At 41.2% G+C, this 72089-nt stretch overlaps 1 protein-coding gene across 1 annotated transcript; it reads right to left on the bottom strand.

Moving 5' to 3' along the window:
* Window positions 1-16091: 16091 nt before the first annotated feature.
* NNMT (nicotinamide N-methyltransferase) lies at window positions 16092-39905 on the bottom strand. Its single transcript, XM_090265963.1, has 3 exons — window positions 39627-39905; window positions 38632-38839; window positions 16092-20835 (listed from the first exon to the last, which is right to left on the bottom strand). The coding sequence occupies exons 1-3, from the start codon at window positions 39778-39780 to the stop codon at window positions 20403-20405; spliced, it is 795 nt and encodes a 264-aa protein (XP_090122089.1). The 5' UTR covers window positions 39781-39905; the 3' UTR covers window positions 16092-20402.
* Between the last annotated feature and the right edge of the window lie 32184 nt (window positions 39906-72089).

Genomic DNA, 72089 nt, shown 5'->3' with positions numbered 1-72089 from the left:
AAGAAATACCATACTCAAAATGACAACAGGTTATTAAATTGGAAAAAGCATATATAAAAAAAGAAATAAAAGTTTCAAAAATACAAAATTGAGTAAAAATCTTAGTAGATGTGATAAGTAGTAGACTAGGTAAGGTAAAATAGAATCAATATTTAGGAAAAGAGAACTAAATACATGTGGTAGAGATTTACCTCATATTCACCAACTCCATTTCCTCTTCTTGGGCACGTAAGAAAACCATATTTTCTGGAGGTCCTTGCAGTAAGATAAGGGTCATGTGATTGGAATGTGAGTTAAGGTAAAGTTTATCACTTTTAGGCCTGGTCACAGCACTATCTGAATGATCATTTTTCTCCCTGGAGATTATGAAGACCACATGATGATGGCCGTATTGCAAGATAAAGTCACACCTTGGAAGCGATCTGTTCAAAGAGCCTCCCAATCAGCCTCAAATTGTGACATAGGTAAGAAAGGAAGTTTTTCTTTTTGCTTTATGAGTTTATTTGCTGTGCCGCATAGCATAGCATAGCATAGCATAGCATAGCATAGTTTATCATGAATATATTGGGTTGGCCAAATTTTCATTTGTTTTTTTCTGTATGATGGTTCTAGTAGCATTTAGTTGTCTTTAACTTCATTCAAAACAACTTTGTTAGATTGTATTGTGACAGCTGTTATATTAGCGTGTGTTAAAAAAAAACCTTATCAAAATTGGTGAGTTTTTTGTGTAGCCATTTTAATATTGAAAATGGAAGAAAATATGCAAGATTTTCGGCGTATTATGCTTCATTATTTCAAGGAAGGTAAAAAAGCAACTGAAACACAAAAAAAGATTTGTGCAGTATATGAAGAAGGTGCTGTGACTGATGGAACAAGTCAAAGTGGTTTGTGAAGTTTTGTGCTGAAGATTTCTCACTGGACGATGATCCACGGTCAGGTAGACCAATAAAGTTGATAGCAATCAAATCGAGACATTAATTGAGAACAATCAAAGTTATACCACGTGGGAGATACCTAACATATCAAAATATCCAAATCAATAAGGTTATTGGTAAAAATGTAAAATGTGTCTTTTATTTTATGAAAAAAGCTAAACAGACTTTTTTGCCAACCCAATATAATAAATCACTCTGAATGCAATAAAACAAGATAGATACATAGAGAAATAAAAATAAAATCATAAACGCTAGACTGAGAAGCTCCAATATGCGAAAAATTGCTGTTCCAAGTGGTGAGAATAGTTAAAATTGAGAAGAGAAAATACTGTAAGAGAAAATAAACTAAGACTCTTTCAGAATTAAAGAAAGAATAAAAATAAGAAGTCATTCAGTGTACTGATTTACTTGCATTAGTAATTTTCACAATAATGATTTTTTAAATATGCTTTATTGATTATGCTCTTACAGTTGTCCCAATTTCCTTTCCCTTTGTTCCCTTCCACCCAGTGACAATCCCCCTCCAAATGCCCCCCACCCTTAGTCCATGCCCGTTGGTTGTGCATATAGTTCTTCTCAACATCTTCCTATTTACTCTACTCCCTCTTACTATGCTTCTTAATTCCTGTACCACCTCCCTCTCTTTCCCCCCTTCCCCCTCCCCACTAACCTCTCCCACAAATGTTCCTCATACCTATAATTCTTTTCCCAATCTCGTTGCCTACTTAGTTTGCTTTTGTTTTGATTCCCTAGCTTCTGTCGTTGGCTGTTGTGATACAGTTTTCATTTTAATGTTCATAGTTTGGTCCTCTTTCTCCTAAACAAGTCCCTTTAACATTTCATATAACAGTGATTTGGATCTGATGAACTCCTTCAGTTTTACTTTGTCCTGGAAGCACTTTCTCTGCCCTTCTATTCTGAATGACAGAATAAAAAGATAAAGTAATCGTGGTTGTAGGTTTTTGCTTTTCATTACTTTGAATATTCCTTGCCAGTCCCTTCTTGTCTGCAGATTCTTTTGAGAAATCAGCTGATAGTCTTATTGAAACCCCTTTGTATGTAATTCTCTCCTTCTCTCTTGCTGCTTTTTAAGATTCTCTCTTTATCCTTAATTTCTGACATTTTTATTATAATGTGTCTTGGTGTGCTTCTCCTTGGGTCCAGTTTTTTTGGAACTCTCTGTGCTTCCTGGACCTGTAAGTCTATTTCCTTCCCCAAGTTAGGGAAGTTCTGTTTCATTATTTTTTCACATGATTTTTCAATTTCTAGTTTTTCTTTGCCTTCTGGCAACCCTATGATTCAGATGTTGGCCCACTTATTGTTGTCCCATAGATTTCTGAGCCTCTCCTCATTTTCCTCACTTTTTGTTTCCTCTTTCTGTACTGGTTGACTGTTTGTTCCTTCCCTATGTTTTGATTTGTTGATTTGATTTGTTGATTTTCTTTCCCTCACCACTAGTTTCATATGTGTTTTTCTTCATTTTAGCAGGACTGGCCTTCATTCCTTCCCTGTCTTGTTTAAGATCTGCTGTTAGGTCTGCAAGCATTTGTATAACCAAAGCTCTGCACTGTGCCTCAGAAAGATTTTCTATCTGCTGAGCCATTCGATTAGATATTTGCTGTCTGGTCAGTTGCATCACCTAGATCTCTATCATGATCAGTGCCATCCTGACAGTTCTGTGTTTACCTTTACTTCCTGGGTGGGGCTGTTACACCTACTACACTATAGGGGGTGGAGCCCTGTGCATTCATCATTACCAGGCGACCCTTCTCACTATGCTGTGGCATTTTGTGTGGAGGCAGTGGTCCAAGATGGATTCCTGCTATTTACTCTCTGCTGAGAGACTGGGAGCTTCTCGCCTCCCCTTAAATATGGGTGTCTGTGCTTACCGCTGTCCTACCACCATTGCCACTGCTCCCACTGCCAGCACAGCTTGATCTCTGCGCCCCGGCTTTGCCCCTCCTATCTGTCTGGACAAGCACCACTTCTTTATAACTTCATACATTGGACTTCCATGTAGCTTTTTTTCCTGGAACTTCTGGTTGTTTCTAGTTTTGAGGTACGTAGTTGTATTCCTTCTTAGTTGTGGAGGGATATGGAGCATGTCAGTCTAGGCCTCCATCTTGGCTGGAAGTCCGGGGAATCTATCTCCACAATAATAATATTGAAAATTTGTGATCAAGGCTTAGAAATACACTATAATGTTTTTATAACTTCCTGTTCATTCATTAATTATTTTATTCATCCATACAAGAAATATTTTTAAGAACCTATATCTGTCAAATTTCTTGTTAGGAACTAGGGGTTTCCAGTCTAGTGGGAAATCAGAGAAGTGCTGGTGATTATGATACAGAGCACAGTAGAGAGAAGGAAGGGGTTGAGGACATTCTGATATGAAATGGCTGGTATATAAAAAAGATGCTGGTAGTCAAGTAAGGTTAGAGTGGAGGAAACACATAAGCAAGTAGCTAGTGGTAATACTGTTAGGAGTCAAATTCTGAACATTGGCAAAATAGGTTGAAGTCTTGGAAGCCACATGCTCACTGGATGATTTTAAGATTAATAAAAGATTTTTCTAAAAATAAACTTCTGTTCCACTCACCTATTTGAAATACTGCATGACTCTAAGGAGCCGTAGATTTTGAGTGGGACAAACCATTTTTCATGTGTCTCACTAACACCCACAAGAAAAAAAGCGTCTTAACCAGGAAACACCATCGCTGGAATCCATTCCTTTATTCATGACATATTGCTTCCTTATTACCTCAGGACGTTCCTTTCTGTTGCTCTACCACCAGGCTCACTGGACGATGCTCCATGGTCAGGTAGACCAATGTGATAAATGGGAAAACTGGTGAAATGCAAAACTGAAGAAGCCTAGAAAGTGGGGATCAGAGGGAAGAATATCCAGGAGGCAGGAAAAGGAGATAACGTGGGTGGCTGTTTCATGAGGCATAAGTGACAACCAGGTGCTTGGGGCAGAAAAGTTTTGGAGAAGAAAAAGAAAGAGAAGGGAGTAAAACCTGCTGTTGTGAGGGATGGGGCTGCAGGAGATTCAAAAAGAGAATTTTTGGAAAGTCTTTCTCTATGTTGTACAATATATAACACACTCTGTTGCTTTTCAATGTTTTTAGAGTCTGATTTTCTAAATTTTCAGTTTGATGTAATGTTGGTGGAGGCTAGCCACAAGTTTTATTTGGGTTACACATTCATACACTGTTTCTTATAGTAAAATATCCAAGGGTAAAATAGCCCAAACAGTAAAGGAACGTGCATAAGAGAATGCAAAGGCAGAGTCAGCAGCAGCTCCAGAGCCGAGGGAGCTAGGGAAGGAAGAGAACTAGCTGATGTGGGGATAATGGAGACAGATTTTATTCACTTCATCATTTTGATCAGATCCATTCTCATTGTATAAATGATCACCAGGCCATAGGCCAAGGCCTTGGAAAAATTACATTAGACCTGAATAAAATAAATTATGTTCAAGGGAGAATTTGTTAAAGGTGAAAGTGTTACCCACAGAGCTGGAGCTGTGCTGAGACTGTCACTGTCCTCAGGTGGCTCCTCAGAGTGATGGCGAAGTAGAACAGTGGCCCCTGGAGAGTGTTAGTTACTTTTGGAACTCTGGTGTGGGGAGATGTTGGTCTTCCCCAAGATGAAAACTGTGTGGAGAGGGCCCTTGATTTAACTTCCGTGGGGGCATTGAGACAAGTGCCAAGCACCCCCTCTGGCAGAAAGAGAACTTGGGCACAGGCAGCAGCTGTCCATTCTCTGGAGATCTTGGCCTTTCTGTTCCTGGAATTGTCTGACAGCTTGCTCTGAAGTATGGGAGCTGCTCTCACTGGAGACATCCTGGAGTCTCCGTCCAGCCATACGCATCTTGGGCTGGCTCCCCTAGTCTCCTTGGACATTGAGGACCTCAGATGAGGACTGCAAGCAGCTTGTGATGTGAATGGCAACAGTGTTTTTTTTTTTAGAACAAAGTGCAGTTATATTCAAAATCAGAGTATCTAGGCCACAAATAGGGCTTTGAGTCTCAGTTCCTCCAGAGAGGGAAAGGAGCTCCTCTCTGGCCAGAGGAGTTATGGATGTCCCTGTACCCGAGGTGACATATCTCTTTATACTCCTTCATTCCCTGAGCCATTTCCTCAAGGGTCACAGCCTGGGCTCACAGTCAGTCAGATGATGGCAGGTGACTCAACAGCTAGAGCTCTGACCTGGTCTGAGTATTCCACTTTGACCCCAGAGTGAGTGGGAATGATTGCTGAGGTGGGTGTTTTCCCTACAGGGGCTTCTCACATGTTGCACATGGCCTTCTAGATCCTCGGTGGTTGAAGCATGGTCTTATCACACCTGACATAACCAGGTGCCCATCTGCTACCTGAAAGACCTTCATATCCCAAGGTCATCTCCCTCTGAGCTCCAACTTTTGCTGTCTTGGTACCAGCCTGTCAAACCCACACATAGGCCCTATAGTGTCCATACCACTGCTTTCAAGCAAATTCACTTGTCACAGCAAAGTGGAGACCTTTCTTGTCTCACCTATAAACAGGAAGTCTTTCTTTCCAGACAGTAACAGCCTAGACCCTTTGCTTTTTCAAACCCATGAGTGAATTCAGTCTTCCAGGGGACTACCCATAAGAGCTCCTCCCATCAACTGCTTCCTCCTAGAGACACTCTCAGAGGCTGACTGGTTAATTATACTTGTATTCCTTTCTAGACTTCTCTCCACAGGGGCTTACATTCACAGGTGGGATAGTCCAGCAATGAGCATGTGGGATTCTGACTCAGCCTGTGTGCAAATCCTTCCTGCCTCCACTGCTTACTTTGTTACCATAGGCAAGTATTACTATCATTGCTAAGTCTTGGTTTCTCCATCTGTAAAGTGGGAATGACAGTACATAATTCAGAGGATTCTTGTGAGCACTGAGTGAGAAAATGCATATGGAAAACCTCGTAGTAAGATCTCAATGTTGTTGTTGTTTCTTGCTGTCTGCTAACTCTTCACAAAGCTCACAGTGTAGTAGTCACCAGACTCTGGAAAAAAGAAACACATAAATTACTGTGATATTGTGATTTATAAGAAATATATATTTGGTCATATTTCTCTCTATATTTGGGCTTTGTCCACAGTTCCTGGCTCACAGCTTCTAAAATCCTAAAAAGGTCCTGTGATAAGAGGTAAAGGTGTCTTTTGTTATGTTGATGATGACATTTACAAAGCCCCTAGGTAACCTCAGGATGGGGGGCTGGTTGCCAGGAGAACCAAACCTGAGATTAGAGTTGGAACTTTCAGTCCTCCTCCCCAACCTCTGGGAAGGAGGGAGGAGAGAGGGGCTAAAGATTGGGTTCAACTGCCAAGGGCCGATGATCTAATCAAGCATGACTATTTAATGAAGCCTTCATTAAAACCCAAGAGGATAGGGTCCTGGAACTTCCAGGTTGGAGAAACACATGGAGATGTGGGAAGAGTGGTGTGCTCAGAAAGGGCATGGACGTTGCACCCTGTTCCCTTACCTTGCCCTATGCATCTCTTCTGTCTGGCTGTTTCTCAGTTATATCCTTTTATAATAAGTTGGTAATCTGGTGAGTAAAATGTTTCTCTGAGTTCTACGAGCTGTTCTAGCAAATTAATCAAATCCGAGGAAGGGTCATGCAAACTTCTGTTTTATAGCCAGTCCTTCAGAAAAAAAGGTAACAACAACCTGGGCTGTTGACTGGCATCTGAAGTGGAATGGGGAGGGGGACAGTTTTGTAGGACTGAGACTTCAGCCTGTGGGATCTGATGCTATCTCTGGGTAATGTCAGGATGACTTCAATTGTAGGATGTGCAGCTGGCATCCAGAGCAGTGCTCGCTGTTGGTGTGGGGGAACCCCCCACAACACAGACACGAACACTTTGGGTTCGGGTCCAGGAACCCAAAAGAATTACTAACTTCAATTCAGAATAACAAATTCTCTAATGAAAGTATAGTTGATTCTCATTATTTATATTTGTGGATTTGCCTGTTCACTGAAATTTATTTGTGAGCCCCAAATCGGTATTTGCAGTGCTTTTGCGGTTGTTCTCAAACACGCAGAGCAGCAAAAACTTGGAGTGGCCTAACATGCTCATGCACATTTCCAGCTGGGGCTGAACAAGATGATGCTCTGCCTTGTTTCAGCCCTCAGACTGTAAATAAGTATCTTTTTCATGGTCTATTTAGTGCCATGTTTTTCACATTTTTGTGTGTTTTGTTGGCGATTTTCTGTTTAAAATGGCCCCAAAGCATAGTGCTGCAGTGCTGCCTGGTGTTCCTAGCAAAAGAAGTCTGTACTGTACCTTACAGGGAAAATACATGTTACATAAGCTCTCTTCAGTCATTAGTTATAAGTGCTATTGGCTGTTTGAGTTCAGTGTTAATGAATCAACAATATATCCTAAATAAGAGGTCTTTAAATAAAATAAGATTATATATTAATCAGTTTGAGGCAGGATAGTAAAAAGCTAGGAAAATGCCTTGGCAATTGGAATAGGGAAACTAAGACAGGTAGCTGAACAAAATGGCTGAGCAGTTTACAGCCAGATACAGAAGGTCACCTCCCTAGAGATAGCATCTAGGCCTCAGTTGTATTTCAGCTCTAGGCCCAGAAAGGACGCAAAACTAGGTGAGTGATGTCAGCACCAACTGCAATGACTAAGGACCCCTGTCCTGGCACTGACCAATCAGTGGAGACCATGACCCTGAAAGGGCACACATGGAAAATTGATGAATATTCTACTGAAACCCGCCCCTAAAATTTCCACCTGCAAGACAGAGATAAAAGCCTCAAGACAAAGGACCCAGTGCTGGAACTCTCTCTCTGGAGGGTAGCCAGAGCCATTTCCTTTCCCCTCTTCTTCCCTCTCTCCTTCCCCCACAGGCACGAATCTCCTAAACTCTAGAGACTTGCAATTGCAGGCAATACGCAGCAGCAGCTCATCCCAGACCAATCCCCTGAACCTGTCTCCAAGGCCTTTTTTCCTCTGACTTCCCAGTAAACTAAGGGAGCCCAGCCTAGGCTCTCCTGTGGCTTCTTCTGTGCTAAGCCCTTACTTATTTCACTGTCCCCAGCTTTAATAAACATACCCTCATAGTCACCCAGACTCATGTTATGAAATATTTACTACGGGAAGTCAAGAACCCACACACTACAGCTGGGCCGATGCAGGCCTTGAAGAAGATGTTGTGACCAGAGGCTCACAAGAAACTAACCCTGTATTTATCCCAGGGCCAATGGTTTATTTGCAGTGGCTTTACATAACATAATTGCTGCAAATAACAAGAATCAACTATGCATAGATAAAGCTCAGTGAACCCAGAGGAGGAGTTATCAGCTAGGCCAAGGGAAGAGGCCTCTCAGAGGAGACAGTCCTGAGTTGACTTAGCAAAGGGAAAGTGAGAGCTTCCTTGTGGATCAGAGAGGGCTAGAGTGATCTGGGGATGTGGGCCAACACATGCAAACGCAAAGGCCTGGAGGCACGTTTGCGAACTACTGAGATAGAAGTCCAAAGGCAGTCTATCATTCTTCCATTCAACAAATATTTAGTGAACACATCCTACACATCAGGGATGTATGGGTGAGGGCTGAGAGTGGGACAGGATTAGGTGGGACCATTGAGAAAGGCCCTGGGCACCATGCTAAAGGGTGTGGAATTAGTCCATGTGTGATGGAGAATCATCAAACACTTTTTAGACAGGACTATGGAGGGACTCAATTGTGGCCAGAGAGGAACGGCTTAGGTAAAACTAAATGTCTTCTTTCAGTTACACAGCAGACTAAACAACTCAAAGAAGCTATGGCTCGGCATTTCCTTCCCTGGGAATAATGAAGGATAGTGGAAGGCCAGGTTTTGTTATTTCCTTACTTAACACTTTCGAGGGTCTCTCGCTGTGCTTAGAATTAAGTACAAATGCCTTCAGCCTTTCTGACTCCGCCGGTTTCTCTTTTTAGTCCATCTCTCACTGCTTCCTCACTTAAACCCTGCACACCAGCCACAGGGAACTTCTTCCAGTTCTTCAATGAGCCGTGTTCTCTGCCTCAGGTCTTTGCTGCATTTTACCTGGAATATGGTGCCCCACTCCGCACTCTCTGCCTGCAAGATATGCTTGGCTTACTCTATTCATCCTTTAGGTCTCAGGGTCAAAGTCACACTCTCTCAGAAACCATACCTGTGCATGTTCCCTACATGACACTTTTCATACTGAATTGTCTTGCTCGACTTATTGTCCATCCTTGCCAAACAGACCATAATATCTGAGAGGGTAGAAACCAAGTATGTCTGATTTCCTGTCCGTATCAGTAGTACCTGGTGCCTGGGAGCCCAAAGGCAGGGCAGAAAACAGGCTCTCCTCAGGGGATTTCGGCATCCAGGTCAGCTAGTCTATGAACTGGAGGGGTTTTGCATTACACTGAAAGTTGAATGTTCCATTCTCCGCTATGGGTGTTTGTGGTCCCTGGGATCCAGGTTTCCTTAAGGCCCACGCACTGCCCAGGATGATTGTAGTTACTGAGGGTGCTGAGTTTGCCCTCCAGCCAGCAGGACCCTCTGTGAACTGTGAAACAACTGATTCTTCTTCAATGTACTAAGTGCATGTAAGTGTCTATAATTACAGCTGCATTTTCTAAAGGACACCAATTATCCTTAATTCATGAATTATACTTATTGACTGGGAGCAAGAAACAAAAAAAGCACATTGCAATTGCTTTGCTTCTCAGTGGGTCTTCGAATTCTTTCTACTCACCTGGCAAGGTCCAGCTCACATTCTGCTCCACTATGGTAGGCCATTCACCCTGATCTCTAGGGGATGAGGGCAGAAAGGAAGACATGAGACTATTTCAGGTTATGTCAGAGAGTGTCTGGTCCTGTAGGTTCAGAAACTTAATTTGGTCACTGATTCACAGTAATCAGATTCATAAGAGACTGAGCCATAATCAGAAAAAAGACTTGTCTCAACCTCGTGGGAGGAGTGGGAATTACCAGAACTCAGAATATTGTTGGTGTGATCCAGGGCATTCCTGTCCTCATACCCCAGAAGGTCAAAGATGTTAGATATATTTTTAAAATTTTTTATTCATTGTTAGAGAGAGAGGAAGGGAGGGAGAAAAAGAGGGAGAGAAACATAGATGCCAGAGAGAAACATCAACTGGTTGCCTCTCGCACACTCCAAACCAGGAACCTGTCCAGCTACAAGGCCTGTGTCTTTGTGGTGGGATAATGCCCAACTCACTGAGCTACACCAGTCAGGGCAAAAATGTTCGATATTTTTGAGGTATGTTTTAGTCTAGCTGTATCCTGGCAAATATCATGCTTTGCTGAGTCTTGGTGTCCTTATTTACAATTTAGATCAGGGCTGTTTTAACTGTGATCCTAGTAATCAGAAATCTAAATAGATATATCACGTAAGAATTTTTATTGAAAACAGGAGTAACAAGTAAATCTACAGATGAATGGGGCTCAATTTGAACCAAGTGCATAAAGAGAATTCAATCTCAACAATTTTCTCTTTGTCACTATCTTAGCTTAGGTTCCTTAGAAGCAGGTCAGGGATTTGGGAACATGTAATTTACTGAGGGAAGGCTCTTCAGTGAAAACTGCTTATGAAGGGAAGAGGAAGCTGCGCAAGGATGTGGTCTCAGGTGAAATCTAGCCTTGGACTGATCCACAGAGGGGGAAGGATCTTGGAGCACAAACTGCACAGCCATGTGTACATCCCCCAATACCCCCATCCAACTTGCAGCAAGAACACCAGCATGTTGAAGCCCAGAATCAGTCAGTCATTGATTGTGGGCTCCCCCTGGGGATGGTGGAGGGGGCAGTGGCTTGTAACTTTTGAGATGAGGGGGCTCCTACCAGGTAAGAGCAATTCTCAAGAGAAGGAGGCAGCTGTGAACCCTTAGCAGTCAACACTCCTAGAAGTTAGGAGCTGGGTGTGCAACCTGGAGAAGAGAACCTGGGTGGGCACTGCAGCATCTGCTGCAGGCACTAATCCTGTGTATTGTCCCCCTCAGCCCCAGGCAGGTGGTACATGCTCTTCTCTCTGCCCGAAACTTGTTTCCTTTGCCAACCCTTCAAAAACAGTCTAGATGTGCCTCTGTTTTCCCATCTATATCACATTAAAATATTATAGCTGACCCCATTTGCTGTGCCCACCTTGACTTGTAAGCTCCAGGAGGTCAGGGACCGTGTTTATCTCATGTTCTTCCCTATCCAATACTTAAAAGTATTCCTGACACTCAATAAATGGTTTTTGTGTATGTGAATTAATGTTTTTCTACAGGTTTCAAGCTTGAAAATCTAATTGTTAATTGAGCTAAACCAGGCATACCCCAGTATAGACAGGTAGTTAGGAGTAAGACCTGCACTATGCACCCATTATCATGAACTTTGGGAGAGTTTTCAAGGGCAGCAGAAATTTAGCAAATGCTGAACGACAACTGTTTTGTTTTGAATTTATAAGTATAGTGAACCTTGTAACTGATATTCCCCCCCACCTTTTTTTTTTTCTTGCTTTGGGTGCCAGGAAGCTCTGAGTCCAAACCCCTGATAAAGCAAAGGGGACTGAACTTCCTAATTAAATACAGGCATGAAAATTTCTATTAAGGTCGACATCCTAAAGACTTGAGGAAAGTGAAACCCCAGGTGTGTGGTCTAGCCTTGAAAAAGCAAGAGAAATGTAGAGTTGGGTACAAGTATTTGGGAGTGGAGCCAAGAAGCCAATGAGGACAGGGCTGGAGGCTGGACAAGAATGGAGACAGCAGAATGGTGTAGTGAGGGGCAAGGGGAGAAGGTGAGTCACTGAGAAATTCCCCAGAAGCTTAAGAACAAGGATACAGTGTACTAAGTATTTTAAATTGCTGTAGTCCTACAGCGTGAACCCCTTCCATTCATTATCTTGAAGCTTCAGTAGAATCTGATACTCATATATGTGAGGGCCATAGGAATTTCATAGAATAAAGGGTCAGTCTGGTCAGGGGTCATGTAATACAGAAAATGTGCTTAAAGTGAGATGATTCACAAACTAGAACACAGTGACAGTGGGAGTTCAGATCCAGGGTTAACTGGAAAAAATATAAGTCACTTCCTGCTCCCAACCCCCTGCTATTCCCTGAAATAGTAGAGGAATGGGTTTCATGAAAGATAGGGTTTTGAGCCAATTTCAACTGAATCTTTAAAATGAGATTAGCTAGCTGGCATGTGTTAGAATTCTATTTTAACAAGTATTGTTCTCTAATTCATAAATTATAAAATATTGGACTTTACAGGTAGCTAATTCTACTTCTCATTTTACAGTAGAGACTGAGGCCTAGAAAGGTAAAGTTCCTTGCCCCTGATTCAGTTTCAAAGTCTTCATCTATAAAACAGAAGATTTTGACCCTTAGTTTTGTGAATCTTAACTTACAAGTAAGATTATAAAAGATTTTATTTATTATTTTTTTAGAGAGAGGGGAAGGGAGGGAGAAAGAGAGGGAGAGAAACATTGATGTGGGATAGAAACATTGATGTGAGAGAGAAACATAGATCGGTTGTCTCTAGTACGCACCCTGACTGGGGACCAAGCCTGCAACATATATGCATGTGCCCTGACCAGGAATCAAACTGACAAACTTTCACTTTGCAGGGTTATGTTCAACCAACTGAGCTATACTGGTCAGGGCCACAAGTAAGATTATAAATTCCATGCAGGCAAGGGTCATATCAAGCAACTGGGATTTCCATAGCATTTAACAAATAGTAGAGGGTGATGAGAAGTGACAGAAATTGACCCTTGAGAAAAAAGGGGACAATAAATTAATAGTTTACTCTCCTTCTAGACACATCTTCTGCCTCTGTTGCACATGGACAGCTTCTGACCAGGCTCTTAAGGAGAATACCAGTCACTTTGGTGGCAGGCTTCAAAGTGAGTTGTTCTTGTGGTTTCTGCTCTTTGTGAAGACCATCCTAACTACTACTTATAGCTTTTTAGACTTCTCTTCTGTTTAAATGTACAAAGGCTTTTTTTCTGAAATTGAGAGACAGTAAACTACCAGGGAAGAAATTATTTCCTGGTCTTCAACACTGAGTCAGAATTAAAACAATATTAACTCCCACTTATTTATTGATGGTTTGAAATTCAACCACAACCCTTTCCCTGAATTTATAAGACTCTATTAAAGTAAAATTTAACATTAAGCATCTTGGTTTGGCCAACAGCCATAGAAAGACTTTATTTTTTAAATAATAAAAAACTGGGTTTTGAAAAAGCACACACGTTTTTTCCCTTCTTTGAATAAACAAGAAATAGAAGATGATGGTGAGTTAACTGCATAATCTAATATGTAACATTTCTTATGCTAATCTGGCTGAGAACCTCTGTATGGTTTATTAAAATTTGCATTTTGGGTATAGTCCTAAAGGGGAAATTTTTAAATGTATGTATCTATAAAACTAATTATAGATATTTTTTGTTAAAAACAGGCCAAATTCCCTTCCCCTTTCCCTAGCAGCCCCATGAGTGGAGTTCACAAAAGGAAATACTGTGACAAGGCTTCTTGTTTTGAAAGGCTTAACTCAGTTTAAATTCCTTGCTGCATAAATGGGCAAATTCAGAAAGGGAAGGCTCTGACAGTAGCCATGTTCGCCCTCTTCTGGTTATCGGCGGGCAGAGGAAAGCTTTTCATTCAGTGCAAAACTGTTGCCAGCAAGGGGGAAGAGAGAAGGGTCCACCTAGAGAGTGGAAGTCACCACCTCCATTAGAAACAAGAGAAAGCTTCCGTGATTCCACTCCTGGTGATGTTTGCCTCTGTGATAATCTTTCTTAAGCACCTTATTAATAGTTTTTTGTTTTGAGCAAAGCTGACCTATAAATGGGAAAGTGAGGCTATCAGGAAGATTTGTCTCATTTTGATGGGCTCTATCAGAAAGGACAAAATTTCCTGACTGTCTGACTTGAGAAGTAAAAAAAAAATCTAGTACTTTTTTTAAGGATCTGTAAGAGTGCATTATGTTCTGGTCTCCTTCACAGGGACATAAGCCCATGAGACTGTGACACCTTCAGTGTAGTATCCTCAACCACCAAGCCCAATGCTTGGCACACAACTGGGGCACAACAGATATTTACTGAATGAATGAATAGCTATAAAGGTGCCTATGGTGCTGCCTACTCATAGCCAGAGCCCTTCCATGCCATGCTTAAGGTTTTCAGGATCTTTAAAAGAGCTTTTGAAGGCCATACTTAGGTCATGAAAGAAATCTTAATGAATGTAGCAACATGTGGCATAGTGGCTGTCCTAGAAAGGGTTAATAATATCAAAGTGATCTAATACCTATATATCACTTCACAGGCTACAAAATGGCCTCACACACAGGTACCTCATCTGGCTTCAGTAGTCCTGAGATATGATTATTAGGGACAGGTTGAACAATGCTTCCATAGCAATGAAATGAGAAGACTAAGATTCACATGTGTTTTCTGTTCGGCAGGCTTGAGCCTTTCACACCTCCTCCTAGACTCCCTCAGATGTAATGATCACCTTGCATTCTCAAGTTGGCTGAGGCTAAAATTAGAGGGGGCAGTCACAGCTTTTAAAGATCAGCCTAGTAAGCCATCCCATGGACATCTACTTATTGCTCTTGACAGCCAGATGATGGGAATTAGGAAGGCTGAGCTGGTCTGGCTGCACAACACCAAATGGGTGAACAGCCTTTTTAATAGCTTTCTCTTTCCAGTCATTGCCCAGGACATTACACATAGACTAGCATCTTCCTGCAACATAAAAGTTTGCTCAGGGTGAGACTGTTGAACATTTTCCCAGAAAGTAGACCAAAAAAAAAAAATACCCTGTGCTGGGTCAGTGGTCAAAGATATTTGTAAGTTAGTACCAGAGTGACCCCTAGTCAGTGTTTGCTAGTGACTTGGTTATTCTGTTTGATTTCAGGGAAAATAAACAAAAGACCAGAAGCCAAATATTTACTTAGATCCCAGCTTCAGTTGGACAACAAACCTAAGAGGAGTGTGGCTGCGCCCCTTTCCCTTCTGCCAAACACACCCCTGAGCAGCTCGAAAGACCAGAGCAAATGCCACTTTTCTTGACAATCCCTTTCTGTAGCACCCTGTGCTTACTCATCTCAGAGCTCATATTGTGCTGAATTTCAACAGTTTGCGTGTCAGTTTCCCCCAGTGACTCGGAGTCCTTTAAGAACAGGGCCATGCCTTTCATCTCTGTTTGAAAGAAAAATATTGCCTGGCAGAGATGAGTCCCAGAAGCCCAGAGTACGGTCCAGTGACTTTCAAACATTTTTTCATCACAACCTACAGTAATAAATATATTGTACATCATGATCTATTAACAAATATATATACATAAATGTAATTTTATAGAACTTAAATTAATAACATACCAAGTGCCATTATCTAGAATGTTGTCTTCTAGTTTATTTTCTATTATTTTTCAAATGTTTATTGTAGTACACTGAATTGATTTTATGATACACTATTAAGCACCAACTTTCAGTTTAAAAAAATATTAGTGTAGTTGGCTTCATCTGCCCCCCCCCCTTTTTCTTATTTCTGATGGAAGTGTGGCTTCCACCATCCACTCTTCGAGTAGACCCTTCTCTCTTCCCCCTTGCTGGCAACAGTTTTGCACTGAATGAAAAGCTTTCCTCTGCCCGCCGATAACCAGAAGAGGGCGAACATGGCTACTGTCGGAGGCTTTCCTTCCTGAATTTGCCCATTTATGCAGCAAGGAATTTAAATTGAGTTAAGCCTTTCAAAACAAGAAGCCTTGCCATCGTATTTCCTTTTGTGAACTCCACTCATGGGGCTGCTAGGGAAAGGGGAAGGGAATTCGGCCTGTTTTTCTTTAACAAGAAGGAAGAGGAAGAAGTTGTGATTGGGAAATGCAGCAGGGAAAAGCATGATGGAACATGGACAAAACATGGAGAAATTAATGAAATCAATGTTCAGCTATTCTCCTGTCAGTTCCTTGGATTGGGTTTGAGCTCTTACATGTAGGACTGAGTGTTAGAAACTAACCAGAATGTCCACAAGAAACCGTATAAATCTTTGAGCACAAACAAGGCTGCTTCAGGGTCTAGATCAGGGATCAGTAAACTACAACCCTTGTACCAAATGCCAAGTCCACTCATCAACCTCTTTTTGTAAATAAGGTTTTATTGAGACACAGCCATGCCCATTTGTTTGCATATTGTCTAGGGCTGCTTTCACTATCACTCAGACTTAAGTAGTTTCAATGAAGACCGTAAGACCTGCAATATTTACTATATGGCCCTTTGCAGAAAAAGTTTACCAACCCTTGGTATAGATGCAAAGTGTTTCCTACCTCCTTGGGAGGTCACCCCCATAACTCTGAGGCAGCAAAAGCAGAACACTGGGCATGCTCAGTATCTTTCTCAAGGTAGCACTTGTCTTCCCGTTCCCAGAATTTTCAGTCTGCGGACACAGACCAGCAGCAGCACAACCTGAGCAGGAGAGGCTGAACAGGGCAGCTCTGCAGTACTGCCTTTAGAAGCCTGGAAACACTTGGGGTGTTACTGTGACCACAAAGATGAGGACCCTTGCGCCTGCTGACACCAGGGTTTTATTTGCCTTTTCAGTGCCTGGTGTGAGAAGCATATGTGAAGGGTGCTAAATAAATGTTTGCTGACTATTTCTTAAGTGAGAAAGGAGTTGGTGGCATGTGGTGCAGAAACGGATTCCCCAAAGCCCCTCTGGAAGGCAACGCTGGTGAAGAACCTGGGTGCCTGCAGCCCAGAACTGAAATCGTCTCTCCCACTTAGAGACCAGGACATCTTTTCTCAGCTGCTTTGACAATGAATACCAAAAGTAAAGATCGTGATAATGATTATAGGTCACAATATATAAATATTATGTACTTATCAAGTGCTAAGCATTACTCTAGGTCCTTTATAGATAGTAATTTATTTTAATTTTTATTCTCTTTCCAAGAAGTTCTGATTTAATTTCATTCTATAGATGAGGAAACCAAGGTGCAGAGAGGCTATATAACTTGCCCAAGGTAAAACAGCTAGTAAGTTGCAGAGACAGAATTTGAAAATAGGATGATCTTTGTAGCTGAAAAAAAAGATGGATTGCTAGAATGACAGAGATGCTGGCTCATTGCTTGGATCCAGTGAGCTTTCTCTTTTCTTTTTGTTGTCATCTAAGAATTTATTCATTCACTTAACAAACCTTAAGGAATGTGCCCTGTGTCTTTCTGTTTTGTCTGTAACTGGTCTAGAAGTGGGCATGTTCCTCAGTTATAGTCAATGGGATGTAAGAAGCCTGCTGGGGCCTTCTGAAAAAATTTCCAACCATGAATGTCCCACTCATGGGCAAAGGCAGAGGAGAAAGACAGCTGTTACCTGGACGTGATGCTTCACGATGCTGTTAAGTATCATTTTCTCCCAGAAGTGCGTACCCCTAAATTTCTTATTAGTGAGATTAATAAACCCCTGCTGTTTAAACCAGTTTTTGTCAGATATCCTGTCACTCAGACATTCTCCATTTCGTTATCCTGTTATATTTCTTTAGTAGATCTTATCACTGTCAGTAAGTATCCTATTTATTGACCTTACTTATCTGCCTATCTCCCCACTCCCTCTTCTAGAACTTAAGTTCCCAAGAACAGTACTCTTACCTCCACTACTCACTGCTTTGTCCCCAGGCCTAGACCATGTCTGGCCAAAGTGTTGGGGAATCTAAATAGAAACCAGAGGCCCACGGTTCAGTGGAGAAACAGAAAAATAAAGTTATAAAATATAGCACATGTCATCCTCGAAGTAAAAATCACAGAAGACGAGGTCTGCTTAGGAACTGTGTAAAGCTGTTGTAGCCAGTCTGCTTTCAGACTCACTCCCTGCCCCACTCCCTGACTCCCACACACTGCGCGCACATGCGTGCGCACGCACACATGTGCACACATGCACGCACACACACACACACACACAGAGCTATCATTTTCAAGCTTGTTTCAGAAAGAGATCACTTGGGGTTTTTTTCTTGCTTATATTACTTCATTTACTTAATCTTATGCCCTCTCTTGTAAAATCTGTCTTCAGTGTAGCTGATTTTACCTGACAGCCTGCTCTGAGTTCTCTGGACCGAAACATAGAGTAGGACTGTATTTAAATTTACCTATAGCCTTTATGTCAGATCACAGCAAATGTGTTATTTGTTCCTAACTTTCAAGGACACTACATTGAATTCAAAATGTTTCGAAGGAAATATTCAATCCAAGGAGCTGTGTTTTCAGTAGTAGAATTAATGATGAAAATCACTTGTTTTTAAAAGAGCTTTAAACCAGGAAATGCTGTTTTAAAGAAATATTTATGTTTTTGTTTGCACTTATGCAAAAATAAAGAAGCAAGGGCTATTGTTTGGGGAGAAGCTGTGGCCTTCACTCTTGAGTTGGTGAGGTCTATGGCACATGTTTGAGAGGATTCTGTTTCTAAAGACTTGGTCACTTCCTGGTGTCCTGGATGACTTTGGTGCTGGCTCCCATGGAGTCAAGTGTGCTCTTCTGAGGACATTTTCTTCCAGAAAGGACATGCAGGCCCAATTATCTCCACCCGATAAAGGAATAGAGCTAGATTCGACTTTCATGATCCAGGACTAACCTGTTATTGTCCTTCAGGACGGAATCTCTAGAACTGAAATCAGATTAGAATATTATGTTGTGTTGTGAATGTCCTATGAGCTTGAACTATTGAAAATATCCTGAAAATGGACCACACTGTGTTATGATACTATTGTCCTAAACAACTATGTAAATAAAAATGTACTGATGTTGGGCCCTTGTGTTCTGATGTGATTGTCCATGAATGCAGGGGGAGTTGGGGGGAAGTACTGTCCTCGGTGGGAAGCAGAAAGGTCCACTGTCAGTAACTCTAGGAAAATGGAAATCTTGGGATATGAAAGGATGAGGAGGGAAACCTCTCTCTCTTGTTTATGGTAGGGGGTCAGCACATTTTTTCTGTAATGACCCAGAGAATAGGAAGTTCAGGCTCTGCTAAATGTCAACTGAGCTCAAAAGAGTGAGGAGTTTTGGCTAGAAATAAATGACAAAGATTTATTCAATGTTCTTAGGGTTTGCAAACCAGAAACAACTAGGCAATATCTAGAGTGTTCCAAGAAGGAAAGAATAGCTGAGGGTTCTTACAGTAAAAAAGTATATTCTTGAGGAAAATCAGTTCTACATTCTTAGCCCCAAGATTGGTTCAAGATGATAATCGTGATATGTGTGGTGCTAATCATCAGATGTCCAGTGGTCTAGACATTGGAACATTTTCTTCTTGAGATCGTTCATGGTTACCTGGAGGTTTGATGTACATCCAGTCATTAACACAACACGCTGATGTGCACCCATCTATTGACACAGAACTGGAAATTTCAAAAGTTTAAGTTCCCAGAGTCACTTAAAACAAAAATAATTGTTTCTCTATGCCTCAGCCCACTTGAAATTAATAATTTAGCAGCTTGACTATAGTGATTCCATTTCATTTCTTCACTCTATTTCTCATGGGCCATTAGTACAGTTGCTGTCACAATTACTCAACCCTGGCATTATAGCACAAAAACAGCCACAGACAATACATAAATACATGGTCATGGCTATGTCTTAGTAACTTTTTACAAAACAGACAGTAGGCTGGATCTGGCACATGGGCCACAGTTTGTCAACCTTTGTTTTATACCATCGTGGGTGTTGGTGCCTGGGAACCAGAGACTGTAGGCATGCCATGGGAGGGATATGTATCTATCCTTACCCTTTCTCATCCCAAGATACTTGGGCAAGGCCTATGCCAATTCTGGATACCTTTCAGGACCCTTTAAGGATGTGGGCTCTAAAGACACTGTTTCTAATAGTAGCTGTAAGATAGTGTCTGTTATCTCTTTTGCTAACTCCTAAACTTCTCTTCAAGTAGAAGTGACAGCTTTGCTTAGGTGTGTCAAGGGAAGTAAGAGTAGGCCCCAACTCATTCTTGGGACCTAGGAGCAAAAGAAACAACTGTTCTCTGACCCCAGAGACAGAGGTGGTTCCAGTGGACCCCAGCAGAGGATGGGGTCCCTAGAGAAGGCAAGAGTTGAAGAGGAGGAGAAGCCTGTTCGTGGGAGAGAAGGAGGCAGCAGGCCCCCAAGGACATGAATACTGAATAACTTCAGACATTTCTCTATAGGGATGTGTGGACATAAGCTATCATAATCAGGATGCTTAAGGAGAATGATATTTTCTTTTATAATTACAGGTAGTGAAGACTAGACACAGAGTAGGTGGTCAACCAATTGCTCCTAAGTTGATTGACGGCTACAACCCTGTCCTAGACAAGCCATCAGGGCCCAAGTGATTAGCCTCTACTCAGCACAATGACCAAAAGTGTTAGAACCAAGGACTGAAGTCAGCTGTGTTAGTTAGATGAATTGCCTTAATTGTGATTACAAAGTGTCATGCAGAACTGCTCAGCTTCTGTCCCACCAAGAAGAAAATTCCTTCATTGTCAGCCACCGTGGGAGAATAGCTTTGAGAGATCACTTCAAACTGCTTGATGGTATAGCCAGCCTCTCTCACAGCAGCCTCTATTGCCTCCCGGCCCAGGCAGAGGCTGGAGAACCTCTGCTCACCAATCATATAGTAATTACTCTTCAGGGCATCCACGATTACCAGGTAGCCCCCTGGCTTCAGCAGGCTGCTGAGGTTCCTGAGGGCTGTGTGGTAGGCAGGGAGGTCTGGGCAGGCAGCATCCAGGCACAGCGTGCTGAGCAGGCAGTCAGCTGGGGGCAGGGAAACAGCACCCAGAGGCTGGCTCTGGGTCACATCACACTTCAGGACCTGCTTGATTGCCTTCCGCAACTTCTCCTCCTTCTCTTGCGTCTTTACTCTGAAACACAAAACCAACACACACTCTGTGCTACCTGTCTCATAGGGACCAAAAATCTCTTTGCTTGGGGCTGAAAAATCACAGTGTTGTCCCAAGTGTAATAACTTTAGGGCCATCCCAGTTGTAAAAGCAGAGAAAGGAGAATTGAGAAACCATTTTTGTATCTGAATGTGATCACATTAGTCTGGGCTGGGTTAAATCTTTTTATATGAAAATGATAATAAAAATACCTGCCCTGGCTGGTTAGAGCATCATCCCTATATGCCAAGGTTGCAGGTTCAATCCCTCTTCAGGGTACATACAAGAATCAACCAATGAATGCATAAATAAGTGGAACAACAGATCCATGTCTCTCTCTCCCCACCCACTCTAGAATCAATTAAAAAATAATATTAAGAAAAATAATATTAAGGCTATCTGACAGGAAAGGGGGTGGGGGGAGATGGAAGAGGGTATAAGGGAAATAAATGGTAATGAAAAAATACAATTGAAAAAAACCCTAGCTGCCTGCTTCTACACTGGACTGCTCCCATGAAATTATTCTTCCTCTGCTGCTTAAAATAGCACCTGGTTCATTTATTATTATTATTTTTAATGTGCCTTATTGATTATGCTATTACAGTTGTCCCAATTTCTTTTCACTTTGTTCCCCTCCACCCAGTGACATCCCTCCCTCCAGTTGCACCCCCACCTTGGTCCGTACCCATTGGTTGTGCATATAGTTCTTCTCAACATCTTCCTGTCTACTCCACTCCCTCCTACTATGCTTCTTAATTCCTGTATCACCACCCTCCCTTTTCCCCCTTCCCCCTCCTTGAGGACCACCCCCCAAAATATTCCCCATACCTATAATTCTTTTCCCAATCTCATTGCCTACTTAGTTTGCCTTTGTTTCAGTTTCCTAGTTTCTGTTGTTGGTAGTTGTGATACAGTTTTCATTTTAATGTTCATAGTTTTGATCCTCTTTCTCCTAAACAAGTCCCTTTAACACTTAATATAACAGTGGTTTGGGTCTGATGAACTCCTTCAGTTTTACTTTGTCCTGGAAGCACTTCCTTTGTAATCATGGTTATAGGTTTTTGCTTTTCATTACTTTGAATATTTCTTGCCAGTCCCTTCTTGTCTGCAGAGTTTCTTTTGAGAAATCAGCTGATAGTCTTATTGGGACCCCTTTGTATGTAATTCTCTCCTTCTCTTTTGCTGCTTTTAAGATTCTCTCTTTATCCTTAATTTTTGACATTTTGATTATAATGTGTCTTGGTGTGGTTCTCCCTGGGTCCAGTTTTTTTGGAACTCCCTGTGCTTCCTGGACCTGTAAGTCTATTTCCTTCCCCAAGTTAGGGAAGTTCTGTTTCATTATTTTTTCACATAATTTTTTAATTTTTAGTTCTTCTTCTTCACCTTCTGGCAACCCTATGATTCAGATGTTGGCCCACTTATAGCTGTCCCATAGGTGTCTGAGCCTCTCCTCATTTTCTTCACTTTTCATTTCCTCTTTCTGCACTGGATGACTGTTTGCTTCTTCCTTATGTTTTGATTTGTTGATTTGATTTGTTGGTTTTCTTTCCCGCACCACTAGTTTCGTATGTGTTTTTCTTCATTTTAGCAGGACTGGCCTTCATTCCTTCCCTGTCTTGTTTAAGATCTGCTGTTAGGTCTGCAAGCATTTGTATAACCAAAGCTCTGCACTGTGCCTCAGAAAGATTTCCTATCTCCTGCTCTGTTAGATTAGATATTTGCTGTCTGGTCAGCTGCGTGATTGGGATCTCTATCATGATCTGTGTCATCCTGACAGTTTTGTGTTTACCTTTGCTTCCTGGGTGGGGCTGTCACACCTCCTATGCTATAGGGGGCGGAGCCCCGTGTACTCGTCACTACTGTGGGGGGGGCGGGGGTACAAGATGGATTCCTGCCATTTACTCTCTGCTAAGAGACAGGGAGCTTCTTCCTCATCCCCATGACCTCTGGCCCTCATAGTCTGAGGCAATGGGGGTTTGCCTTCCCTGGCGTTGGAATCATGAGCTGACCGGTTTGGTCTTTAGCCAGGGGTGCTCCTTAGGCGCTTCTCGCCTCCCCTTAAATATGGGTGTCTGTGCTTACCGCCATCCCGCCACCATCGCTGCAGCTGCTGCTGTCAGCATAGCTTGACCTCTCTGTCCTGACTTCACCCCTCCTACCTGTCCAGATAAGCACCACTTCTTTATAATTTTATACATTGGACTTCCATGTAGCTTTATTTTCTGGAACTTCTGGTTGTCTCTAGTTTTGAGGTAGTTATATTCTTTCTTAGTTGTGGAGGGAGATGGAGCATATCAGTCTAGGCCTCCATCTTGGCCAGAAATTTTCCATTTATTATTATTTAATTATTATTAATTTATTAATTATTTATGATTACATTATTACCCTTGTCCCCTCTACCAAATTGCAAAGTAGTGATCACTTGATGCAAACATACCAGGTAATAGTGGATTTAAAATGCTGGAATGATATTTTTGTTGTAGCTGCTGGTTAATGAGGGGATAGGGTCATCATAGACATTTTTAGAAACTGTTGATCACTATAGCACAACTGTGGCCAGAGTGTCTCTAGAAAGAATAAAACTAATTAATATTCTCAGGCTCAAAAACATGTTACAGTACAGAGTGTGTTTCCTGAAGGAGATCTTTTTTCTTAGTAGCCTTGCTGGGAATCCTGTCCTCTTCCCCACATCAATGGGGTAGTGAGAGGAAATCAGTTAATGGAAGGAACAGAGAAGGCAAGTGCAGGAGATAGAATAGAATGCCTTGGATCCTTTTGAAATTTGTTATGGGAGGAATGAAGGGATGGACCGACAAATTAAACAAACACATAGAATGCACAAGAGAAACTGGAGAAACAGACGAAGGAGAAAGAAGCAGCATCAGATCAGAGAGGTAAAAGAAAGAGGAGAAATAAGTGTGCAAAGTGCCCACAAGGCCTCAGAGCCCAAATAAGAGTAATGACTTTGGCATCGAACCTGTTGAGGAACTTAATCAACAAAGCACCAGGGAGTAAATTGAGGCTTACATTCAGGGAACAGTTCCTTGGCTCCAGGAGAAGACAATCACTTGGGCAACAAGGTTTGATGGAGAGAGCAGAGGATGGCCCAACATCAGAGCAGGTGAGAGGCCTACACTGGCACCATTTCTGGCCATGATGAAAAGTCAATGGTTTAAATAAAACTTGGAGATTTACCTCCAGGTTGGATAATTTGAGATAATAGCAATTCGTTTTGAATATTCTATTTAAATATTTAGTTAAAATATTAAGCCTACAGCATATAATCAGTTTTTACAACATCTTTTATGTTTATTATAATTTTCCATTCAAGAAGCTTAGTAATAAAATATGAAAAGATGCTCAACATTATTGGCCATCAGAAAAATGGAAATCAAACTCTGAGATACCACTGCATACCCACTAGGATGTCTACAATAAAAAAGATAAATAATAACAATTGTTAACAAGGAAGTGGAGAAATTAGAACCCACACACACTGCTGATGAGAATGTAAAATGGTCCGGCTACTTTGGAAAACAGTCTGGAAGTCCTCAAAAAGTTAAACATAGAGTTAGTACATGATTCACGAATTCCACTCACAGGTCTTTACCCAAGAGAAATGAAAACATATGGTCACACAAAAACTTGTACATAAGTATGTATAGCAGCACTATTCACAATAGCCAAAAGATAGAAAAAACCCAAAGGTTCATCAAGTTATAAATTGATAAATAGAATCTGGTATATCTATACAATGGACTATCATTCATTAACAAAAAAGGAATAAACACTTGATGCTTGCTACAATATGGAAGAACCTTAAAAACATGATGCTAAGTGAAAGAATCCAAACACAAAGGGTCACATATGATTTCATTTACAGGAAATGTCCAGAAAAGACAAAGCTCTAGAGACTAAATGCAGGCCAGTCGTTGTCAGGCACTGGGAGGATGAAGGAAATGGGAGTGACTACTAATGGGCACAGAGTTTGTGTGGGAAGTTTTGAAAATGTTCTCAGATTGTGTTAAGAATTGAACAACTCTGTGAATATACTAATAACTATTGAATTGCGTGCTTTAAATGGGTGAATTTTGTGTTATATGAATTTTATCTCAGTAAAGTTATTTTATGAGAGAGAGAGAAAGAGAGCAAGCTTAGCAAGGTATTGGTTTCAGGGACTTCCTACCAACAAATAAACTGGTATATACAAGGAATAATTACTTTTGATTGACTCTACCTGATCTCTTATCAAGGGTAAAAATGGTAGTAGGGTGACCAATCTGTCTTGCTTGGTCTGGACTTTTCTGGTTTTCTCACTGAAAATCCCAGATCCTGGGAACCTCTCTCAGCCATGGGCAAAGTGGGAAAGTTTGTCATTCTAAAAGTAGGGAAATTGGGTACAAATATGCCACCCAGCCTGATAGAACATGGATAATGTATCTGACAGAACATTTTAAGAATAAATAATAATAATTCAACATAATGGAAGTCTGTGTGAAACACAAATTTGAGCAGGCAAATTAATCTAGAATAGGAAATTTTCAAATAACCTATTGTTGCATATGGATAGCTTAAATGTACACAAAAAGCTAAGGAAGTGACAGCACGGTGTTTTTAAATGTACTTAAAGATGACCTTTTATACTGGGAACATTTGGAAATGTGGACATAAGCGATTAAGTCAGAAGCAGGTTGGACCTCTTTGACCTATTGCATATCAAGCTATTTGAAAGACACAAGTTACCACTGAACCAGTGCTAGCCAGTCAGATGATGATGACAATTGCTCCCAAACTATGAGACACACTGTGAAGTCTAGAAATCTCACAGAGAATGTGCCAATTTGAGAGGGAAATTTGTTAGAAACACCCACCGTTGTGGATGTTTGCTTGTTCTTGGGTGGATAGCAAACATTGGTGAACTCAGTTGCTAAGGCAGCTGTGTAAAGATTACACCTCAGGGCTCCTCAGGGCCTGCAGGCTCCCCTGCTGGGAAATGGACTTGCCTGGAGACACAGGCAATTACCACTCAGCCTCACATTTAGCTCAAGAGGTAGGTAATAAACACACACCAGAAAAGTGTTATGCAGTTTCATAGAAAGCTAACATCCGTGTGGCCATTTCTCTTGTACTAAAGATGTACTCTTTCAAATGAATCAATATGCATAAAAGACAGCTATTCCCACCATAAAAATGCTATCTATAAAAGCCTGAGGGAGCAGGGGAAGGAGGGGAGGAATGAACGGATAAAGAGTAGCACTCCTGGGAAGAATACCAAAGAATCTCTTTCCATACCCCGCATAATTATCCTGAGATTTAGAGGACGTTCCTCCTGCCCTGTCTCTACAAAGCAGGTGGTAGATGAGATTCTCTGGGAAAAGCTTTATTCCATTACACTCACCTCCACCAAGCCCTGCCCCAAAGGTTCCAGCTGGACCTCCTGAGGAAGAGCCAGCAAAACATGTAAAGGAGATCAAAAGCTAAATAAGCTTGGATGTCAGTGTAAGGGTTATACGAACATGGAATAATCACTGGTAAACCTTTGATGTGGCCCCAGCTGAGTCAGGTGAAAGCCAGTCTAGGAGAGAGGCCGGAATGCAGAACACATGCACTCATTATTTTACAAGTATCTTTGTACCTCCATTATGTGCCAGAAAGGGTGCTGGGCCATGGGGCCCAAGTTGGAACCAATGGAATACAGGTTTTATCTTCATGGAGATAATGGTCTGGTGGGGGAGAAAGAATTAATCCAATGATGCTCCACAAAAATGAAACATTAAAGCTGTGATAAATGCTAGGAAGGGGAGGGATGTGGCACTAATGAGGAATGCTGGAAGCTTGACTTGGTCTAGAGTTTTAGGCAAAGCTCCTTGACAAAGAGATCGGGTAAGCAGAGACAGGATAAATAAGTAGGAGTTAACTAGACCAAGAGAGTACGGAGGGGAGGAGAATATTTCAGAAAGAGAAAATAGCAAGTGCAAAGGCACACACTTGGAAAGCCTACATGCACAGGCCATGTGGGGGAAACACGGAGAGGACAATGCCAGTGAGGCTGGGTCTCAGAAGGCAAAGCAGAGCAAGGAAGAAAGTGAGGCACACAGGGTTGGCAGGTGCCAGAGGAGGCAAGGCTTTGTGGACCATGTTAGGAATTTTGCTTTTTGTCCTGAAAGCCATGGGAAGTCATTAAGGGATGCTAAAGAAGGGAGCAATGTGAACAGATTTACATTTTCAGTTAATGATGTTGGGATGAGAGTGGAGGTGGGAAGCCAGTTGGGAGGGGGAAGGTAATAGCTTAAACCAGGGAAATAGAAAATATGGAAGAAAGATACTGGTTCAAGTGAAACCCAGGAAGTAAAATAAAACTTGGTGCTGGTCATGGAACATGACTAAGAGGGAGAGGACAAAATTGGCTTCCAGACTTCTGGTTTGTCCAATTATATGATGGTACCACTCAAGGAGATAAGAAAACCAGAAATGGAACAGATTTGGGGAGGATCATAGCTTGATTTGGAGCACATTGAGTTTGAGATGCTTTGAGACATACGAATAGAATGTTGACAACTTGAAGGAAATGGCCAGTTGAAGGTTTCTCAAGCTGCCCCTTTAATTTTCCCCAAGAGATAATGCATGAGAGTACTTATTTAAGAGAAAGGCATTCTTGCAAAAGGGAAAAATTTTTCCTAAGTGTACCTGAAATAATCGTCATGACCATCAAGATCCTGATTTTGAGAAAGAATATCAATCAATCTTCTACAAGACATGAAAACACAGATGCTTTGGAATCGAGCCATTTCACTACTTCATGGAAGAAATAGGGCACAACTGTGTCTGGGGCAATAGTCAAGCATCTTTTTAAAGAGCGTGAATATTTCTGTAGAGAGAACATTCACTTCAGAGAAATGCCACCTCGACAGGTGCTCGAGCTTTCCCTTCTCAAGCACACCATGGTGGGTACCGGAGCTGCTCTCTGCAGAGGCGGCCAGGAGGGGCTCCAGCATCCCCAGCACCCCCGGCTGCCCTGAGGGCTGAGAAGAGCTTGCAGAGCACACCTGCAACTCACTCGCACCCATCAATGGGTCCTGGCACAGCTGCCAGGAAGCTCTGCTCTAGACACCAGTGTTTCTCAAACTCAAATGCATATAGTTCCCTGCAGAGCTTGTTAAAATGCAGATTCTGATTTTGTAGGTAGGGAGTGGGGACCAAGAGTCCACATTTCTAACAAGATTCCAGGTGATGTAGAAGCTGATAAGCTGGGGACCACAAGGCAATGTGTTCCAAGCTCCAGGAGCCAGAGGTTAATTAATGCTGTTTCTAGGATTTCTTAAGGTAAAACCTCATTTTTCTTTGTTCGTGTTAGTATTTGACATTCTGACTTGATAAGTGAATACTGTGAGAAAAGAATTTGGTGCCAGTGTCTTTCAACTTTTAGGATAGTTGTAAAAATGAGTGGCATCTAAATGTACGGGTCACACTCCAAAGGTAGAGAAACAGGAGACAGTTTAAATTGTCTTTGACAGCAGTCAGCACAAGAAATAGCTTCATATAAAGAGAAAATAATCTCAGGGGAAATAGGTTGTGGGTTGATAGAGGTACTTGAAGATTTAAGAAAGACATAAGTTGAATGGGATCACTATCATTCTCAGAATAGTTGAAGCCACAGGATCTAGAACAAGGATAAGGTTGAGAATGCAGAATTTTCCTGCCAAAAATATAGTTCTTTAGTCTACCAGAGCAATTGGGAAGGAACAGTGTCTTAAGAGCCAGTTGTTACATGCTGATAATTCTGGCATGAGATAAGTAATGTATTTAGTATCCTGCCAGATTTTTAGGGTTCATTTCTGAATGAGATGGAAAGGCTTGTGATGTCTAGGGAAATTAAAGTTATAAAAGACTTCTTGATACATGAGTTGGATTTCAGAAAGGTGTGTTGTTTGACAATGACTGAGAACTTTTTTACAATCTTTCTCTGAAATTCTGAGAAATTTTTATTTATTAAGTAATTTTATGTATTATACAAATCCTCATAACTACAGTTATTTTTCTAGTTAATACTAATTTCATTCTGTGGAGTCGTGTGGTTAATAGAAAAGTTTTAAATTACTTTTATTTTGAAGAATATATCTTTAGTTCGAAAGCTATAGCCAGCATAAAATTCTAAGTAAGGGGTTTACAAGTTAAAATGGCAATATGAAAATAGCTTCTTTTAACTTCTCACTAAATTCCGGGGCGTTGGGGGATGAAGCAATATTTAAGCAGTACTAACCAATATTACTATATTGCTCATGTGGAGAGCAGCAAAAATACATTCCTGTATATGAATGGGTTTAGAAAATATGTCACTTATGTGTACTTCTTGAAAAAATTATTGGAAGACTAGCTGACTAAGAGCTGAATCAGAATAAAAACCTCAAACAACTAGAAAAATCATATAAAATGAGCATAAAATATTTCCACATAATTGCAAATATAATTACAAGCAAATGTCCAAACTGATCTTGAAAGAAAATATAATACTTTGAATTATAGTATATGAATTTTAAATATCCAATTTTAACAATGAACATTGGGAAGAGATTTGCCAGAAGTTCTTTGGGTATGAAAAATTGTTAAATTCCTCATAGTACAAGGAAGGAAAATTACTAATTCTTACCTGATATTGATAAACTGAGAGTGTGTGTCCAGCAGCCCTGCATTATAAGAAATACTAAAAGAAGTTCTTCCGGTGAAGTGGAATGATGCCAAATAGAAACCTAGATCTGCAGAAAGGAGTGAAGAATGCTAGACAGGACAGATAAGTACGTAAAAATATATATAAGGATATAACAATCCTTACACACACACACACACACACACACACACATAGTTGTTTAACTGACTTATGTAGATATGCTTAGAAGTACTGGACTGTACACTTAAAGACAATTAGGATAATAAATTTTATGGTATGCATTTTTTAACCACAATTAACAATAAAGCAATAAAAAACAAATAAAGCTACTACTGACTGCTTAAAGCAAAAACAATATGCAATGTAGTTTTATAGTATATCATCGGCAGCCGTCCGTCTCGAGAGATGATGGTGTAGCTTCCTAAGAGTCTATCTGCACCGCCGAGAATGGCTGTGCAGTCCAACTCGGGAGTGACACGGTATCTGTCTCCTCCCATATTGAATCAACATCTTGTGATGACGCTGGAGTGTCCTCTCCAGTGAAGCTGAAGCTACAGAGCCTGGGCAGGGTGATATGGAGGGTCTGCTGTTGCCCATGCAGCAGACGCCCCCTCTCTTCGCAGCTGAAGGGTCCAAGGGAAAGACGGAGTCAATACAGCTTGGCTTCAGGTGCGCCGCAGGAGTTGCCGGTGTTGACTACAACGTCGAACCGCCTTAGGGACTCCGGCTCCGGATTTTCTGTCGGGGTTTACTCCCTTAGCCTTTCCCCTGAAGAGGTATGCCGCAAGGCAGCGGAGGTTTTTTGGAATCAGAGTCTTCCTTCTCTGATTTATAGTATATATACAATAAAATATATGACAACATGTGCACAAGGGGTGGGAGAGTGGGTTAAAGAAATTATAATGTTGTAATATCTTACTTTGTTCGTGAGGTAATAGATATGTTAAAGATATATAATGTCATTTCTAGAAAAATCACATGTGTGGACACACAAACACAAAATAGGTCAACAGAGGAGATAAAAGTCAATAGAAAAGATAAAAAAGGAATATTAAAAATATGTATACTTATACCTAGGAGAGGCAGGAACAAAGGCACAAATGAACAACAAAGAGATGGGTCAAATAGAAAATATATATCAGGATGATAGACTTAGGCTCAACCATGCATTATCAATAATTATATTAAATGTAAATTAACTAAACAATCCAATTAAAAGGCAGAACTTGTCAGATTGGGTTGAAAAACAAGACCTCCAACATGCCATTTTCAAGAAAAACACTTTAAGCATAAAAACACATATTGAAAACAAAAGGGTCGTAAAAGACATACCATGTATGTTATCTGTTGCTGTATCATAAATTATCACCAAATGTAGCAGTTAAAAATGACAAACAATTATCTAACAGTTTCTGTGCAGTGGGTATCTGGGTACAGATTGGTAGAGGGTCTCTGGTGCAAGGTCTCATCTGAATGTCCGCTTGGGAGGACATTTTCTTCCAAGCTCACTCCTCAGGATATGTGATTGAGAGGAAGAGAGAGCACCCACTAGGGAAGCTGTAGTCTTTTTGTAACCTCATCTCAGAATTGATGTCCTATCATTCTGCTGCTTTGACCTGGTTAGAATCAATCACTAAATCCAACAGACACTCAAGTGGAGGAAATTAAATAAGAGTTTAAATACTTGAGGTGAGGATTATTGAGGGCCATCTTGGAGGCTACCTGGTAGCCCTCACAAACATCAAGCATAAGATGGCTGGTATGGCCATATTAATATCTAAGTAGACTTCAAGACGAAGTATATTACTGGAGGAAAAGGGAGATATTTCATAATGATAAAATGGTCAATTCATTAAGAAGATATAACAATCCTGAAAATGTATGCAGTTATAACAAAGCTTCAAAATACAGGAAGCAAATGTTGACTCAGTGATGAGGAGCAAGAGCTAAATCCACAATCATAGTTTGAAATTTTAATACCTCTCAGTAATTGATTAAAAACTCATGCAGAAAATTTGAACAATACTATCATTCTACCTGACTTAATTGATATTTATAGAAAGTAAACTCATAACTGGACAATATACATTATTTTCAATGTAGAAAGCATGTAGATTGTTCACCAGGGTAGGCTATATGCTGACAATAAAATAAATCTCTGACTATAACAAAATTTAATTAGAAACCAAAACCAATAAGATAGCTAGAAAGCTCCCATAATTTTTGGGAATAAAGCAACATAATTCTAAATAATTTATGGTCAAAGAAGAAATCACAAAGGAAGTTTAAAAATATGCTGAATTCAATAATAATAAAAATATGACATATCAAAAATCATGGGATTCAGTTAAAACAATGCTGAAGGAAACTCATAGTTTTAAATGCCTACTTTATAAGAAAAAATGTTTGAACTCAATGATCTAAGCTTCCATTTAAGAAGCTGGGACGCAAAAGCACATTAAAACTAAAGTAAGTGAAAGAAAGAAAATAAGAATAGAAATCAATATCATATAAAATGGACAATCAAGATAATCAACAAAGCCAAAAGTTGGTCATTTGAAAAGATTAATAAAATGTATCAATCTACAGCAAGATTTTCCAAAAAATTTTTTAAATTATCAATTTCAAGAATGAAAGAGAGAATATTACTACAGATTTTACAAACATAAAAGGGTAATAAATGAATATGGTAAGAAAAAAAAAACTTGTGTCAGTAAAGTTGACTACCAGGATGAAGAGAACAAATTTCTTGAAAAATAGTACTTACCAAAACATACAAAAGAAGAAATAGAAACTTCAAATAGCCATTAAAGCAATAGTATTCTTAGTAAAAAATCTTCACATTCATGAAAAAACCTCCAAGTACAGATAGCTTCACTAGTGAATTCCATATATCATTTAAGTAAGAAATAATACTGATAATAAAAACTCTTAAAAAACAGGAGGAAGAAGCACTTTCAACTTGTTATATGAATCTAGAATCATGCTGATACCAAAATCTGCCAAGCATGTTTAAAATCAAGCTCATCTCCCTCATAAATACAGACACAAAAAAGAATACCACTTCATGAGCAAGGGGTTTAGGTCAATTTGGTTTAAACATTCAAAATCATCCAATGTAATTCATATTACCAGAATAAAGGAGAAAAATTATTTGGCTATCTCTCAACAAATGCAAACATTTGACAAAATTCAACATTTGATTAAAAAATCCCAAGAAACTAGGAATTATAAGGGAACTTAGTCTGATAAATAATACTATGAAAAATCCAGAGCTAACTAACATAATTCTTAATGATGAATCATTGAATATGATTTCTTAACATATGGAAAAAGGCATAAATATCTGCTCTCATAATTTTTATTCAATATTGTTTGGAAGTTCTAAACAATGTAATAAGGCCAGAAAAATAAATAAAAGGCATAAAGGTGGAATAGAAGGACATAAAATTTTTATTTGCAGATGATATGAGTGTACATAGAAAACCCTATGGATCTACTTGGAATACAGTGAGCTCCGGCTAATGGCAGGGCAGGGGTGGGGGTGGGGTGGCAGGGGCAGGCGCTGTTGGGAGACCATGCAGAGTAAGCCCAGCCCAGTTGCCCTGGGCCCCTCGCAGCCCACCTGTGCTCTCACATTCAGGAGCTCAAGCCTGAGACAATGGTGTAATGTATATCCTCACTCTGGTTATGCTCTGGGTGTACAAAAAGTTTCTAGAGCCATACATATACCCTGTAATTTCCCGCTTTTGTTAGTCACATGTGGCCTAGAAAAGCTATACAAGAATCCAGTGATAAAAGCAAAGGCAAAATAGACTGTAAGTGTGCAGACATAAGTGGATTACCAACAGAAATCTCTGATAAAAAGAAAGACTAAAGTGATTGTCCCAGAGGACCTCATTGTTTTTGAAATGGACCTGGTAATCTGAAGCACCTCCTTTGTGATTATCTCTTTTTCTCCTAGACCAGAATTTGGGACAGATAGTTTAGATATTTACCTGATACTAATCAGGAAATATATGCTATTTATATTTTAAAATGTACTTAGTTATATTTAATTATCTAATTCCCGAGTTCCTTTTTCATTAAAGTAACTTTTATTTCTGTTATTGCAGTTTTAATAATATGAATAAATAGAAGGTTTGTGTCAGTAAACACTGTTACTAAATCAGCACCTAAACATCCTTGGGCCTCTAGCTTTTGCTCAGGCTCTTCAAATTTGAGTAAAGTATATTTTTACTGTGCAACAGTGTAGTGAAACTGTGAGGTAAAATGAAAGGGAGTTTTTGGAGATGATAATGACTTGAAACATAAAGTTATAATTACTGTCCAACACAATGGAGCAGCTTGTCTGTAAGAATAGTACTTACTGTTTATTGCTAAAGAAGATAGCAAAGACAAGAAATAGAGGAAATTTCTTTGAAAAATGGAACAGCTTTTATATAAATGTCTAATGTATATTATAACATTCTAAAAAAAAAAAGAAAACCCTATTAAATCTACAAAAAAAAAAAGTTGTAAAATTAATTAATGAAGCCAGCAAGATCACAGGACACAAGACCAATATACAAAAATCAATTGTATTTCTATATAGTAGCAAATAAAATAAAAATAAAATTAATAAAAGGAAATAAAAATATAATTTAAAAATATATTTAATAATAACATTAAAAATGTGACACATGGACCTGGCTGCTGTGGCTCAGTGGATTGAGCATCAGCCTGCGAGCCAAGTGTTGCTGGTTTGATTCCCAGTCAGGGCACATGACAAGGGTGCACGTCAGGTCCCCAGTTGGGGGCACATGAGAGGCAACCACACAGTGATGTTTCTTTCCCTCTCTTTCTCCTTTCCCCTCTCTCTAAAAATAAATAAACAAACAAATTAATTAATTAATTATTTTTTAAAAAGAATGTGATATTTTATATCAATGTTTAAAAAAATGCGACATGGGAAAATTTTAACAAAATATATGCAAAATATGAGAACTATAAAACACTGCTGGGAGGAATTAAATGGAGACTTAAACCATGCTTATGGACTAAATGGTCAATATATCCATTCTCATAAACTGATCTATAAACTCAAAGAAAACACAGCCAAAGTTTTTGCATGTTTTTTGAATAAACTGACAAGTTTATTCTAAAATTAATGGCACTAAATTTGCCAAAATAATTTTGAAAAAGATCAAAGTTGGAGGACTTACACTATCTGGCAAAAGGGATAAAATACCAGCATAAATCAAGAGGAAATTTAATCACTCTGCATAATAGCAAAAAAGGTTAATTGGGAACAAAATATAAAACTCCCAGTTTATTCATACTGCTATATTATAAAAGACTGTACTACTGATGACTGCACAGCCATTCTCGGCGGTGCAGATAGACTCTTAAGAAGCTACACCATCGTCTCTCGAGACGGACGGCTGCCGACTACTGATGAGTGACCTTGACTACTTTCATTTCGTAATCCATGTTTACTAACAATAAAACAGTGTAGCAATGATATGAAAATAAATGAAGATAAAGTTTAGAATACATTTTTTAAAAAAATCCTCATCCTAGGACTTTTAATTTTATTTTATTGCTTTTAGACAGAGATTAAGGGGGAAAGAGAAAGAGAAAGAGAAACATTGATGTGCGAGAGAAATGTCCTTTTGTTCTATGGGACAACACTCTAACCAACTGAGCCACACTGGCCAGAGCTAGAATGCTCTTTAGAGAGAGGGGGAGGGAGGGAAAAAGTGAGGGAGAGGAACATCAATGTGTGAGAAAAACATTGATCGCTGCCTTTTGCAGGACCCCGCTCCTGCAACTGGGGACCGGGCCTACAACTCACGGGTGTGCTCTGACTGAGAATTGAACCGGCGACCTTTGAGTCTGCAGGGTAATATCCAACCCACTGAGCTATACCAATCAGGGCTAGAATATTCTTAAAAAGCTCAAAGTTAGCAAACTGCTCAAAAAATATGGGGGGGTTAAAGAAATAGAAGCAGACTTTAGAGTTAGTTTCCAAAGGGAAACCGACTCAGGAATAAACACAGTTGGTGACCAGATGGGACACAAAAGTAAGTGCAAGTACAGGAACATGACCATCACTCCAGAAAAAGAGCACAGAGGCACAGAGGCAGCATATTCCTTAGGGCCATGTTAAGGCCACACAATCTTACATTTTCCCCTGAGATTCAGGAATATTGCCTCAATCCTCCTGTTGTTCAAGTTCAGAAATATGAAAGTCACCCTTGATATGTGATACCAACTCTTTATCCATCCTATTTCAAAAATGCATCTTAAAATCATCTACCTCTCTCCATGACCTAGTCCAAACCACCATCATCTCTTATTTGGATTTAAGTTGCTTCCTTTCTGCATCTCTCATTCTCCTCTAACCCCCTCTAATCCATTCTCCACACAATAGCCAGAGAGATCTTTATAAATGCAAATTGGGTTGCAACATTCTCTTGGTTATACCTCTAATACAGTCCTATTACAGTTGAAGTCCACAATCTTTTACTTGATCTTAAGGACCCAAATGATCTGGCACTTGTCTGTCTTCCCTGAGGTAAGTTCTAGAAGACAGAAACCTCCTCTGTCTTGTTTACCATTCTATCCCAGTAGCTAGCTAGCACTGCAGCACATCACAGGTGATCGATATAGGTTTGCTGAATGAATGCTAGTTTCTTTAACCATGTGCAAAAAATGTTAGCACTTGTTTCTTGAGGGGGGTTGTCTTACCAGGAAATTAGTGCCCTATCCTGATCGTCGTCGGCAGCCATCCGTCTCGAGAGACGATGGTGTAGCTTCTTAAGAGTCTATCTGCACCGCCGAGAATGGTTGTGCAGTCCGACTCGGGAGTGACACGGTATCTGTCTCCTCCCGTGTTGAATCGACATCTTGCGATGAAGCTACAGAACCTGGGCAGGGTGATATGGAGGGTCTGCTGTTGCCCATGCAGCAGACCCCCCCTCTCTTCGCAGCTGAAGGGTCCAAGGGAAAGACGGAGTCAATACAGCTTGGCTTCAGGTGCGCCGCAGGAGTTGCCGGTGTTGACTACAACGTCAAACCGCCTTAGGGACTCCGGCTCCGGATTTTCTGTCGGGGTTTACTCCCTTAGCCTTTCCCCTGAAGAGGTATGCCGCAAGGCAGCGGAGGTTTTTTGGAGTCAGAGTTTTCCTTCTCTGATGTGCCCTGACTGGAAGATCGAACCAGCGACACTTAGCTCGCAGGCCGACGCTCAATCCATTGAGCCAAACCAGCCAGGACCATCCAGAGATGTACTGCCCGGGTTATAGGGTAGGACAGTCATGAGTGTCCTAGACTACCTGTCTATACACTGAAAGGAGAGATTGAGCCTCACATTTCTGCCCTCGAGTAATTTCTCTTTCAGCCTACATCTTCTGTTAATCACACAGATTATACAATACTGCCTGTTATTATACAAGCAAATTGGCAAAGCCATTGTCTAAATATGTAAAATATTCAAAAAGGGAAAGCAAGATTAAAACTTCATAAAAACAAAAAAGGATCTCTACTAAAAGCCTCAATGAACTTTCCTGGACAAAACATTTGGGATTTTCTATTTTGCTGGTATCAGAATTCCTTCTTCATTCTATGGTTACCTTTTTTTGTCCATCGGAGGCAAAGAAACGCTGCTGCTTTTCCACTTCACTTTGACATTCTCCTGGAAAACAGTCCTATTCAGGGCAATGAAATACCGTTCCAAGATGACCAGTCTCTGCTTGAGTCTCAGGGCTGAGAGGCTGGTGGTGGCCGACCGGATGGCCAGAGCTTGCTGCTCCTTGACCAGCACAGAAAGACACTCCTTCAGCTCGTTCACATCTGGTTGCCTGCCCCATACCCAGCTCTCTAGGATTGCCTTGGACTTGTATGCAGGTGCAGGAGTTTCTTCTTCATCCTTTTTTTCTTTATCATTCAGATCTTCTTTCTTTCTATCCTGATCACATCATGAGATATGTTCATTAAAAACATATATGCTTTTCCATTGTGAAAGAAAAGACAGAGGATGTGTGAACACACAAAGTATGCATTATATGACCAAATGGGAGAATATAGGAAAGAGGGGATTGGGGAAGGAAGCGAGAGATTTCATGTAAAAATTAAATCCTGGGTAAGGGAAGTGGGGAAAGACAGAAAAAATGTACAAAATAAATCACCACAGGAGCAGAAAAAAAACTTTTAAGTATAACTGAGCATATAAAATGTAGCAGACAGGGCCAGCAGGAGCCTAGACAATATACTAAAGTAGTCTTTTTATGCAGTTACAAAGGAGTTGGTGGGGTCTTGGCAGTATGCCTAAGGACAAAAACAATATGTTCCAAGACCTGATGGTTGGCTGGGCAGCAGAGTTGGAGGCACATCAGGACAAGAGAACAAGTCAGTGAAATGCAGAACTGGCCACCTATGCCTAATAGATTATTGCCAATTTCTCATGTGGGGAGAAATAGTAATTTAAACTAGATTTGTTTGCGTAAGTTTACTTGTAGATAGGGTAGTTCAGATTTTGGTCATTAATTGAGTTTTGTAAAGTTCTAATTTTATGGGTGGTGAAGTAACAAGTTCCTTTCAAATAATCCTTTTATGCTGCTAATCTCAGTTTTAAAACATAGGCAGTTTTTTGTCGTGTCTGATCGTGTCAACATTAGCTACCCTCACAGCAGAATCCTATGTTCTTGGAAGGCTAGCAGCAGAATGGCACTAGGGGGACAAACTCTGCCACTCAAAAGCTTCTAGTGAGGAGTTGGTTTCGCCTCTTGAAGTTGTCCTAAAACAAGATCCTAACATACCTGGCCAGCACATGGAGCCCACACACAGGCCAGCAAAAGTTCAGTATCTATCTCTTCAGCTCTCTCCCTATATTCTGGTGCACGCGCGCGCGCGCGCGCGCGCGCACACACACACACACACACACACACACACAAGTCTGCCTTGTTCTCATTCCCTCATTCTCCATTTGGATTTCACTTTGATCTCTCTCTTTCTGTCTTCTTTGCTTTTCAACTTGGACTCTTAAGGATAATTGTTTCTGAAAAACAAACTCGTTCAAGTTCCCACTCCTACCTCCCAGAAAGCCCAGAAATATAGGCCAGGTTCCCTACCTGTTACCTTCGAGCTCACACACATAGTTCACTACTGGGGACCAGTCAAAGGCCCCTGGTTCCTTCTTCAGCCATTTCTCCAGCTCCTGCAGGTTCTGGTCAGTATAGTCAGTAGCAATAATTTTCTTGAAGGATTCACAAGCAGAGAGGAGCTGATAGATGGTGGGGCCAGAGCCGATGTCAATCAGGAGGTCTCCCTTTATGCCAGCTGGTGTAGAGGAGGGACCGGGAAGGGGAGTTAGGCTTTACATGGTGGCAGACAGAGCTGACTTGCACTATCTTTAATGGCATTACAATGGAGAGCCCCAGCAAGAGTCCCAAAGACAGACTATCTCTCTCACTGGTAGACCATTGTGACTCACTACTCTAACACCAAAGTCTTTTTTTTAAAACAGCTTTTTATTCTCTATTCCCCACTCCAGAGTGGAGGCATACTGCTAGGATATTTTTAGGTCTAGGAGAAGGACAAAATTAATTAATCTGGTGCTGCTACACAGCAAATGTTAAAACTATTAAGGAATGTGTTTGGGGAAACTTATATTTTTTTAAATCGACTTTACATAATACCTTTACCCAAAAAGCATCCAGTTCTTCATATGTTGGTAGGTCTTCATCTCATGCATATTTATAACATTCTTTTGAGTTAGGAACAGAATAAGTATTAGAATCTCCATTTCTTAAGTGGCCCATCACAAGGTTTAAATGGCCAGCTCTGGTCACATAGCAAATCCATGCAGAATCAAGGGCAGAACTCCTATCCTCTGGTTTTCCTTTCATATGACCGTACAAGGTAATGGATATAAAAACACTTTGTAAAGTGTAAAATGTCCATACCAACATTAGTTTTTATCTTAGCTACATAAGTCGGTGATACCAAAAGGGCTGTCAAATAGCAATGACTAGACAGAAAACCCAGTCATGCCCTGTGAGCCTATCTATATGACTGACGTTTCAGAGGGGGAGGGACAAGAGACATAGACAACAGACAAACTTACCCACACAGAATATATTGAAAAGATTTTTCAGAAGAAGCCTAAGAATCTGGTTTTCCGCAGAGTGTCTGGACCCAAAACTGTAATATTTTTCTAGATAATCTCGAGGGTTAAAATGGCTCAGGTAGGTGTCCTTGGAGGTGAAGCCAGATTCCATTGTATCTCACTGCTAGGCCACTCGTCCACTGCACTACCTCCCTATCCTCCAGAAGCCAGGGAGCCAGCTGCAGAAATTGTCCTCCTGAGTCTCAGGCTTTCAACATTTCTCTGTCAGTTCAGCCCACCCCTTAGAGACAGGGGTTTGGTTAAACACTAACTGAGAGAAATATACCAAAATTGTTTGGCTGTTCTAGAAAGTGATGAAATTCTTGGAGAAGGTGTTCTAGGATAAGGAGGGAGTGGCAGGGGGAAGAACATGAGCTGCATGCAGTGCTGGCCAAGAGGCAAAGTTCAGCGTGTAAGGGATTATAGATAGTAGAGATCGATTGGGTTCATCAGGGAAATGATTGAACTCACAGGAGAACCACTAAGTCCAGAGAGGTCATCTCCCCACAGCAATTTATTCTTCTCTTTTTTACAGTGACTCTCTCAGGAAAGAGAGTCACAAAGAATGATTTAAGTTTAAACATGTTAAAGAAAGAAGAGAGGAGAAGGACAAGAATAGGAAATATGTTCAGGGCTGAGGAATGCTGGCTGAAGAAGGAGTCTCAGATGAAGTCTAGAAAAAGGAAAGGTGAAGGAGCAATTTAAAAATCCTGAATGAGGCTTTCCCTCATATCTAGGCCAGCCATAATCTATAACCCTTTCCTTGTATTCCATCCCTCCATCCCCTCCTTGTAAGTCTGCACCTTCACCCACCACTCCATCTCCCAGCAGCTGACAAGCACTCTTTCCTAAGTCTCCCCCACTCCTTTCTGTCAATCTGACTCCTGACAGCTCTTTCAAAGTGAACTCGAAGCCTTCTACTTCCTATAAGAATTCCTTAGATTCCATTTTCTGAACTTGGTGCCCTTAGAATTAGTCCCACCCATCCAAGCACTTTATTTTGTGGTATCATATATTTGTTCCTTGTTTTGTCTGTGTTAATTTCATTTCCCAGACAAAATTTTACAAGTATAATAGACTAAACCACCAACTTTTTTAGAGCAAAGACCATGGCTCAATTTTCTTTATATTCCCTATTGAATATCACATGTTGGTCTGCCTAGAAGGTGTTCAAAACACTGGTTGAATAGCTGACTGTCATCATATTGCACCAAATGCAATTGCAGTGAGTGCCTGGAATTCCATGGGTGATGACTTAGTAAGGGCTCATTTGGTTACCAGGCACAGAAATTCATTAAAATATCTCAAGTAAAAACTTATTAATAGGAGGATATAATGGAAACAAACTGCAGGGTCTCACAAAGCAAAACATCATTAGACAGCTAATTTCTCTCTGTCTCTCTCTCTGTCTCTGTCTCTCTCCCACTTTCTCTCCTTCCCTCCCTTCTTCCCTCTCTTTCTGTTTCTCTCTATTTATTTTTGCCTCTCTTTGGCAGGCTGAAGGTCTATATTCTCTGCAAACTGGCTTTTTCTTTTGCTCATCTAGTATATTCTGACCATTCCAAATGATGGCCTCTTCACCTGAACTTACAGAAACTTTTAACTCATCTCCTCACACCTGGATGACTAGGTCTGAGTAGTTCAAATCCAGATTCCTTAGAGAGATAATCTGCCTGGTCTGGGCTGGGTCGGTCATTGACCCTTCCCATTAAGTGGTGGTAAGGGGAATACAGAATATTTCTGTGGTATTAAGAGCACTCATTGCAGGAATATAGATGTGACAGGAAATTGTCTCAGATTACTGCAACTGTTGGATCTTCCAAAGTCAAATCACAGACTTGAGGGACGTGGAATCAAAATAGTGTATCGTTGTGAGTGGCCCCGAGGCCCCACTGCTGCAGTGCTGACTCTCCTGCTTCTCCTGACTGCCCTGTACAGCAGGGAGCTCCAGAACTCAAGTCAGAGGACACAAACTACCATCCTGCTTGCCACCAACAATTTCTATGAAAACAGATGGTAGGAAAACTAACTTTTAAGAGTCTTAAGCCTCAGTTTGGTGTGTAAAATGGAGATAATAGTATTGGGGGTGAGGGGGGGAGATTCTCCTCTACCCTGTTAGGGTCTCTGGCTAGGCCTAAGAATTAAACTGGCATAATATCTATTGACTAGGGAAAGGCATACACAGTTTATTTTATTTTTTTACATGTTCTTGGGAATCTTTACCAGAGAATGAAAACCCAAAGATGTGACTAGAGCCAGAAGCTTTTACACCTTTTACATGAAGAAATAGTACATTTGTGAAGAATTAACAAGACAATGAGGTTTGGGCTAGGGATAATTAATGGTGGAGAAGTAACTAGAAAGATAAGGGTTAGTCTAACATCATTTGTACAGATTTGTTCATCTCTAGTGACAAGAATGTCTTTCTTCTTTCTAGTGCAGGGTGGGTACCTTTTATATGGGAGTTTTATCTCCTGCTTTAAGGAAGAAAAAAGAGGAGATGTCAGAGTATGTACTGTTTATTAAGTGCCTTTAATTCAAATTAGTCAGAATGCCAAAGTGACATATTTTGGAGTGCCATAATAGTTTCTGTTCTTGTTCAGTGTTCTCTGTTCCATATATTGAGAAATTCAAATTATAGCTTCCCTCACATTGAATTCTTACCTTGGAAAATATACCCTATCCTCACTCATGGGTCAATTTAACAGGGAACTTCACAAATAGTAGTTATATACTTTACATGTGACCTTGATATTATAATAATCCTTGCCCCCTCCCCCAGCATTAATTTTTTCCCCACTTTTTTTCAGAAGCCATGAAGATTTATGGTCAGAATCAGATTTCACTGTAGATAAGAATCTGCTTCCTCATAATGGCCCTCCACTCTTACATAAATTCTCATTATGATTTTGACTCTATGAATGCTATATCCAAGAAGGAACAAGGAGCAGGAAGGAAAGAGGGAGGGAGGAAGGAAGGGAAGAAAAGAGAACTGAAAAAGGGAAATAAATCATGCTATTCCCATACAGCCTGGGGGTCTGGCTCACTGATGGATGCTCTTCCCATGTGGTCTGCTGGTAAAGCGTTTGGTCCATTATCTCAGGTCATGACTGCATGAGAAAACAGTTCTATAATACTTAGTGCACAAAAGACCAAGGTAGTAGGTCACTCTCTCCCCAAATACCATACTCAACTCCAGAGGCTACTAGATCAACTCAGGTGCTACACTATGCTATGCAAAACGAAAATATAAATATCGCTTACATTTTTTAGAAAAAAAGATACCACATCTAACCCATCAGTTTCTAGTATATGTCTGACTAGCTCTCAAGACATACCCTCTTCCTGAAAATCACTATAAATGTTGATATATAGAGATAGATATGTCATATTATATATATATAACAATTGAAGAGTTTAACAGAATATTAGACATAACTGAAGAGAGAATTTATAAATCAAAAGTAAGTCAAAAGAAATTACCTAGCAGAGAAAGAGAAATAACTGTTAAAGAGAAAGAGTCATGGAGTATTGAGTGAAAAGATCTAACATATATCAAATTGGAGTCCCTTATGGAGAAGAGAGATAGAATGAATCAGAGTAATATTTGACTCCTCCAACACTAATGAATGACACGATATTAGTTAGAGAGTCAAAGGTGTAACAGAGGTGGCAAATGCAGAAAACTGATGGAGCTGTTAGAACAAGGGAACCAGGGAAAAACTTAGAAACTTAGGTTAGGGGCTCATAAAACTGAGAATCATAGCTCTGATGAGAAAGGACAGTTGTGCAGAAATGTTGGCCACCTCAGGAACCCAGAAAATGCCTCTGCAGGGACTATCCATGCATTGGTCACTAGCTTTGTGAAGAAAAGACCACAACCAGACCTCAGGAAAAAAAAATACTCAGGGGGTAACAATTCTTTTCCTCCTCCTCAAGCCTTCCCTGTCCCTCCAGTATCCTCCACTGGCAGGACAAGCCATAGAGGCTGCTGGGAAAGAAGAATTGTGTTTGTAGAGTCCAGCTCTCACTTGAGCCCTTATTTTGTGCAGGTACTAGTCTACATGCTTTACACATTTTAACTAACTCAATCCTTATAACAACTCTATGAAAGACTGCATTTCGAAGTCCAGTGACTCCCAAGCAAGATAGGTGAAATGCAGCCTACTCATGGACATTTTATTGATAAAAGTGCAAAACACCAAAGACTATGAGAAAAATTTTAAAACATCCAAAAAAAACCAAAGACTATTAGAAAATGTTGAATATATCCAGAAAAAAATATACTGATTACTTTAAATAATAACAATTAATGAGAGCTGATTTTGCAAGGGGAAGACAGGAGAACAATATTGTCAATGTACTAAAACAAAAATACTTGTCAACTTAGAATTATATAACCAGAAAAAGTCTTTCAAGAATTGAGGCAGACTTCCGGCCAACATGGAAGTCTAGATGGACCCGCTGTGTCTCCCTCCACAGCTAAGAAGGAATACAACCACCTCAAAGCTAGAGACAACCAGAAGTTCCAGAAAACTGAGCTGCATAGAAGTCCAACAAACAAAGATATAAAGAAGAAATACTCATCCAGACAGGTAGGAGGGGCGGAGGCAAAGCAGAGAGGATGCAGTGTGGTGGCATTGGCAGGCCAGCAAAAAGCACAGTCACATGTTTTAAGAAGTAGGGAGGGACACCTGGAGAGCGCTCCTAGCACCAGACCAGACTGCACAGCTCAAGGTTCCAGCGCTGGGGAAAATAAAGCCTGATTGCTTCTGACTGTGCAAACGAGTGGGGGTTGGAGCGAAGGCAGAAACTGCCAGTCTCTCAGCAGACTCTGCTTGTTTAAAGGGTCCCCACAGTCCTAGAACATCTGAAAACCCACCCACTATGGGAACAATGGCCAGAGCAACAGCAAGAGAGGCGCCAATCCCATACAGAAGTGGGAGAAGTGCCTGGGAAAGGGGCGAGTGCTGAGCAAGTGGCATTGTTATTTCTCAGACCCCTCCCCCACATACAGCGCCACAACATGGTGAAACAGGTTGCCCATACTGACGAATACCTAAGGCTCCGCCCCTTACAATGTAACAGGTGCGACGGCTCTGCCTAAGACACAGAGGCAAACAAACACAGGAGCCTGTCAAGATAAGGAGAAAGAGAAGTATGGCCCAAAAGGGGGAATGGATCAAGGTTCCAGTCAGAGAACTAAGTGATGAGGAGGTAGCCAACCTAATAGATGTAGAGTTCAAAACACTGGTGATAAAGATACAGGCTTGACAGATATGCTTAAGTATGGCAGATTCACAAGGTAAGAAGTGAAGGCTATGCTAAATGAAACCAAGGAAAATCCACACAAAACCAATGGTGAAGGGAAAGACACCGGGGTTCAAATCAATGATTTGGAATATAAGGAAGAAAAAAACAGTCACCCAGTACAGAATGAGGAAACAGGAATTGAAAAAAATGAGGAGAGGCTTAGAAACCCCTGGGACAACTTTAAATGTGCCAACATCTGAATCATAGGGGTGCCATAAGGAGAAGAGGAAGACTAAGAAATCAAAGACTTATGTGAAAAAAAAATGAAGAAAAACTTCCCTAATTTGGTGAAGGAAAGAGACATACAAGTCCAGGAAGCACAGAGAGTCCCAAAGAAGCTAGACCCAAAGAGGCCCACACCAAGACACATCATCATTAAAATGCCAAAGGTTCAAGATAAACAGAAAAATCTTAAAAGCAGCAAGAGAAAAGCAGAGAGTTACTTACAAAGGGGTGCCTGTAAGACTATCAGCTGATTTCTCAAAAGAAACTTTGCAGGCAAGAAGGGACTGGCAAGAAGTATTCAATGTGATGAAAAGCAAGGACCTATAACCAAGATTACTCTATCCAACAAAGCTATCATTTAGAATGTAAGGGCAGATAAAGTGCTTCCCTGACAAAGTAAAGCTGAAGGAGTTCATCATCACCAAGCCATAATTATATGAAATATTAAAGGGACTTATTTAAGAAAAAGAAGATCAAAACTATGAATATTAAAATGACAGCAAACTCACTACTATCAACAACCGAATCTAAAAAATAAAAACAAAATCCAACTAAGCAAACCAGAATAGGAACAGAATCGTAGGTCTGGGGATGATTTGGAGGGTTATCAGCTGGGAGGGGACAGGGGGAAAAATGGGGAAATGGTGCAGAGACTGAGAAGCATAATTTGTTGGTACAAAATAGACAGGGGAAAGTTAAGAGGAGAAACAAGATGGCGGAGGAGTAAGTGGAAGCTACACTAACTCCCTCCTAGAACTAGTCTGGATTTACAATGTAATTTTGGAGAAATCATCTGGAATAACGAACCGAACACCAGCTGGAGAGAAGTCTTATAACCACGGAGAGACAGAAAAGGCCGCTACATCACAACGTGACCGGTAGGGAGTGCGGAGACGTGGAAGGGCTGGCTGGGCTCCCACGGGTGGCAGCTGAAGGGGCTGAGAAACAGCTCAGCAGCCGGGGATTCCCCCTGAGAAGGGCAGGGTCTAAACCCCCAGCTGGGCTTCCCAGCCTACAGCGACAGAGTGGAAAGTAAAATAGTATCAGCTGTGAAAAGCGAAAAGCCACAGGCTTTCTTGCTAGCCGGAGAGAAACAGCAGGAGAAAAAGAGCTCTTAAGTGGATCACATACGATAATATTTTGGCCACCACTTACCCTGGGCTCAAGCAGAGGGAAGGCAGAGAGGACTGGAGACACTTGGGGAGAATTTGGCACGGTGGCTTTGAGGGGAGAACTGGAGGAGCAGCTGACTGGGTCCCAGTGCTGACTCATCCCCAGTACTGCGGGTAGACCATTCCCCTCCAAGTGGCGTCAGCCTGAGGGGAAGCAAAAGCCCTGCCTACAGGAATTAAGCTGCCACACCCACAGTCCTTAAGCCTGACAGCTAATCACAGATTGAATAGATTAACAATCAAAGAAGACAGACAACAGCAGTAGATCCCTGGAAGTCTCCAACAGGCTGCCTAGGGCCAGACTGGTACATGATCTGACGCCACCAGAGGCAGATCCAGGAAGTGCAGGTCATTCCAAGAAGCACCAACAAACAATAGGAGTCAAAAAAATGGGGAGACAGAGAAACAACCTCCCATCAAAAGGAAAGGTAGAATCCCCAGAAAGAGTGCTAAATGAAATAGAGGGGAGCGAACTATCAGATATGGAATTCAAAACATGGATTATGGAGAAGCTGAATGAGCTCAGCGGAAACTTCAAAGAACTCCAGAAAAACTACAAGGAACTCACAGAAAATTACGTGAGCATGAAAAAGGACATAGAAGCTATCAATAAGAGCCAGGAGGAAATGAAAAATACGATCTCTGAATTGAAGAACACAGTAGAAGGAATTAAAAGCAGGCTAGAGGAAGCAGAAGATCGGATCAGCGAGCTGGAGGACAACCTACACAAAAACTCCCAGACAATGCAACAAAATGAAAAAAGACTGAACAAGACTGAAGAGGTTCTAAGACAGCTGCAGGACAACATGAAACGTAATAATATCCGTATCATAGGAATTCCAGAAGGAGAAGAAGAAGAGCAAGGGATAGAAAACCTCTTTGAAAAACTAATGACAGAAAACTTTCCTAACATGACGAGAGAAAGAGTCACGCAAGTCCAGGAAGCACAGAGGGTCCCAATGAAGATGAACCCCAACAGGCCCACTTCAAGACACATCATAATTAAAATGCCAACATTCAAAGACAAAGAGAGAATCCTAAAAGCAGCAAGAGAGAAACAACTAATAACATACAAGGGAGCTCCAATAAGGCTATCCTCAGATTTCTCAGCAGAAACACTACAAGCCAGAAGGGAATGGCAAAAAATATTCCAAGCAATGAAAAACAAAGGCCTACAACCAAGAATACTCTACCCAGCAAGGCTTTCATTCAAAATGGAAGGTGAAATAAGGAGTTTCCAAGACAAAAGAAGGCTAAAAGAATACATCTCCACCAAACCAGCATTGCAAGAGATGCTAAAGGGTCTGCTTTAAGAAGATGAAGAAACAGAGAGACAGAGAGGAACACGAGTACAAAGGGGGAAAATGACAATGAATAAGTACTGAAAGAAAGAAGGAACTTCTACCATTTGCAACAACATGATTGGAACTAGAGAGAATTATGCTTAGCGAAATAAGCCAGGCAACAAAAGAAAATTACCTTATGCTGTCACCTGTTACAGGAAACTAATGAACAACACAAACAAATGAGCAAAATTGAACCAGAGGTATGTAAACAAGGAATAAACTAACAGTAACAAAGGGGGAGATGGGAGGGAGAGAAGGGGTAAGAAGGGGAAGGGTCTAGTCAAAGAACATGTATGAATGACCCATGGACATGGACAACTGGGTGGGGACTGACTGTGGGGGGGGGGCAGGGTGCAGGGAAGCAAGAGGGGGAAAAAAAGTGAGACAACTGTAGTGGAAAAACAAACAAACAGAAAATTTTTTAGTGGGGGGGGAATAAAAATATAAAGAATAGAAATGCAAGTTCAGTGAATATTAGAAGGACAAGGATTTTCCTTCCGATAAGACAGTCCTACAGATTTAGAGACTTGTATGTGGGTTATGTTACATAAATTAACATGTGTTTTCTGTTTTCAAAGGGCATAAGCCTACAATCTCATTACCTGAGTGATTATCTGTATGCATAGGCCTCACTTAATCCTGTCTGCATTGCTGCCTCCTGAGACTCAATGGTTTGGCTGAACTAAGTGGCTGGGTTGGTGAAGAACGGGGTGGTCTGTGGGCTTCACTTTAAAACTGGTTTCTCTTTTCTATCCTAATGGCTTGGACAGAAAAAGCCCAGAGGCCTGAGATGGGGGAAACCTAAAATATTTCCCTCAGTCCAAAATAAGTATAATGGGCAAAAGGGTTTTGGACAGGTGAGATATACCTGGCACACCTTCCTCCAAAGAAGCCCTTCTTTTCCCTAATGTGGGACATTGAAAAATTAATACCTGTCTTTTGTCATCTAGTGGTTACGGATTAAATGATGTCCTTTAACCCTGTTGCCCCCAGAATACAACAAGGATGCCAGCCTGTCAAACCAAGCATGCCGTCGTCCAGAGACAGCCAACCAACCTGGAGTCTGCACGATCCTTCCCCTTGTGGGAAGGCCACCCTCCCCTCCACATCCCCACTCTTATTAGGGATTTCTTGACCCACGGGTAGGTAGGATGACGACCATGTCCAGCTTGAAGCAGCTAGAGGAGCTCGAGACCTTCATCCATTGTCCTTTATAAGATTGTAAAGGGTCTTAAGTCTGAGAGGGAGGAATTGTTATTTTTTATTGTTAAAATATTTAACTAATTAATTAATTAATTTTAAAAAAAGAAGAAGAAGAATATATGAAAGGGTGAGGCGGGAGAGCTTGTATGTACGACCCATGGGCATGGACTTGGAGAGGGGATTGTTGGGGAAGGGGGGTGCTGGGCGGAGGGGAGCAAAGGGGAAAAAAAAATTGGAACTATTGTAACAATATAATCAATAAAATATACTTAAAAAAAAATAAAAAATCTATTTTGTTACTTAAAAAAAAAAAAAAAAAAAAAAAAGAAAGTTAAGAATAATATAGGAAATGGTGAAGCCAAAGAACTTATATGCATGACCTATGGACATGAACTAAGGGGGGTGGGATTGCTGGAGGGAAGGGAGATACTGGACAGAGGGGAGCAAAGGGAAAAGAAATCAGGACAACTGTAACAATATATTCCATAAAATATACTTAAAAAAAGACTTGAGACAACATAAAGGCATTTTCAATCAAAAAGATGAATGTTTGCAACTCTCTAATATAACATATTTCATACAGAAGGAATGTGACCCAAATAGAAGATCTGAGATACAAGAAAGGATGAAGAACAAATAAGCATGGTAAAATGTGGGTAATTCTAATGAACATTTGAAGACTAATGCCATATGTGATTAAAATAAGAAAAAGAAAATTAAAATACACAATAACAATAGTGTATAAATTTCAGGGGATGGTGACTACATGGAGTTGAAGTGTAGTGTAGATCTTTGTAGTGTCCAGGAAGGGTAAAATACTGAACATCTTTAGACTTTGATGTTAGCTATGCATAATGTAATTCTAAGCAAATGATGGTGCCCTGCGCATATTTCCTGGCACTTAGCATGCCTCTACAGGTCAGTGTTTTTCTATAGTAAGCACCTGAGACTCAGCCTGAGGGATTTCCCTGGTTGCAGGAGTATATACTGCTTCCATGTAAGGCAGGCCAGTAAAGCAAGATCCTAGGCCCTCACCCAGTGACAGGCCATAGTCACTGAATAAATATACCAGCTTCCTTGTTCCTGGGAGAGGAATGATGGAACATGTTCTCCATAGTCTCCCAGAGGTCCTCAGCGGGACTGAGCCCCAGTGCCCACAGCAGTAACTGGTTCATTCATGTAGCCTGCACTGGCTTGTTCTCTGTCTCACTTCCTCATTCACTCATTTAGTGCTTCGTGAGATCCAAAGTAAAATGCCTACACTCCAAGTTTAGACACCACAAATATTATATAATCAAACTGCATTAATTTTCGAATTAGTGGAGGAGGGGAAATAGAGTGACCAATTCAGAAGACAAGAACTGAGGGAAAAAGAAACACAGATCTGTCAGAGCAAATACAAAGCATGAAATAAGAGGATTGTAAATGGACAGTTAAAAACCAACAAAAACATCAGTAAAAATGTATAAGAACAAGATTTTTTAAATGAAGGTATACTTGACATACAAGATTATATTCGTTTCAGGTGTACAACATAGTGATACAACGTTTATATTTTTTGTGATGTGATCACGACAATACGTCTAGTAACCATCTGTCACCATACAGTTATTATGAAAATATTGACTAGTTTCCCTATGCTCATAACAGCTGGTTTAATCAACTTGACTTAATGGACATACATAAAATATTGCATCCAAACCTACACATTCATTTCAAGAATAGAGAGGCCGTTAAAAATTACCATACTAGCCCATAAGGCAGGCCTCATCATATTTCAAAGGAATGAATTTATATAGAGTATATTCTTTGACCAGTGCATTTAAGTTCTAGATAACTAGAACACCCATGTTTGTTTGGAAATTAAGGTATGTACCTACAAATAAACCACAAGTCAAAGAAGAAATCATATTGGAAATTATAAAACTTTTGAACTGAGTGATAAAAAATACTACATATCAAAATTTGTGGGTTGACGCTAAAACATTATTTCAAGGGAAATTTATTTCCCAAATGTGTATACTAGTAAAGAGGAAAAGCTGAAAGTTAATGAGCTTATGAAGGAAAAGAACAGCAAATAGACATAAGTATAAATAAAATAATAGTACAGAGCAGAAATAAAAAGCTAAGATACAATAGGGAGAATCAGCAAGGCCTGAAAGTTGGCTCCCTGAAAAGACTAATAAAATTCATGAATTTTTGTTGGAATGATCGAGGAAAAAAAGAGAGAAGGCACATATACCCAATGTCAGGAATGAAAAGGGGAACCTTGTAGCAGGTACTGTAGACATTTAAAAGGTAATAAGATATTATGAATAACTTTATGCCAAAATACTGAAATGTAAGATTTACAAGGTCCTAAGTAAATATGCAACACTTACAAAACGTGAAGAAGCCTGTAACCATTAAAGAATTTAAATTGAAAATTGTCCCCACACAAAACCTCAGGGCAGTTGGTATAATCCACCATATAAATATATACACACACATATACCTGTAAATTGCTTTAGGTTACCCTAACTGTTATAAGGTTTGTGTACCACATCCTGCAACTTGCTGAGAGTTTAACAGAAGGGCTGAGACTTAGTTAAACTTTCTTCCACGTCTATGCCCTTCCAAACAATTGACAATTGCAAGACTTGTTTTTTCAAGGAGAAGCCAGGACGATTTGCAGAACCACAAGGCTAATCCAGCTCAAACCACCTGTGGCTGATCAAAGTAGTCTGGAGGGTTATATATTTACCTTTTCATGAACTATTCTCATTATACCCTCATTATAATACTAAAATATCCTCCCTGGGGTGGAGATGTGCCATCATTATTGAACAAGCCATTTATGTATAGGCATGCTTTTTCACTATGCATGTGCAGGAATGTCCCCATCTCTACATGTGATGATGAAGCTCACCTCTGTGTTCATGCATGATTTCCTTGGCAGACAACTACTGAGTAACTGGACCTGGTTCAGTCCAGTAACGATGGCTTCACAAATGAATTCCACTATATATTCAAGGAATCAGTAATTCTAATTTTACACAAACTCTCAGAAAATAGAAAAAGTGCAAACACCTCTCTATTAATTTTATAAATTTAGTGAAAGTCTACTACCAAGTTTATTTATGAGAAAGAAAAGTTACAAGCTAAGTTATTCATGAACAGAAGTACAAAATTCCTAAATAAAATGAGCAAACACTATTTGGTTCCTGCTATATTCTAGACCCTGGTTTGAGCATTTTGGACATATTACTAAAACTTATAGGAGTTCTGTGAGTTAGGTACCATTATTATCCCTATTGCAACATATGAGGAGACTAAGGCACAGAGAGGTTAAGTAACTTGCCCCAGTCACACTGCTAGATAGTGCCATAGCCAGGTTTCATAGGTCTGACTCAAGCAGTCTAACTCAAGAGCCTATTCTTTTAGTAATTACACTTTGACTAAGGTGGATTTGTCCCAAGAAGATTTAACATGTCATAATCAATTAATGTAAATAATCACATTTACATATTAAAGGAGCTATACTCTCTGATCCATTCAGTAGATATATAGAGAAAAAACTCAAATTCAACATCCATTCATAATAAAAACAATTCTGGCAAACTGATAATAGAATGGAACTTTCTTAATGTGATAAAAATTATCTATAAAAACTTCAACAAACATTATACTTTACAATGATTCGTTTTAAAGCTTTCCTAGACTTGAGAACAGAGACAAGAATGCTAACAACTACCAATTTTATTCAATGTTCTACAATACTATAGGTCTTGGACCACACAGCAGATAAGGAAAATAAATAAAAGGTATAAGGATTGGAAACAAAAAAGATAAAACTATTATAATAAGCAGATAACATAGTGATGGTATATATAGAAAATAAAAATAATCTATAAATAAATTACTAGAATTAATATAAGTTTAGCAAAATTTCTAGATACAAAATCAGTATAAAAATTAAATTCATTTCAAACAAGAGGTTTTTTTTTTATCATTACTCAAGGACATTTTTTTCCATTGATTTTAGAGAGAAAGGAAAAAGGGGAGAGAGAAAAACATCGTGTGAGAGAGAAATATCTACTGGTTGCATTCTCATACTGCCCTGACCAGGGATTGAATCTGCAACCTGGGTATGTGCCCTGACCAGGAATTGAACCTGAAACCTTTTGGTCTACATGATGACACTCCAATCAACTGAGCCACACTGGCCAGAGCCTAAGAGGCAACAGTTATAAAATAAAACTTAAAACAGACTTCACTCAGAATGACATCAGAAAATGTGAAGTACCTAGGAATAAACCCAACAAAATATGTACAAGATGTTAATGGAGAAAATTACAAAATTTTATTGAAAGACTTCAAAGAAGACCTAAATAAATGGGGAAATATGCTACTTCATGGATTAGAGGACTCAGCATTGTAAAGATGCCATATCTCTCCAAATTGATTTATAGACTCAGTAAAATCCCAATTAAAATCCCAATAGGTTTTTGTTGGAACTTGACAAGCCAGCTCTAAAATTTATATGACAGTGCCAAGGGCCAGAAGTAGCTACTCTTGAAGAAGAAAAATAAGGTAGGAGGACTTGCGCTACCAGAAATAATACTTACCATAAAGCTAAAGAAATTAAAACTGTGTGGTATTGGTCCAAAAATTGACAAATAGCCTAATAGAACAGAGTAGAGCCCATAAACAGACTCACACTTTTATGAACATTTGATATATGACAGAGGTGTTATCCCAGCTCAGCGGGGAAAAAAATACTTTTCAATAAGTAGCATTGGAATAATGGAGTATCCATAGGGGAGAAAATGGAATTAGAATGTCTCTTCACACTATACACAAAAATCAATTCAGAAAGATTTAAAAACTATATATGAAGGGTAAAACTCTTAAGATTTAGAAGGTTAAATATAGAAGAATATCGTCATGATCTTGGAGGTAGAAAAAGAATTCTTAAACCAGATACGAAAACCATTCATTGTAAACAAAAGATTTGTAAATTTGAGTATATTACATTTAAGAATATCTGTTCAACCAAAGACACATTAAGAGAGCAAAGAGATAAGCCAGAGTAGGAAAAGATATTACAACACATAAAGCTGACAAAGGACTAGGGTCCAGACTTTATAAAGAAGTTCTGTGAATCCAAATGAAAATAAAGAACAACACAGAAGACCTGAACATACCCTTTATAAGAAAGGAAATTCAAATGCCCTTAACTCTATGGAAAGATGCTTAATCTCATTAGTGAAATGCAAATTAAACCTCAATGAGATATTGTTACACAGCCATCAAATTGGCAAAAATAACATCTGACTGTAACAGGAAATAAAAACTTTATACTACGCTGACTTACTATGAAATAGAATTAGAATAAGATGAATTAACAAACTGATAAAAAGAATTAACATGCTGACAGTTTCTTTGTAAGCATGTTGCAAGCACCAGCAGTTCCAGTTCCTACTTGTACAAGAAATGGCCTTGACCATGACATCAGGGGACACAGATCGCCCAGCTGCAGATTTGGCTGGCACTGACCACCTCAGGGATGCTGACACAAAAGATCCATATCAGGACCTGCAAGGACACTGTTTGCACACCCACAGCCTCTCTCCCAATATCTTTGTTCTCCTCCCCCCTTATACAAAGCCCTACCTACACTGAGATGTTAAGGTGGGCTTTGAGATGAGAGTCCCCCATCTTCTAGGTTGCTGGCACCTGAATAAAACCTCTTGCCTTTCTCACCAGCACCTGTCTCATGAGTTTGGCTTTTTTGTGGCAGGCAGCCAAACCTTAGTTTCAATTACATGACCAGAACCGAGGACCTTGGTCACAGATATTCTCATTTATTTCTAGTGGGCATATAAACTGGTACACCATTCTGGAAAATACATTAACTATAGAGTAGAGTTTGTGTATACACTATGCTCAGCAATTGTACGCCCAGGAACATACCTAGACAAAATTTGGCACATACACATGTGCATGAATGTTCTTAGCATCATTGTTTGGAATAGCCTCCAACTAGAAACAACCTAAATGACTAGCATCAGTAGAATAAATATAATAAATTGGCATATACAGCAATGAAAATGAACCAATTAGCACTATAGACATCAACATACGTGATTCTCCAAGTGATGTAGAGTGAAAGAAGCAAGTCATAAAGAAGACCTATATATTTTTTTTTTTAATTTTTTTATTTTGGTTTTTCAATTACAGTTGTCCCCTTTTCCCCCAATTTCTCTCCCCAAGAAGACCTATATTTTTATTCCACTTATATGAAGTTGAAAACAGGCAAAAGCAAACAATATTATTTAGTGAAACATAAGTGAAGAGTAAACTGTGAAGTAAAACAATGAAATGATTACTTTTGACATCAGCGTAGTGGTTGGGTCTGGAGGGGAGGGGACTGTGCTCTGGTGAGTGAAGCAGTGCTTCTAAGGTTCTGCAGTGTTCTGTTCCTTAACTTGGGGGACACTACCTAGTGTTCATTTTATATTAATCTTTACATGATATGCAAATGTTTTGCGCTCATTTCTACATGTATGTCATATTTCATGGCTTAAAACAACACCTGTACATCTAGATGTTAAGTGGCTTTTGAAACAAGCACAGATTTTGATATCAAGGGTACTTGATCACAGAGGTCTTGCCAAGTTTCCTCTATGAGGCAGGCCCCAGCACAACTTTTTTTACTCAATTTTATCCAATGAGGTCAGGTTAAATAACTTAATGGCGCTAAAGGATAAACGGGTATCCCAACAAAAAGGGGGCAAAGATGGTGGGGAACATTAACGAAACTGCCACTCAACTTTCACTCCAAGCTCCTCTTTCCAATCTTGGAAGAAGACCTTTGCGCTTCAGACATCAAGGCCTGCTTCAGATCCGAGGCCCTGGATGCTCTAGACATGATTCAGACTCCAGTAGGCACTGATCATTCCTTTGACATGATATGGCTTCTGCTTATCTCTTAGAAAGAAATGTTTGCCCAGTATACCACAGCAATTAAGAGCCTGCTCCCATCACCTCTGCCCGCAGCATGGGGGGCAGGGCTTTGCTGGTGTAGCAGAGGGACTCCTCACCTGGCCTGTTCCTGGCTCTCTGCTCAAACCAGACCCGAGGCAGCTGTGAGCCCCCAGGTCAGAATCCAAGGCCAAGCCAAATTAAGCAACTCCTGGTGTCAGAGGAACCAGCACCTAGGGAGACTTTCACGGGCTTGGTAATTAATAATAAATAAACAAAATTACAAGCAAAATGATAACTCATCAAATCTAATCCCACAGGGCCTGCTTTAGATTTTAATGAATACATATGGTAAGCCCTGGTGTAATTAATCTGAGCCTTCAGTACAGGGAGGCAGGGAGCCCTTTCTTGGAGTCCACAACCTCTTGGCTTTCCTCTTTTGTTAATAGTCCTGCCTTCCTCTGGAGAAGAAAGGAGGCTGTCCTACCACACTGCGAGAGGTGCGTGTGTGCAAACATCTGTGCTTCTCATGGTTCTAACAGTGCACACGCTCACAGAGTGCTGTCTGAGAACCACAGCCACACAGGCACTGCTTCGGTCAGAAAGTCTAGTTATTTAGTTATCTGGTTATCTGTGCCCATGTGTGTTCAAATTTTAAGCAGGCCACTGAATCCATTGCCCGGGTTGCAGAAAGGTTGGAGAAGGATTATGAGGCGGGGCTATGGTGGCGAAGTGCTTGGCTTGAGGAAGACGGGTGATGAGGGGGCAGAGGGTGGCGGAGAGATACTGGGGATGGGTGTGGCTGAGAGCTGCTTGGAAAAAAAGCAGCCTGGGCTAATTCCACACTCCAGCCGAGAGGTGTCCATCCCAGCCCACTGCCATCACAGGTTTGTGAACTGCAGGGAGATGGTATCGGGGCCTCAGGCAGAGCAGGGACCAGGGCAGCTGGCCGGCTTGCTGGAGATTTGTGTGTGCCCAGCCGCTGTAATGGCAAAACTCGTGAAGCTGCAAAGCAGCGTGGAGCTTCCACGCGCCCACCTGGCAAAAGCTGAGAACTGAAGTGGCTTCTGTGCTATTGCAATTATTTTGCTTTGTTTCCTTTCCTCCTTGGTGGAGTGTTCCTTTGTCCCGTGCTTACTTACAATACTTATTAAGATATGATTTAGGGCTATTTTCACTGGTCCACTAATTTTTTTTCTTGCTTCCTACTAATTTTTGTGGTGGTGTATTTTATATATATATACAGGACACATCATTAATAATTCTATACAAACATAAGGATAATGCATTTCACTTTTTTCTTCATCTGTTTATTACATATGTAAAAAGCAAATGGTTTTATGTTCTGAGTAAAAGCTGTTTGGACTAAGACTGGATCTTGTAATTCTGCTCCTCTTTTATTGTTACGTTTAGTTGTTGGAAAAGCATGGGGTCAGGCAATGAAAAGAGACTGCTTATAACACTGGAAAAAGAGCAGTGAAGGCTGAATATGGGCTTAAAACAAATTGAAGAGAGATGTAATAACTGCGTGTAAATCAGAGTCCGTAAAGGAAGCCAAGCCTCAGAAGTAAAAAGCTGTAATTGTCAGTCTTTCAGTCTCTTGTCAGAAGCTTTTGAAATCAGTCTGCTTAGTGGAAGGGAAGCCATTCATTCAATTCTGTTGCCTCTTCTCCTATTTTCCACCCTCATTCTCCCCATCGAAGTTATTTAGTGTAGATTCTTTTCTTTATGTGAATTTTTGTAAAATGTATACTGTTGTTTTGTATGCATATATTTTTCTTTAAATCATTTTCACTTTGCCATGGGTATGTGGGGTCCATTACTTCTTGCCACTGCATAGTTCTCCACGGCTTGTGTATCCCATCATTTCCTTACCTACTCCCCCAGTGATAGACCCAGATTGCCTCTAACTTTCCAACACAGTGTTTCTGAAGCTATCTATGTCTCCCCTGTACAGACCTGTGTGAGAATTTCTACGGGTATATTCCCAGTAGAATGAGTGATAAGATATCTGCATGTTTAATTTTAGTAAGAACCATCAGATTGCCCTGAGCAAGGCTACACCCATCTGTATCTCACAGGCCAACCCTTTCCAGAATTCTGGCTTTTTTTTTTTGCCAGTCTATAAAAATAAGTGAAGTTGTACAATGTTTAAATCTTGCCTTTCTCCGATCAGTTTGAGTACACCTAAACATGCATATCAGTGAGATAAGCCCCAGGGTCAGTGGCTTAACAAAATAAATTTTATTTTTGTTCATGTCACAGTCCAGTGTGGTGGAGGCCAGGGCAGGGGTCCTGCTCCAGTAGTCAGACTTCTGTGTGTGGCTCTGTCATCTCCCCAGACCCAAGGACTCAACTAAGTCTCTGCATCCAGCCATCATCAGGGCAGGAAGAGAGATCCTGCAGAGAATGTCATGGGAGATTTGTGGGACCGTCTAAGTAGTGCCGTACATCAATCCATTCACTTTCCTTGGGCCAGAGCTCAGTCACATGGCCTGAAGCAGAGGGGCTGAGAAATGTAGTTTAGCTGTGTGCCAAAGAAAAGAAAATGTGAAAATTGGTGAGGAGTTAGATGATCTTTTGCCACGAAGTATTTGCTAACTTTGGAGTTTCCTCTTCTATAAATTTCCTGATCACACCCTTGTCCTTTTTTCTCTTTGTATGTCCTGCTGTTGTGGTTGCTGATTTCTATATTATTTGAATATGTTCTAGAAGTCATGTTCCCTGTTGGTTTTATTCATTGCAAATATTTCTTCCAATCTGTCTGCCTGATCTCTCAGCTACTGAGGTCTTTAATCAATCAGGAATCTAATTTTTATGTAACTTAGTTAATCAATTTTTAGCCTTATAGTTTTTGTTTCTGAAATTGTGTTTATTTGTTTACAATCTTAACTTCTAGATTCCTCTTGAATGTACGTGTCACTACCTCCTTTGCAATTTTCACACCAGTTCCCAATTTAAATGGGAGTTCCTTGTTAAGGCACAGAGAATAGGAAAGTCCCCAGAGGGAAAGGCCCAACTGAAAACTGATTTTCCAGCCCCCAAGCCTCCCTTCCAGTATCCAATTTCCCCTAATCCCTTAGACCCTAACCTGAGAAAAATCAGTTCCCCAAATCTCCTATGGAAATGTGGAAGTTGCTCAGGAAGCTCTTTGAACTATCTTGAGTGGTAGGCAAGAGCCAGAACGCTGGAGCATGTGCCTATTAAAAGTTGCAACATTAAAGGGTGTTCAGTTAGAACTTTGTCAAACACACTGAAGCTTCTTTTGATCTCCCTCCTGTGTTGCTTCTTAACTTTGACCTCTTGCTCACACTGTTCCCTTGCCTGAAAAGCCCTCTCTACCTTTGCTTGGCTAAACCCTTTTATCCTCAAGACTAAGCCTTGGCATTATTTCTAGGAAGCCTTCTCTGACCTCCCCCAATACCAACCCCAAGTCTAGGTTAACACACCTCTTCTGTGCTCCCCAACGCTCTGGATCTCTCTTTCTCTCTCTCTCTGAACTTACCACACTATACAGCAATGGCTATTTGTCCACCTGACTATGAACTTTTTGGAAGAGCCTAAATCCAGTTCCCCTTTGTACTCCTATTACCAACAGGGGACCTAACACATGCATTGGCCTTAACACCTGCTGAGGGGATCTGACGGACTTACTATGCCCTATCCATTGCACTTGGCTTTCTCGCCCTACTGTCTTGTGCTTTGGGGAGGTTTTCACTACAGCAGACAGGGCCCAGAGGAATTCCCCTCCAGAGACCAGCCAGGGTACCTCTCTCTCGGTCTATCATCCAGGCTACTATGGGCTAGTCTCAAGCCTGGCCCTGGAGCAGGCACATGTGGGTTGGCCTTTCTGGGCCTTAGCTTCCCTTGCAGAGGAGGAGAAGCAGTGTATATTACATATAGTTGAATGAAGGTCAGTGAAAATCAGGGTGCTTTGTGCTGGCAGTGGCCCTTCTCTTCCTGATTGTCCCACTCAGGCTTCAAGTTGAACAGGAGTGCAGGTCTCAGGAAAATGAGCAGGTGGCAGACGAGCAAGGTTGAGGGAGGAGTCCTCTGGCCCCGTTGGCCCTGCAGCCTGCCAAGCTCAAGGCTCGGCTGCCCCCTTGTGTCCATAGAATGAAGTGCAAGGGAAACGTAATTCAAACAGGTCTAGGACTGGTCCGGTGGGGCCATCCAGCTGAGTTCATACCCCTTTCTGAAGGACACACACACACACATACACACACATTTACCAAGATGACCTGCCTTGTCCTCTAGGAGTGTGCCCCACTCACTGCCTGTTATTTCCCTGGAGGTCTGAGTGCTTTGGACCCTCTTGGAATGCAGAAGTGGGGGACTGAACATTTCTGAGGGCTTATCGATGGAGGCAGAGAGCAGCTCTTCCTTGCCTGTAGATTCTGCCTCCAGAGGCAATCTGCAGTCCAATTTTGGAGAGCACTGTTATAGAGAGAGGGAGGCTGTTGGGCTGGGCACCCACTCCCCCAGATGCACCTGCTCTCACACCACTGTCGCTGGGCAGGGTCCCGGTCTAGGTCTGTCCACCTCAGGTACCTGTAAGGAGCCCTGATCTTATGCCCTCCACCCCAGTTACTCTCCAAAATATCAACCTGCTTATTTCCTTCAGAAGGCTGCTTCTCACACTCTGAGAGTGTCCCTATCTTGTATAATCTTGTCAGCCTTCCCTTCTCCCAAGTAGAATGAAGGCAGGCCCTTGTTGGACTCCTCGGCTGTATTCCCAAATTACAGAACAGGGCCTAGCAGGTAGTAGTCACTTAGTATATGTTTTCTGGTAAAGTTTGCCCCAACATGCCTGATGTCCTCCAGTCCTCCACCTTGGCTTTGCCAGTCCTCCACCTGCAATACATTCAACAGCCCAGCCCACCCACCTCCACCTCACTGTCGGCCTGGCAACCTGGTACTTATGGCTAATTCAAGGTGCACTTTAAACATTACCTCCTGTGACGCCTCCCTAATCTCTCCCATTAGGCAATCCCTTCTGTGTGCCCTCACCTTCCGGAACACTGCTGTCATAACTGTTTATGAGCCCAGCAAGGGCATGAATTGAGTCATGTTTTTTTCTCACATTCTCAGTGCCTGGCTAAATAAATATTTATTGATGAACTCTGATTATCCTTGGAGAGGCTTTTGGGGAGCCCAAGGCCCTGAGCTACCTTCCTAACTGTCCCTTCTCCTCTCTCATAGGGAGCACCCTCTAGGCAAAGGGAACACCACTTCATTCACCCAGTATTTGCCTAAGGTCACGTTGGCAGCAACATCATTCCCTGCAGGGAGAATGCCTTTCCACCCATCACCCTGTTTAACACATCTTGGCTGCCACTTACCCCATGAAACCTTCCCCAGTTCCCGAGCAGGAAGTATCCTTCCCTCTCCTGTGACCCCATCATCATTCCTCTCCCAAGCACATTCTGCCTTGTAGTGGAATCCCATGCCTACTCCATGGGTGTTTAACAAAGTGTGTTGCTTATTATAGTGAGTTGCAAACCCTTCCTAGTCATTAGCACATCTTGCCCACATTGATAGCTCTCTGTCTTACATGAAGGCAAACACAATATCCACCTGTACTCATCCATAGAGTGTATATGATAACTTAAATACCATGTTAAGGAGCCAATAGCTCCCTGATGTGAATGCCTGTGTAACTAACATCGAAACCCCAGGAAAACTGATCCCAGGCTGAACACCCACAATTCATGTGGTGAATGGAGCACTGGGCAACCCAGTCCTGTGGAGAGCACCTGTCCTGGACACCCACCCCACTGGCCCACCCATCTTGTCCTTTGCCTTATACTTTCCCAGCTCTTCCTGCTTTCTGACTGCACACTCCAGTGTACACTTCAGTTCTCCTTGGGTGGGGTGTTAACACTCAGCCTCTGAATGCATCTACTGAAAGCTTTTCCTGGTAGTTAACTCCTGATCTGGTCCCAGCCTTTGGGAGTCGACTTCATGCATCACTCATATGGTGGAACTACATATAGATTTGACCCACCCTCTACTGCCATCAGTGCACACACATGCATGTGCACATGCCCACACATACACACAAGAATACACACATGGTGTAGAATGTGACCAAGGGTAACTATGTTTAGTGTGAGGGCCAGAAAGTTCTGACACTTAGTACAGTGCCCCACTTTATTCAGGCACTCAATAAATATTGTTGAATAAATAAATCACATACTTTCCCACCTCCTACCCCCTTTCACCGTCACTGCTTGGACATTTCTCTGTTCACTTAAACTGCTGGCCTTTTACCACACCAAGTGACCTTTAGGAACAGGATCCCAACATTTGTATGCAAATGTCTTCAGTTTTTCTTGAAGTTCACCAAACAGAGTCTGTTATTTCCCCTCTGGGTCTTGGCATATATTACTGGCAATTCCTGCTCCTCACCCCACCCTGTCCCATTCCTTTGACTGGCTTAGTCTGGGTCACCCTGTAGAGTTCACTCATCTGCTGCTGCTTTCATCAACAGATCTTCCTCAAGTTCCCCATTCCTCTCTCAAACTGGGTTAGGTGGGTGGATTGCATGGGACAAAAAAAAAAAAAAAAGCGAAAAGGAAAATAACTTCTCTACCTCTCTTTAGAATTGCTTATTACATGCATATATAAAGTCAGCCAAAACTTATCCATACAATGTTGCATGTGTAGTTATTTATCAAGTGCACTCATGTTATACTTTAGGGTCTCTCAAAACCCTGGGAGAGGTATTATTATTTCCATTTCAGAGTGGGGGGAAACTGAGGCTTTGAGATATTAATGACCCACCTGAAGTCACAAGAGCAAGTAAGCCAGAAAATCAAGTATCAAAATCCTTGTTTTCTGACAACAAAGCCTGTGTTCTTTTCATGTCCTGGTTGTGCCTCCAGGGTGAACAGGGTAAAGATGGAGGTGGTGAGTGAGCACAGATGTTGTGCAGTCTCCAACTGCCTAAAAGAGGAGGCCATGGGGGCTCCACTTTCTTCACTTCATGCAACCCCGAGGAGCCCTCAATGAGGAGTGGCACGGCTTTACTTCTCTGTGCAATTCCTTTCCCCAACCCTGAGCCATTAGTGGAATGTATTATAAACCTTTCTGTTTGAGATAAACATCCCTATTTACCTGGCAATAATATGTAATAAGACTCTAAAAGCATTTGCTGATAAGGGTTCTAAAAAAAAACAAACAACTAAATAACCCAAGAAAGTAACCTTGGTCTGTTATACATTTTACAATATTTGTTCCCAATTAAAGTTGTAATTTAACCTTGAAAATAAAACCAACTAAATAGAAAAGAATCAAATGAGGTGGCAGAATAACAGCTAGAAGTCCTGCCGCTACATCTTTCCAGCTCCTTCGACATCTGCTGCATCTGTCCCTCCTCTGGGCCATGAGAAAGGACATCCCCATGCAGTCTGAGCGGTTGTCTAAGCTGGTCTCAGCTGCAGGCTGTGCCTGCTCCAGCTTCTCAATAGTGAAGCCACCTCCTACAGAAAATTTCTCCTCCAGGGGCAGTATGGGGAGACCCTCTTGTTTCCTACCATGCAGAAGCTGGTCTCAAAGCCCCAAGTCAGCACCAGATGGCTCCTGAGCCCCAGCAGGGCTGTGAGATAACTCCTGGGGCAGTGCAGGCAGCCTCGAGGCACAGAGAGAAAATGAGGCAGTCCTCCAGGGGCTGGACTGCAGGTTCTAGGGGCCACTCTTTCCAAATGTCACACCTGAGTACCCGGAGACAGCTCTCCTTAACCACTCTTTCTCAGCCTACATGTCTCTGGAAGAGTAAAGAGTGGCCAGCTTTGTTATGCTGATCATGTGAGATGCATGTATCACTCCTGGCCACTCTTTGCCTTTCACACAGCCCAAATTAAAGAACAGAACAAAACTCAAAAAAACAAAAAACTAAAAACAAAAACCCCTAGACAAAATGGAGCTAAGTAATCTACCAGATGCAAAGTTCAAAACACTCGTTATAAGGATGCTCAATGAACTTAGTGAGGACCTCAACAGTATAACAAAAGATCCAATCAGCCCTGGCTGGTGTGGCTCAGTGGACTGAGTGCTGGCATGTGAACCAAAGAGTGACCAGTTCAACTCCAAGTCAGGGCACATGCCTGAGTTGCAGGCCAGGTCCCCAGTTGAGGGCATGAGAGAGGCAACCACACATTGATGTTTCTCTCCCTCTTTTTCTCCTTCCCTTCCCCTCTGTCTAAAAAGAAATAAAATCTTTAAAAAAAAATCCAATCTGAAATGAAGGGGTATGCTAACTGAAATGAAGAATAATTAACAAAGAATCAACAGTAAAGTGAATGAAGTCAAGAATCAAATAGTGATTTGGAATATAAGGGAGCAAAAAATACCCAATCAAAACAAGAGAATGGAATTTTTGAAATGAGAAGAGTGTAAGGAGCCTCTGGGCCAACTTCAAGCATACCAACATTCACATCATGGGAATGATAAAACAGAAAAGAGAGAGCAAAAAATTGAAAACCTACTTGAAAAAAATAATGACAGAAAACTTCCCTAACTTCATGAGGGATATAGACAAACAAGTCCTGTATGTGCAGAGTCCCAAACAAGATGAACCAAAGAAGCCTACACCAAGACACATCATGATTAAAATATCAAAGGTTAAAGACAAAGAGAGAATCTTAAAAGCAGCAAGAGAAAAGCAGTTAGTTACCTACAAGGGAGCTCCCATATGACTGTCAACTGATTTCTCAAAAGAAACTTTGCATGTTAGAAGGGACTGGCAAGAAATATTCAAAGAGATGAAAAGCAAGGACCTACAACCAAGATTACTATAACCAGCAAAGTTATCATTTAGAAAAGAAGGACAGATAAAGAGCTTTCTGGGCAAGGAAAAAAACTAAAGGAGTTCATTACCACCAAACCAGTATTATATAAAATGTTAAGAGGTCTTCTTTAAGAAGAAGAAGAAAATAAAAAATATGAACAATAAGATGGCAATAAATACATATCTATCAACAACTGAATCCAAAAAACAAAATAAACAAACAAGAAAAACAGAATCAGAATCACAGACACAGAGAATGTTTTGATGGTGGCCAGATAGGAGGAGGATCAGAGGGATGGGTGAGGAGGTGAGGGAATTAAGAAGTATAATTTGGTAGTTACAGAGTAGTCATGGGGATGTAAAGTACAGCACAGGGAATAGAGTAGCTGAAGAACGTATATGCATGACCCATGGACAATGGTGTAGGGATTGCCTGAGGGAGTGGGAGGTTCTGGGAAGAGGGGGAAAATGGGGAAAAGTTCAGATAACTATAATATTACAAAAATATAATTAAAAAATAATAATTAGGCATGCTTTTTAAATAGTTTGAAAAACTACTGTAGAAGAAAATGCAATGCAGTGGAGCAGAAGAGACTAGAAAACCTTATATACAAGCCAAAGCCATTGAAAAACCTGGAGGCTTCAGTAGAGGTAGAAGGCAGTGACAGTCGCTGGAAGAGGGATCTGGGGAGGCATATGGGAGGAGATGAGTGTGACTGAGGTGAATGGCTGAAGGGAGAAGGGCTCAGGAACCACCTTTCCTTGGCTGATCTTCATCCAAGTGTTTGAAGCAGAGAGATGAGTAAGCCTGAGCTCCATCAAGAAGAACCCAGGGAATCATATTGCTTGCTCCTCTCTGGACAAACCTTCCCACTCTCCATGGCTCTTTAGGAATCCACAGAGCCTGACATCTGTCAGGTGGATCTTGAACCTACCATTTGTAGGGAACTTTTCTGTGTGGTTTTGAGAATTGTAGCCCAAACTGCGAGCCAGGCTCCTGAGAGCTTGTCAGACTTGACCAGAACACCAGGAAGGTTAGAAGCAGACATGACTCGAAGGCCACTCAGGAGGTTCCCATGGGAATTGGATTTAAAGAACGCATATTATAACCCTGGCCTGGCCAGTGTGGCTCAGTGGATTGAGCATTGGCCTGCGAACCAAGTGTCACCGATTTGATTCCCAGTCAGGGCACATAACTAGGTTGCAGGTCAGGTCCCCAGTTGGGGGCGCGAGTGAGAGGCAACCACACAATCATGTTTCTCTCCCTCTCTTTCTCCTTTCCCCTCTCTCTAAAAACAAACAAATAAATTACTTTTTTAAAAAAGAAACGCATATTATGTTTTAGAGCTTGCTCTGTTTTTCATATCTCTTAGTTAACTATAAGCATTGTGTAGCCAAAAATGTGTGAAGCCTTGCACCTGATGTCAGTGTGATGTCAGGATGTTTAATAGACCCTGACACACACTGGTCACTGTGTTCTTTATATTGATATCTGTAATCAGTAACTCATCTGTAACCCAAGCATCTAAAGCTTATTGATGATTCATAAGTCTTGACCTTGTATCTCTCAAATCCCCTACTCAATAAAGGAACCAGGAGAAAGTGTTCAATGCACCTCTCCACTAGAGATTTGCCGCCTCTCCTCCTCCTAGACAAACAACAGAGTCCAGATAATTTTGTCCTCTCTCATCCACAATCCTGAAACCTCTGCTTGACAGGGAGTTTCCCACCAAACTGGGGCATTGGAAGTAGACAGTCTTAACCACCTACCTGGACTACTTCAGGTTGGGCCAGAATCCCTTTGGTGATGAATTCCTCCATTTCCTGCTCAAATACTACAATGTCACTTTTAAATCAAGGGCTAAGCTCCTTTAATTCTGAGGCAGGTTTAGGATGGGGGTGGCAGAGTGTGGCCAGACAACTGTGGAACTCCAGACCTTCAGAGTGTGTGGAACTGCCTAGCAGGAAGATTTCAGATACATTTGATGGATGGTACATGGTGTGACACACTCAAAGTTTCTGAGATCTCTTAGGTTAAGATCCCCCTACTCCCATAAAGTCTAAGACCTGTGGTCTATGGTGGTCCTGCATGGGCCTAGCTTCTCCATGTCACCGGCAAAAAAGTTGCAAGGGCATCACAAATGGAGTAAGCTTTGGTCCAAATTCAGGATGGCCTTTGTTCTTCTGCCTGATTACCACTGTGGCTCACAAAAACACTACAGGCAGTTGGCTCTCAAATTTACCCCAGGGGAAAACTGGTGTCAGGCTGACTGGACCATAAAAATCAAATAATGGGTATTTTCTCATGATTTTCACAGGAGAAGAAAACACAATCCCATGCTAGAACTTTCCCAATTAAAAATTATCTGATACTACATATGAATATTGGAACATTTGAAGTTGTCCCAGAGGCTCCTTACACTATCTTTGATTGTTTGGATTCCTTTTTCTTCCTGCTGTAGTGATTGGATGTCTTTTTCTTCCTTATGTTCCAAATCATTGATTTGATTCTTGGTTTCATCCACTCTGCTGTTGCTCCCCTGTAAATTGTTCTTTGTTTCAGTTAACATATCCTTCATTTCTGCCTGGGTCTTTTTTATGCTGTTGAGGTCCTCACTAAGCTCATTAAGCATCCTTATAACCAGTGTTTTGAACTATGCATCTAGTAGATTGCTTATCTCTATTTTGTTTTATTCTTTTTCTGGAGTTTTGTTCTATTCTTTCAGTTGGGCCATGTTTCTTTGTCTCCTCATTTTGGCAGCTTCCCTATTTGTTCTTGTGTAATAGATAGAGCTGCTACATCTCCCAGGCTTGGTAGCATGGCCTAATGTAGTAGGTGTCCTATAGGGTCCAGTAGCACAGCCTACCCCATCACCCAAGCTGGGTACTCAAGGTGTGCCCACCATGTGGGCTGTGTACACCCTCCTGTTGTAGTTGAGCCTTGTTTGCTGTTGGCATGTCAAGGGTCAGCCACACCGTGTTCAGTCCAGGGTCACACAGCATAAGCTACAGGGCAATCTGAAGATGGCTGCTACTTGTGCTGGGCTTGGAGGTGCCCAGGGGAGGCCAAGCTGTGAATCAAAGCCAGCTACTTCTAGTGCCAGGACAATGGCAACTTAGTGAGAGGTATGGGGCTTACTGAAGCCAGATGCTGTTTATTTGAGAAAATTTAGGAAAATATGAAGCATGGGCCAGGAGAAGCCATTTGTATGGAAAGGTCACTGGAAATAGCTTGGGTTGGCTCAAAAGTTGTGTGCAGCTAGGCCTCAGGGAATCACCAGGTTGGGGAAAACAGTGATAGCCAGGTTGATGGAGTCTCAGATATGGCTCCTGCCTGCCTGCCTGTGGTGCTGTTGGGGAGGGCTCAGAAAAGAAACAATGGCTTCTGTCAGCAATTTTGTCTGGGAGAAAGCTGCCCCACAGCCCTTGCTCTGATGCCAGACAATTCAGTTCCTCCTCATACATCTCTGTTGCCTTTCAATCTGCTGCACCTGCACTGGAGCTCAAAGGGAATGAGTCCAAGCAAGTCTGTGCACAGGCTCTTTAAGAGGAATTGCCTGAGATTCCAGCAGTTTCTGTTTTCCACAGCCCCAATTCCCACTGGTTTTTACAGCCAGAGATTCATGGAGACTTATCTTCCTGGCACTGGAACACTTGGCTTGGAGTCCTGGTGTGGGGCTGGGAGCCATTGCTCCTGAGACATCCCTCCTGACTTTATCTGCCATACACGGGTGTGGGACCAGCCCATTCCACATCTCCGCCCCTCCTACCAGTCTCAAGGTGGTTTCTTCTTTAATTTTGTAGTAGTAGGACTTTCGTTCAGTTTGATTTCTGATGGTTCTGAACGATGGTTGTTCTATAGTTTAGTTGTAATTTTGACATGGTCGTGCAAGAAGACAAGCCATTTTATCTATGTCACTAACCTGACTGGAAGTCGCATACCTAATTTTAAACTAAATTCCCTGTGAACTCCAAGTATGTTTAAGGGATAATAGAATGGAGATGCCTTAGTTGGCTTTTAATCTTCAGTGTTTTTTGAACTATACCCTGCCCTCCCAACACACACACAACATCCTAGAATCTGCCCTAACCAAATGAATGGATGTTGATATTTACTAAAATAGGAAAGGCAAGAAGAACAGGTTTTAGTTAAGGGGTGAGGGGGATGAGAACATGAGAAGAGATGGGTTTAGTTTTAAGCATGTTCAGCTGAAGGCTGAAAAATCTAATCTAAATTGTATACAAGTCTAGAACTCACAGAGAGATCTGAGCTGGAGCTACAGATGCTGTGGAATGAGTGTGCAAAACATACTTGTTCTATAACTGAACAGAATTTCTTCTCCAAGTCCCATTCAAACAGGTGGTTGACATTAAATCTCAATCACTTAGAGTCTTCCTTCACCAGGGATGTGGCGGGGTAGGAGCAGAGTGGAGGGGTGACCTACTTGGTGCCAGGCATGGGGCTGGCATTTGTCCATACTGCAGGTACCTACTGAGATTACATCTTATCATCTGGTTAGTTATATAATCATTGCTTAATAAGGCTGGCAACCACCCCTTTACTTAACCTCCATGCCTGTATCTCCCTCTCTGCCCTATTTCCCCTCCCTATTCAAGAGGAAAGTAAATTCCTCTCTCCCTCCTCAGGACGCTTTGTGCTGTGAAACAACCGCAGTCATATTTCCTCTGCTCTGGCACTAGGTTGAGAGTAAGGGTAAGTCTGGGGTCTCAGTACTTCTTGGCCCACATTCAGGGAAAGGGCATATGTTTCTTCTTTTTCATTTTCAGTAGAAACCACTGAAGCTTATTGGTGGCACCATGCTTACACTGTATGCAGCAAACATCTTTACAAGTCTATGCACAATCTGATCATGCAAAAAAGGATTCACCACAGAGTTTCCAAAAGAGAAGGAAGAATAAGTTAACAGACTTTTTTCTGGCAGTAGAGAAGTAAAAATAAAACAGTTCACGAGAGTCCCATGTGCAAGAGCTGAAATAGAGGATGCATACAATGAGTAGCAACAATTGCAGAAAAAGTACGAAGCAAATAGCTTTCTCCATTCATTTTCCTCTGTGAGTTATTTTTTAAATATTCAAAACATTTATGATAGTTTTCATTTTATAAAAATGTATATTTCAAGGGGGTTGGAAGAATGTTAGATGGTTCATGCCAGACAGGCCTCGTTACTAAGAACCCTTCCACTGCAGTAACTTCCTCCAATTCATGCAAACACGAGTGCAGGGTATGTCTATAAATACCCACACGCACCACCTCAAGGGCTGGGGAAGACTGAAAGTTATCGGCCACATGCAGTTGGGCCTCTGGTGAACTCATCCAAATCGCCTCATAGGAGAGCAACTGGCTCAGTTTTTTCTCTCTGGTCTCTATCTGTACGGGGACCAAAACCCCTAAATCATAGACTTACATCGGACTTTTTTTTTTAAAGTATATTTTATTGATTATGTTGTTACAGTAGCTCCAATTTTTTTCCCTTTGCTCCCCTCTGCCCAGTACGCCCCTCCCCTCCAGCAATTCCACCCCCCTTAGTTCATGTCCATGGGCCGTGCACATAAGTTCTTTGGCTTCACCCTTTCCTATATTATTCTTAACACCCCCCTGTCTACTTTGTACCAACTGATTATGCTTCTCAATTCCTGCACCATTTCCCCATTTCTTCCTCTTCCCCCTCCCAGCTGATAACCCTCCAAATTATCCCCATATCTTTGATTCTGTTCCTATTCTGGTTTCCTTAGTCAGATTTTGTTTTTAATTTTTAGATTCAGTTGTTGATAGTTGTGGGTTTGTTGTCATTTTAGTGTTCATAGTTTTGATCTTCTTTTTATTAAGTAAGTATCTTTGACATTTTATATAATAATGGCTTGGTGATGATGACTCCTTTAGCTTCACCTTGTCTGGGAAGCACTTTATCTGCCCTTCCATTGCAAATGATAGTCTTGTTGGATAGAGTAATCTTGGTTGTAGGTTGCTTTTCATCACATTGAATACTGACTGCCAGTCCCTTCCTGCCTGTAAAGTGTCCTCTGAGAAATCAGCTGATAGTCCTATAGGCACACCCCTGCAGGAAACTCTCCACCTCTCTCTTGTTGCCCCCAGAACTTTCTTTTTATCTTTCACCCTTGGCATCTCAGTCATGCTTCGTCCTGGTGTGGTCCCTTCTGGGTCCTACTGGTCCAGGACCCTCTGTGCTTCCCAGACCTGTATGTCCATCTCCTTCAAAAAATTTGGGAAGTTTTCCTCATTTTTTTCAATTCTTGCTTCCTCATTCTGCACTAGTTGACTGTTTTTTTCTTCCTTATGTTCTAAATCATTGATTTGAACCGTGGTTTCCTTCCCTTCACCATTGGTTTTGTGTGGATTTTCCTTCATTTCACTTAGCATAGCCTTCACTTCTTCTCTTATGCCATATTCAAGCATATCTGTCAAGCCTGTGAGCATCTTTATCACCAGTGTTTTGAATTCTGCATCTGTTAGGTTGTTTATCTCCTCATCTGTTAGATTGGCTATCTCCTTGTCGCTTAGTTCTCCCACTGGAACCTTGATCCATTTCCCCTTTTGGGCCACACTTCTCTGTCTCCTAATTCTGACAGGCTCCTGTATTTGTTTGGCTCCGCATCCCAGGTAGAGTTGTCACTCCTGTTACGATGTAAGGGGCAGAGCCTTAGGGATTCGTCAGTGCAGGGTGACCTGTTTTACCACCTTGTGGTGCTGTATGTGGGGGAGGGGTCTTAGAGGAAACAATGCCACCTGCCCAGCACTTGTCCCTTTTCCGGGCACCTCTCTCACTTCTGCACCAGACTGGCACCCCTCTAGCTACTGCCTTGACCGTTGTTCCCAGAGTCCATTGTTCTTAGCTTCATCCTTTTTTCCACTTTGCTTACCCTCATCTTCAGACAGATGCCTCTTGCTTTTAAAAGTCGGATGTAAGACAACTAAGAAGGAATACAACTACCTCAAAACTAGAAACAAATAGAAGTTCCAGAAAATCAAACTGCATGGAAGTCCAACAAACAAAGATATAAAGAAGAAATACTCATCCAGACAGGTAGGAGGCGTGGAGCCAGGGTGGAGAGGACGCGGTGTGGTGGCAGCAGCAGCAGGCTGGTGGAAAGTGCAGTTACACATTTTAAAAAGTTGGGAGGGATACCTGGGTAGCGCTCCCAGCTCCTGACAGTACCCCACAAATTATGGTCCCAGAGCCAGGGAAAATCAAGCCTCATTGTTTCTGACTGAGCAAACCAGTGGGGGCTGGGGTGGAGGAAGAAACTGCTGGTCTCTCAGCAGAGTCCACTTGTTTAAAGGGCCCACACCATCCTAGAACATCCACAGACTCACCCACTCTGGGAATGACAGGCAGGGCAACAGCTTGAGAGGCGCCAGTAAAGT

This window comes from Furipterus horrens, unplaced genomic scaffold (genome assembly GCF_987537825.1).
Source record: "Furipterus horrens unplaced genomic scaffold, mFurHor1.1.pri manual_scaffold_2, whole genome shotgun sequence".
Lineage (NCBI taxonomy): Eukaryota > Metazoa > Chordata > Mammalia > Chiroptera > Furipteridae > Furipterus > Furipterus horrens.
The sequence above is the reverse complement of the archived record's forward strand: the minus strand, read 5'-3'. Positions and strand labels throughout refer to the sequence as shown.

What these genes read in the sequence shown, in the direction of transcription:
- NNMT (XM_090265963.1), bottom strand. Translation starts at nt 39,780, where the DNA reads ATGGAATCTGGCTTCACCTCCAAGGACACCTACCTGAGCCATTTTAAC. An exon ending in TTTCAATATATTCTGTGTGG is followed by an intron (nt 38,840 to 39,626) that starts GTAAGTTTGTCT and finishes CCTCTACACCAG; the next exon opens with CTGGCATAAAGGGAGACCTC. An exon ending in TGTGAGCTCGAAGGTAACAG is followed by an intron (nt 20,836 to 38,631) that starts GTAGGGAACCTG and finishes TTTGTGTTTCAG; the next exon opens with AGTAAAGACGCAAGAGAAGG.